The sequence below is a fragment of the Microchirus variegatus genome, assembly GCF_963457635.1.
Source record: "Microchirus variegatus genome assembly, chromosome: 12".
Taxonomy (NCBI): domain Eukaryota; kingdom Metazoa; phylum Chordata; class Actinopteri; order Pleuronectiformes; family Soleidae; genus Microchirus; species Microchirus variegatus.
Window position 1 is genome coordinate 5,403,175 of NC_139813.1, and position 60,948 is coordinate 5,464,122.

Sequence of the window (60,948 nt, forward strand, 5' to 3'; positions counted from 1 at the left end):
GTCATGAGTATGTGTCAGTACATACTGTGTACCTAGTCAGGATTCAAACTGGAAACCCTCGGATTACAAGTACAAGTTCCCTTCCCACTAGACCATTGGCTGCCCTTGCAAAAAGAGCTTTTCAAATATTTGATGTATCATGGAATATTAGAATATTCTAAACTCCAGCACATGTGAGCTAGTGAAAATTATGCAGGGTTAATTGTGTGTTGAGTTGACAGGTGTTGTTAACAAGATGCATTCAAAGACCCTGGTATATTCCGTTATTTCTGCGGGACCTACAGTGTGTTGAGCTCAGAGGAGCAGCTTCAAGGTGCATTCAAGAAATCTCGTAAATGCCAATACGTCATAGCAGAGCATCTTGTATTGTTTTATTAGCAAAATGTAAGTCTGTTCACCAATAAACTATAAACCTTTTTCTTGTTACCCAAATGTCTCTGTATTTCACTGAATTGTTAAATTTTATAGATTTTTGTGAAAGTGAACAGCAGACACAAGTAGTTTGATTGCAACACTGTGTTTAACAGGCTGAATGACACGACTGGCCCACCCATGTCAAAATAAATCACTGTGTGATGGATCCAAATGCAGTAATTACATAGGAAGGACTTTATGAGAGCTCTGCTTCATTTTTTATTGCCAGGTTTTGACAGGAGAAGAAAAAACAGTTGAGTTGTTGGAAAAAGCTGAGTCACGGGTTGTGCAACTATTAAAAAACAGAAAACAGTCTCTCACTGCAATTTTATGACCAAGTACGTAGCGATGAAAGCCGATCAAACTTTTCTGGTGCTGCTCATGGGTGATGATGCAGTTCCTCCTCCCTGCAGATATTTCCACTGTGACTTTTGATGCTGGGGCGTATGAAGGAGTCCAATCAATAAACACAACTTTCTCTTCTCAGTTTGAGTCATCCTCAGGCTGCTGCCCAAAAGCCACCAAACCACAATATGTGTCACATCTGCGCGCACTTGAAACTGTAACCTTTCAGTCTGTGCCCTCGCACTCGATTTGAGGCAGTCATCTTTTGTGTTGACGTACGTTGACGGCTTAGAGTGACCTATGGTACATTTTCTGCTCTGACGCGATATAGTTGATATTCACTGTATGTATTTGCAAGGACAAACTGTGACAGGGACAGAGTGTTGATGCTGCCATAGCAGACAGAGACCCGGCTGTGGTTAGGTTTCACTAAACACCAGGTTTGGTTGAAGGAAAAGTCCGTTTTCATTTTTATCCATACACATGTTGCACCAAATACCACGCAGAGGTTGTTATCGACTGCTATTGCTAACGGCTAACCCAGTGTCCATGTGTTTTTCCAACTTCTCTCTGGAAAGCCTTGAACTCAAAGGGGATGTCACTCTCTGTTTCTAGTTGTGATGTAAATGGACCACAGCATTTCATTCAAAGGAGATTTACACATTAACACATTAGACACATCTGTACAATCAGACTTGTTTAAAGCGGACCTAGACCGGAAGTTCCAATTAACGCTGTTTTTTAGTATGTATCTGCGTCATTCCCTTGTTTAAGAAGCCCTGAAGGTTCAAAACAAACAGTTCAGCCACTGCTGAGAACGCTGTGTTTTATTGTAATCTCGGGCTCAGCGAGATCTCTGAAAAAAACCGGTCCAGTTACGTAAACAGCGGTTTTTCGGAACAGCAGATCCTCCTGCTCCGAAGAAGCTATTTTTAAACACTGTTAAAACAATGTTTTGATAATGAGTAGCAGTGCATCCATAGTTCCAGAGGGGGGAGCTGTGCTTCTGAGAGCGGGTGTACTGAATATGTCACTTCCGGGTACTGGCCAATCACAAGACTCTGTCTTCTGGGTGAAAGAGTTGAGTCTCAAATCTCGCGGCTGGGAAAAGAAAAGAGGATTTCTATTGGCTCGTTTACAGCAACTAGGAGGTGTTTGACCATAAAAACAAGTTCATGTATGTAAGTAGACCTCCATAACTGTGCAACAGGACCACTCTATGTGAGCTTTAAAACGTAATTTTGTTCTCACAAACAGTGGGTGTTTTAAATGTTAACTACTGGTTGGTGTTGGTGGGTCAAAGGTCAAGGTCAGGGTGACCTCACAGCTTGTAAATGCAATATAACATTGAGACATTTTTTCAGCATGAATAATCAAGAACACCTGTGGGGATTTTTATTATGTCTGGCAAAAACATTCACTTGGACTCAAGGCTGACCTGCTCAGCTTTGGGGTCAAATGTCAAGGTCACAGTATCTAGCTTCATGGATGTTAAATCTCTTTTAAGTCAAGGGTTAACCCAAATTACCTCTGACAGCTAAAACATGACCATAAAGTCGTTTAATAGCTGTTTGAGGAAATGATCCTACACTGGTTTTTGGCAGAAATCTGTGGAAGTTTTACTGACGCAGTCAGATGTTGTTATTTACCAGAAAAGCCTATTTAAACTGACAACATACCCTCATGATGCCGTAACACAAAAACTGAATCCAGCCAATTTCATGTGCTACAAATGTAAGTCACTGACATCAATTCCACTTTGTGTGAACCTTTTTAATGAAATTCAGATGTGTGAAGAAAGAAACTGTCAGACTAGACTTACAGAGAACTTAAACAGAGCTGCAGTCAATGAAACATTGACAGTGGAAGTTGTAATGGAAAATAGGGCTGCAACAATAACCAATGAATTGATTCTTATCCAATTAACTGATTTGATGACTGGTTTATTGTTTTTTTTATATAAAATAAAGACCGGTTCTCTCATTTCAACTTCTTAAAAGTGCTTTTTCCTGTGCGCTATGATAGTAAACTGAATATCTTTGGTTTGTGAACTAAACTAAATCTTTAAGGGTGTCACCATTTTGAGGTTTGAGGAACATCAACTGACATTTTCTGACACTCTCCTGACCAAAACAATGTATCGCTTAATCAGTAGAATAAAATAAAATAACATCTTTCTCAAACATTTCCAAACCAAATAACACCTCACATGATCCTCACACATTATTGCATCAACTTTTAGATTTTGTGATGTGATTTGTTTATCTCTGAGCAACATATTTCCTGCAGAGAATGTGTGTGTGTGCATGCGTGCGTGTTCTTTTCTTTCTTAAGGACCTTTTCTGGCATAAACACTGACCTTGTCAGGACCAGCAGTCCTTATGGAGTCCAAAACCTGGTCCTAATGAGGCAGAACTTTCAGAATTTCAGAGGCACTGGTTAAGTTTAGAGACAAGATTTCAATTGTGCTGAGGTCAAGGTTTGAGTTAGGAACTATAGTTGGTTATGGTTGAGGTTAGGGATAACACTTTGTTTCAGCTGTCTAAATGAATAGAAGTCAATACACTGTATGCATGTGTGTGTCCCTATATTTTCACTCTCACATCACTTCCCTAATTAGCTCCTTCACTCTGCATGGCTCCTGCTTCCAGTGCAAGTCAGTCATCTAAACTGGTATGGCTGTTCTCAGGCTGGGTAATGTGAGCAAGCCTCAAGCTTGGGCTGGACTTTTGGAACATGTGAATGTGTTGCTGCCCTCCTCCTCCTCCTCCTCCTCCTCCTCCTCCTCCTCCTCCTCCTCCTCCCTCGTGCCCCTCAAACTGGCATCGCCGCAGATGCCGTAAACTGACAGCAGCGGCTGTTCAGCAGATCCCCAGACATGCACCGCCTGAATGACGTAGATGTGTTTTTATGTGACCAGTCTGATTATCTGGAGGCCCGGAGAGATACGGGAGTCACGCTCACCACACTCAGAGTCAGAGTCACATGTTGTTGCAAAATAGAAATCTCAAGATCTGATTTATTTGTGTAAATGTTGCAAATCTGTTTTTTAATGCTGCCTGTTTGCTCACGTAGCTGAAGATAAAGAGAGTCTGATCTCAGGCTCGTTACCTGCTGCACTTCCAAGAAGTAGTAGAAGAAGAAGAGTGTCGTGCGAGTGTCGACTGGTGCCGCTACTTTAGTCAGTCGTGGAAATGCTGCTATTGTTGTCAGACATCTGAGTGTGAATGGCAGCTGTGTGCTGTTTGTAATGTCCCACCGTGACCTTGTTCAGGAGGAAAACTAGAACTGAGTGAGTACAGTGTTGTGTCAGACGTGATGGTTTGTGAATGCCTGAAATACAGTTTGGAAGGGAACAGCTCAGCTCAAGTGGCCTATTTGAGTGACGAAGTTGCACTAGCAGGTAAACAAACATGTAGAGAAGAATATGACGTGAGTGAAGTGTCAGCGTGGTGTCGCACTCCGACCCTGACTTTTCAAACATGCAGGCTTTTCTCTTTGTGCTTGTCAGCGTGTGTGTGTGTGTGTGTGTGTGTGTGTGTGTACAATCAGTTTTACAATCAGTCTCATCAGTAATGTTGTCGTTCACCTTCATCCCTGCCTGGCTTCATGGCGTTTTTATTCTAAGCTGGATATTTACACTGGTTTTGCACATTCATGCATGTTACCACAACAGCGTCAATTCTTAAACTTTCTTTTTCATCTTCTTCTGCTGTTTTACTTTGCCTTATCAACAGCTTTGTACCCTCCAGCCCACTCAGCCATGTACACACACATGATCACACACACACATGCGTTCTTTGGCTCTGCACACACACCCACCCACACACACACACACACATGCATGCACGCACACAGACGTGGCTTCTGGAGGTTTTAACGTGGGCGATACCTCTGTGTCAACTCTTTCCTGTGGAGAGACTTTCCACTTGTTTTTTTTTGTTTTTTTTCCATGAGCGCTGAGCATGCCTTCCTTTTTTTTCAAAATGACAGTTACATTTCTTTTTTTTCACATGTGCACCAAATCTATTGTTTCCCTCGCTCTTTACTCCAGCCATTTTCAGCAAGCCCCCATTAATAATTCAACACATATTCCTGGCTCTTTCGCATCCACACTAACAGTCCTTTGGCCTGCCCATCAACTGGCCTAATTAGTGCAAGATCTGCTCCTTCTCTGGCTGCAGCTGGGGAACACTCCACTTATACTAATCCAATCTCTCAAAGACCGAAGTCCCTCTTGGCAGTGATAGTTTGGGGTGTTTTGTTTCCATTGTCAGTTGTTTTTTCTTGACTTGCACGCCGAGGCTGTCTGCAAACACCAAAACTTGTTTCCTTGTTGATTCAGCCAATCGCACAGGAAGAGGTTTAGACAAACAGATTGTTGTTTGTGCAGGTGTGCGACTTGTTGATGTGTGCGTTCAGCATGAGGTGAGAATTACAATATGTATTTGCCCCGCTTTCTAGCGGGGCAATCTGACACTTATTATCTACTCGTCCTTTGCGGCGGGCCCGGGTGCATACCGTGCAAGTAATGCGGTGTTTATATTTAAGGCTGAAGCTGTGTCAAGTGGAAACCAAATGGAATCTGATTCATGTTGAGTCATACCAGAATATTGGGCAGAAATACTGAGCTTCAGATTCACAAATATCAAAGACGCCTGTTCTCAGACAGATGCGATTAAACAAAGTCGAGTGAGTTTTGTCGGATCATGATGTGAGGACCGAGACGGAGCTGAGACGGAGTAACTCTGCAGCAGACATTTGAAACATGGAGCCAGGTCTATAGATAACCCCAGTGTTTCTATCACATGTGCAGTGTGTTACCATATAAGACAGCAATATGACTCACCCTGCTCGCTGACCTACTATGTGGGAAGTCATGATTCATGCAAGCTGCATTTAAGCAGGCAGGGGCCAAAAATACTCTGGTATGCCAACGCACATGCAAAACTTACACACACACACACACACACACACACACAGACACACACGCAAACATACCTCACTTGCTCAGTCATACTCACCACCCACAGACACTGATAGGCTAGATCCTGTCAGTAAACTACAGTGAGAGACATTAGAAAGTTGTCAGAGCAAAGACTGGAATAACAAGATGACTGGACTGATGCATTTCTGAGGTAATAGCATATATGTGTGTGCGTGTGTGTGTGCTTACATCACTTACTTTTTAATTGTTTCTGTGATGTGCACTATAGGCAAAGATGTTTGTTTAAGAAATACAAAAGTGTACATGCAGCTCCAGTAACCTGCATTGCCTGCATTTCAGTGAACTAACTCATTTCAGCGACAGGATGTCTGTATTTGCTTGTGCTGCCTTTGTCTCGATTCTGTTCGTCAAGGTATGCGCTGAAGAGGGATTAGTCAGCAACATGCGTCTATACACGGTGTCACTGAGTGTTAGTTACAAGTGCAAGGCAGTGCAGTGACACCCGCTTTTTGAGGACATGTTGTAGAAGCGTATCCTGAAACACCTGGTCACAAGTGCTCCAACGTCTGTTTACACGCTGGGTTGTATTTTCGTCGCGTCATGGTGACTGTAGCCTTTTTGTCTCTCTCGTTTCTCTCTTTCTCGATGTCTCCGTGATGTCAAAGACACAATTATCCTGCATGCATTTTTAATGCACAATGCCGGCCGCTCTGATAATGAGTTTCTAAGCATGTAATCCAGCTGTCTTTGATGGTTTATGTGCAGCGTGTGCACCACACCAATTGTTTCTTTTAAAAGGTAGATCTCCGCGGTGGTTTGAGTATTGATTCACGTGGCTGAGGTCACTGCGAGGACCTTTTCATCACTGCGAGATGAAGTAGCGCTGGTGTTAATTAGGCTCGACTGCAGAGAGATGCAGGTTCTGCACAAGCGCTCCAGGATCATTCTGGCCTGGTGCAGATGAGAACTCGCTCCTTCTGCCCGTGCCATTCATCAGTGTCAGCAGCAGCAGCAGCAGCAGTAGTTCCCTCTACTGCTCTGCAGCTTTGTTTGCACCCAGTGGACCCAACCTAACCTGGATGACTTGTCACCTGACCATACCAGTGTTTGCTAAGGACATCATATTAGCATGTCTCGTGTCAGTAGAGTCGTGTTATTATGTTAGGCAAAATTAGATCTTTTTCGGGCAGACGGTGCACACTGTTAACTGCAAGTGATCAAATTGGATTTGTGTGTCCAGAAATAAGTAATATATCTGCAAAGCTCTCTCGGGTAGTTATGTCTATGATGACTTTAAAACACAGATGCATGAGGGGAAAATCACACTGTCAAGTCATGGTACATAACGTACATGGAAGACTGGAATATAAAACAGCGTTTTGTCTGACTGGTTGTGATTGTGATTTCAGTTGCAATATAATGTATTTGAACTCAAGCTTCAGTTCCGTATTTACCATCTTATAGATTATCACATGAGAAACAATCAAGTTCACTTTAAGGATGTTAATGCAAGGATGAGATTGTGCACATTTTTTTTAATGACATAAAACACATAACAATCAAACACTGAACAATAAAATCACAGTCTTTGTGTCTTTTGTCACCAGAGCACAAGATAAAGTGGTCAGACTGGATATGCATCTGTTAAAATGTGACGTGAATTATATTTAGAACATGTCTAAACATGGCTTGAATCAGACCCCCCCCCCACACACACACACACAAATAAAACAGGTTTGATGAAATTTGGATATGCAAAAACAAATTCTGATTTTCTTTTTTTTTTGGCCCGGCTACCTCATCAGGACATGGAGCAGACCCAAAAGTATCACGTGCATGAAACCGTCCTCTGTGTCGATAGATTGATGCCGTGTTGTCCTTTACTCAATCTTGAGATCGAAGCGCTGGGAGACACTTATTGATTTCTATCTGAAAAGCACTTGAGCCATTTTGAGATGAACTTCATCATAATGACTCCGGCTGGAGCCTGATATGACAACGTTGCCATTGCAGGTTTAATGTTGAACATTTTCTGAGTCAGATTTTTCTCTTTCTCATAGTTTGTGTGTCTTTTAGAAATGAATATAGTTATTTGTGCAGAGCTGTGCTTTGGAAATAACATCACAGTAGTTAGTGATTCAAATGTTTTTTTTGTTTTTTTTTTAATTTCCAGCTCTTTAAAACAAAGCAGCACTCTCATCATGCTTCCACATTCTTCAGTGTGTAATCAGAGTCGGGCAGCAGAGCATCAGCTCGTGTCTCAGAGGTGGCTGTCTTGCACATATTACCTCAGGATCAATATTATCAACCCGGTGACCTTCTGAAAAGCTGTTTAGCTTATCTGCGGTGTGGAGAATGGATGTCAGTGAAGCCTCTGTGGTCGGGGTGGAAAGCCCCACCAAAAGTGCACGTCCTGTGCACAACTGTGTAAGCAGAGGAATTTTACTTGAGGAGGTTTGGTCACTGTTTTTGATGATCAGTGTGTTCTTTATCAACATGAACAGTCACCAGTGTGTGTGACTGAACTATGCCACTACTTTTTTTGTGTGTTTTATGTGAATGCACTACTCACTTACCTCCTCAGTTACAGATGTATTGTTACAATGCAGAAACACACCAGAATGAACAGCCTCAGCTTTATTTGCGATTGGAAAAATAAGCCTTTTTTGTCCCCTAGTCTATAGGTGAATGCTGTAGCCTGAGCAGGATGTTCTATCTGTGACGGAGACTGTGGCAGATGAAAACCACACTGCAGGGTGATAAGAAAAAATGTCTTTTTTTTTTCAGGAACAGGAAAAACAGCCTTGTTTTTTTTTTTAAGTCGTCTTGATGACAGCGCACATTTAACAGGTCTTGCGACACCGTCAAAAAGCCACAGAGGTCAGAGTGTTGTGTCAACCCACAGGCACTCCATTCTACTGAAGTTAAAACATAACAGAAACAACCAGTGTTTGTCAAGAGAAAAGCTCCAAAACTGAAGTCATGCAGTTTGTGCGTGTCTGATACATTTATTATTCAGGGGAGTTTAATTGATTTAAATGACACCAATCTGCCACAAGACAAGGCAAATTGATTTACAGAGGCTTATAATATAATATAATTACATCTGTGCTACTGTCTCTGTAGAATTTAAGCGTTACATTAAAAACATTAAAATTAAAAGAGAATAGAAACAGTCAAAGTGTGATTTAAAAGCGATAAACGCAAACAGGCAAAGTATCTAAGTAGGGCTGCAAATAACAATTATTTTCATCATTGATTAATCTGTTGATTATTCTTTCTATTAATCAAGTATTTGTTCGTAAAATGTCATAAAATGAAATTTGTTTACCACAAAGCAAAATCATACATGGAGCAAAGAATCAAGACGAAGCAGAACAGCGGGGTGTAGTTGTATAACAGCCAGGGAGACATTTGAAAGAAGTGAAGTCAGGAGTTGTGTGTCCATATTCATCCTCATTTGCATTTTCTATTACAGCTCTGATAAAGTAATCCCTGTTTAATCAATGCCCGAGCCCAACATCCCCATTCAGGGCGCGTAATGAGCCATTAACACGTTTCTGATGATCTCTGCAGTTTGTCCGTCCAGGGCATGATCAGAAGGACGTTGTGATACAAATGAGAGGAGACCGCCCATGATTCAGATAAATGTATGCCCAGAGGTGCACATTTCAAGATTACGTAATTTGTGCAAAACATTCTATTTGGCAATGTAAATGAATGATTATTTTTAAAGTGCAATTTTATATGTTGTCCCTCGTAACACTTGTTACAGCTCAGTCACAATATCCAGTCCAGACCAAAAGTACATTTAAAACAACACATTCGACCAAAGTGCAAGCAGAAAATTTTAAAAACATAACACAAGCAGAGCACAACACACATTCAAGGTCTGAGATTATTTTAGAGTTGCAACTATCAATGAAAAAAAATGAGACATTCCAAAATTATTCAGTTTAAATTATTTCTTTGTTATATGGAGCAAAGAAACCAGATAATATTTACATTTAAGAAGCTAGATAATCAGATAATGTTTATTTTGCATTATTATTTTTAATGGTATGGTAGTATGGGAATATTATTGTAATTGGGGAGAAATATTATGGTAATGCCAATTTATTTCCACTATAATGTCCCTCTTGGTTATAATGTCAATAATATGGCAATAAGGATATATTATTACAGTAATAGTATGCTTTTTCAAAGTAATATCCAGGTACTAACTTGGTAATGTGAATTGTTACTGTACTAGGACTTGTAATTTGCCTAATTTTACTATGAATAAAACCGTTAGCATGCACATTTGCGAAAAGTATGGAGAAGCATGTTTTCCATGGTATAAAATGTGGCTTGTGCGTTACAAGTAACTCCAAACTTGTATCCAGGTCTAACACAGTTAAATAAAACCATAATCTACAGGGAATGATGCATCACCTCAAACACTGAGCCATGTGGGCCCCATTAGGTTATATTCAGGCTGACAATTTGGGTCCTAGTCGGGTTTGTCCATGGTTTCCATGGTGGCCCCACCCATGTTTGCCCACTGGGCTTGAAGTGCAAGTCCAATGGGTAAGGTCCATATTCTCAGCCCGAATATCACCCTTATTGGGTGGGGAAAGAACTCATTAGAGTAATCAATACTCAATAGAGTATTAGAGATGTTCTGCTGGGAGTATCAAGTTGTCAATCTTTACGTCAAACCAAATCATGTATTGTGCTGCCACCAATGAATAGTTAAAGGTGCCATATGTAAGAATGTGGCCAAAAACGGTTACTACATTCAAATTCAAAATACCAGGTCCTTTAGGTTTTCGTTTTCTGACGTAACTGGCAACCCGTGGTTGCTCGGCAGCTGAGACTCTACTCACTGCAATGATTGGTAGACGGCGGTAGGTGGCGCCACATGCCAAAACATGATTTCAAAACATAAACATGATTTGCAGTCTGCAAAAGATTTTTTTTTAATGCAAATATTTTGTCTGTACTGTTGTTGTTGGTGAGTTTAGTTTGTTATATGAACATTATTCCTGAGTCTCTGTGACATATTAGGAGGATTTTATGGCCAGTTGATTTAGGTTTATTACATAATGCACCTTTAAAGCTGATATTCAAACCTTAGCCCACAAGTTTTAACACAAAACCTCCAGCCCAAAATCTGTATTTGTCTTTGATCCACTGAGTTTGTTTGGTGTAGCAGAGCTCAACTCTGTCCTGACTGTAGAAGAAACAACAACAAAAAAGCAGAGCCAGGATATCACTGACTCTGCTCTTTTGAGTGTGATTCATTCTCTTCTTCAGCCTGGCTCTTGTCAGCTCTCCAACAATAGTAAATTGCTACCTTTGAAATCAAAGGACTCCATTCACTTGGACTGGTGAATGTGCTCAGTACATATCATGACAACCTAAGTGTATGAGGAAGCAGTTAGTCTCACTTGAGGAATTGAAACCTGTCAACAAAAAATAAAATCTCCACTCTTAAATACAGAATGTATTTATAGGCTTGAAAAAAAGACTTATTCTTGCATTTATAAAGTATAATCTCTTACATCCTCATTCACTTAATCTCCACATTTAGCCAGCAATTATTACCATCATCAAACTCATCCAGGTTGACATTTGCCACCTTGTGCAGCTCCAAGGGCATTGGTTACTGAGGCCTAATTTGATAATATCAATTAAAAGCCTGTTCCTACTCAGTGTAATTACAGTCATCTGGCACACGTCCTCCCCCCTAATTTTGCACAGTGGCACAGTGTTCATGTAATTCTGTGTGTGACTGTAGTGGCTCTCAGTGGATAATGTCATTAGGCTGCAGCAGCAGCAGTTGTTGAGGTTAACCTCGTTTGTTACAAGGAGCCACATTGCATTTGCATTTCTTCGCAGTCATGCCACGTATATACAGTAGATGTTCTGTGTTGTCAAACTCATCACGCAGGTCAAGAGCCGTTCAAATTGTTGTGTGACAGTGACCTGTGCTTGGAACTGTCTCCCTGTGTCAAAGCTTGTTATTTGCAACAACTCATCGTCTGCAGAAGGTTCTCATGGTTGTCGAAGGCCTCGCCCTGCTTTGTCCATGCTGAGTCATTCTTTGGCACTAATCTGTCAAGAAAAGATGTAAAACATTAAATGTTTTACGTCTTTTAATCTTTAATCCTAGATCAACCACTAGGATTAAAAAAAATTTAATCCTAGTGGTTGATCAAGCCAATGTTTTCAAAGTTTTTAATAATCGATATTGGCTGATTATTATTTATTTATCTGCCAAATGTTATAAATGACACATTTTTGTTCCCTGGGACTTGATAAATAGTGTTAAACAAATATTTCAGGAATAGTTTATTCATTATTACATTTTTTAATTCGTTAAATAGTTTCATGTACTTAAAGGTGCATTATGTAATAAATCTAAAGCAACTGGTCATAAAATCCTCCTAATATGTCACAAAGACTCGTCACACAGTACTCTCAACATACTGAACTCACCAACAACAACAGTACAGCCAAAATATTTGCATTAAAAAAATCTTTTGCAGACTGCAAATCATGTTTATGTTTTGAAATCATGTTTTGGCATGTGGCGCCATCACCCGCCGTCTACCAATCATTGCGGTCAGTAGAGTCTCAGCTGCCGAGCAACCACGGGTTGCCAGATACGTCAGAAAATGAAACCTAAAAGACCTCTGTATTTTGAAATTGAATGTAGTAACCGTTTTTGGCCACATTCTTACATATGGCACCTTTAATATTAAATATTAAAGGTGTCATAACAAAATTTTTGTTTCACATCATTTTTTATTGCAAATACTGTATATAACCACACTGTAGTGCAGACTTGAATTGTAGATTGAGAGCCCATTAGTGTTAAATTAAGCCATTTTTCTATTATTGTTATCATAACACTCTGCGAAATACAGTATATGTGCCATATAGTCATCAGTATAGGCCATATAAAATCGAATAAGGTCGACCTCTAGTCTTAATGGATGAAATCTCTAATCTAATCTAATCATTTTTATTTAAAATACAGTATATAATGATAACAAATAAAAAAAAGTGCTGATAAATGAGACAAATGATAAATTAGCCATTCATATCATCCAAAGAAAATCGACATCAAATATCCAATAAATATTCATTTATAATAATATAAATATTGGCTCGAAAAAAAGGGAAAATATTGATTTTTCTATCTCTACTAAGAAACTAAACACAATCCATGTGAAGCGAGATGTTTCAGAATAAACTGCAATATGAAATGCATGAAAAATGACCAGTCAGATGACAGTAAAATGATAAGACACAGTAAACAACCAACCTTTTTCAAGTGTGACTGGATTCTCTTTAATGTCGCTGCATTCCTCTATGTCATCTCAACAATTGTGGCTGAAATGAAAAATGAATACATAAGAACCATGCATCCTCTCACTGTGGACTTTTTGACTGTATCACAGTCTCCATCAGCGGGTGATGATAGTGCTGTGATGATAATCAGTGAGATTAAAGCTCCAATTAAGACCTTAGATAAGTGCATTGCAGATTTAATGCCTTCATGTGTTTTCATTGGTGTCGATCTATATCTCTCTCTATAAGTATATATATATTTGCAGGATTATCCAAATCTACTGAGCACTTTTGAATGTATACAGAGTTGAATGAATGTGAATTGTACCATTTCACATTGAACATAGATAGACAGATGTTAGTGGGCATTGGTGGGGGGTTTTGTCCAGTAAAAATGGGTTCTTTATTATCATAGATTTTGTTTTATTTTTGATAGGGATGGCTCAATATCACTTTTTCCCAATCACTTCTTACCAATATCACCTTGACTATCTACTGATACTGATATCACTCCAAAAAAAAAATTAAAAAGACGTTTGTGCTGATGCATTTTCCACTCCAAGATATGTAGTGTGACTTTCAGTGTGGGTTGGCTGGTGCTGGTGTTGACATTGTGCAACTGCAATCAGATATGTAGCTGGTAGCAGATCAAACATGCTCCCGTTTTGGCATTCCTTGTTTCCTTGTAAAGCTGAAACAAGCTAATATTTGGCTTTTTTTTTATTTTGCTTCATAGTTACACACAATTACCAATAGTCTATTATTTAAATCATTAATTAATACTTAATTAATATGTGGTTAATTGTTTCGGCACCACAAGCATCCACTTCATGCTGCGTGGAGAATGTGTGCCTGCTGGAAGAAGTCGTGCAGTAATGAGGTTGATTTCCTGACGTAATTCAGAAGCAGAAATCAGGCTCACTGTCTCTCTTTCTCTCTCACACACACACATGCGTACACACCACAAACATGTTTTCCAGTTTTTTCTCAGTGTAACTGATTATCGCCATGGAAACACAGCTGAGATTCTGTAGAGGGTATGTCAAATCAATGTTTTTGGCCTGCCTTACAGCAAATACGGCTCTTCTTTATTTCCATCCATTAATTCATTACAAGAGGAAAACTAAAGCTGGACTAAGTATTCTGTAGACTCAGACAACAGCAGCGTTCACACAATCAAATCAGTGAGTTTAGGGGGACACGCAGCAGGATGTCTGAGTCAGCATTGGCCTGACTCTCTCATATTAATGTGGTCTTCGTGTGGGGAATTGAATGTGTGGCAGAGTATCATAACGTTGCCTCCCTTTGCTGGGCCTCAGCAGAATGACGTGCGGGGTGTGTGGAAGGAAGAGGCGGCGCTGAGCCATGACACGTTTTAAATTTATAAAGGAGAGAGGGCGGACAGAGTTAGTAGGCTGAGCCCTCGGCAGCAGAGTCATAACAACAACTCCCATCATAAAAAAAAGAAACATCATCACTTATTCACGGTGCGCTTTGACACATTCCTGGAGAGACGCCCTGGTGGAGATTTTCTATCTTGCATAGATGATCGTCCGACGTAAAGTTTGATTTGTTGCCATTTGTCCTCAAAGCAAAGCCAACGCTGTAATTTAACAAAATGGAGGCTTCCTGTTTTCTTTTCTTTGTACACAGAGCACCTCTGCACGTACTAAGTACTTTCATGTGGCACTTCAACAGCTGCAGGAAAGCAGAGCCACGCTCAGAATCTGTCTGCATTTGAGCAGAATGTGGGAAAGATTTCTTCTTTTTAAACTCTCCATTTCTATATAATATAAGTTAAGTTAAAGGGATTTCAGTTTGGTTTAAAGATGATTGAAGCAATCAAATCACATTTTATCACACTAATGTAGTGAATTCAAATTAATTGTTAAGGATAATCGCAAGAATTGTTTGCCGAGTCATAGACCTTCCTTTTTAAAATACGGAATTAACCCTTTAACACCAAATGGACGATTGCATGTTTTTGCGCAAAGCTCAGTATACATTACCGTAGTTATGTGACGGTTTGTGCTATTGGGAAAATTCCATCGGTTTCTGAAAGCTGAGAAGTTGCACATCATAGCCAATATATGGGTATTACGGTAATCTCATTCCCGCTGTTGCAGGGAGCCAGAAAATCTGCATCTTTGTCACCGGAGAGGAGAGTTGGAAAAACGGCCATACATAGTTTCCATTTTTTGGACTCTTGCTGTTAAATGTTAATGTAAATATGTTTTATGCTGTTCAAAATTTTATACTGTTCAAATTTCATATTTTATACTGTTCAAATTTCAAATTTAATGCACAAATCTGATGTCCATTTACAACTACGGTGTTTCTTCAAATAAAACGTTGAGTTTTTCTTCGTTTTAAACTGTTAATACACTATTTTAGCATGCAGTAAATTGTAAATAACTGTCAGATATTGAAAGTTATTCTCGAAAAAAATGCCATTTGATATTTTCTGTCCCTTTTTCTGGTTAAAATAAGTAAAATAGGTCCAGACAGACATCTTGATGGTTAGGTGTTAAAGCGTTAACAAGGGGTCCATCTTCCTGTTTTTGTTAAACACTTCCAGTATTCGTTTCCTTCACTTATTCGTGAAAGGATCAGGTTCGCTTTCTTGACATTTTCGTGGTAAAATAGAAACAAACTATCGATAACAAATCAAACTGGCATGTCATGAAGCTTATTAAGTGTAGTAAAGGTTATCTGCAGCTCCATCACATGCTCCTTCTACACTGTATGGCAGAGCCGTACCATGCTGCTTTAGGGGCCGCACCACAGCTCCACCGGCGCACTTGCTGTAATGGCGAGTGCGGCGCTAATGGGTCTCCAGCCACATTAGTCTTCATCAGCTGCTCTCAGATCAGCAGGCTCGCTTCAGGAGAAAAAAAGCCAGCCATAAAGCCCATAGAGTCAGCTGCGCTCGCCAAATTGTTGTGAGCTCATATCACACGCAGCACGTTTCATCCACACATGCTCTTAAATGTTGCACACCCACCAGAAGGTTGGCAGCATCAGTGTTCAGATGGCAGAAAGACATGCTCGAAACTCAGGCTGCAACACTTAATCCATTAGTGGATTATACATACTTATCATTTCTTATTTAATCAGGAACTCCATTGAGAAAGAGATCTGATTTATGAGCTAAGACCTGGAAATGAAAGGCTCACCAATTACAGTTCAGCTGAAATAAAACACAATGTACATTTATATAAAGCACAGAGAACAAAATGTATTCATTTAAAGGCGCAGGGTGAAAGAAATATAATGCTAATACATTTTGTGGACATTAGTTTGACATAGTCGCCCATTGTCGTTGTTTCTGCTGCTTAGCTTGGTAAAATGCACGGTACATTAATCAGTAATGAGAATAAATAAAGGCCCAGTTGCAGCCTTACTGTAAACAACTACGCTGGAAGGAAAAGGAAACTTTAAAAAAAAAAGAGAAGAGATGTTTTGCATTAATCAGCACTTTTAATCAGCATTCTGCCACAGCCTGCTGTTGTGTGATGTGACTGTCTGGGTATGTGGCTGTCTCTGTGAGCATGTGTTTGCACAGGAAAATGCCTGCAAAGTATTTGTGTGTGTGTGTGTGTGTGTGTGTGTGTGTGTGTGTGTGTGTGTGTGTGTACACGCGCCATGTGTTTGTGTCATCCTTGCATTTTCCTTCCACTGCAACAAACCACCTAAAGTCCAAAGTGAAGGGTAGAAATAGCATGTTTGGATTGCTCCGAACCTCGCAACCGCATCTGGAAACATTATTCTTGGAAGACAGGTCATTATCCGAGGAAGCCAACTGAGAAATGTTTTTGGTGGAAATAAGCAAACTCTACAACAGTTGGACGAGCCAGAACCACAGACGGAGTCTGGACAGACTGACACAGTTGTTCCACAGCAGCCCCCACACCAGACTGCTGCTGCGTCAGCAGCACACAATCTGTACAGTCACTCTGTCATAAGTAAACAAGTGAATCTACAAATGCCCTGATATTAAGGGACTTAAAAGCCGTTTGTGGTTGAGTGCAGCCTAACAAAGGCAGAATGCTCACTTCCCTCACTGTGGTCTGGGCTCAGCATCCATCTGCTTGTGTCAGATGTCATTTCTGTTGTAGGAGATTGGCAAGTGCTGAAAACTGGTGCCGCTATATGCCTTTTCTTCAGATTTTCAAACACGCCCAGTTGCCCTGGAAACAGTCTCAACCGTCACTCAGTATTAGATCACGGTAATCACTTTCTCGGGGTCATAAAAAGGCCACGCACTTGCTCAGTCTGTTGCATATTTTATCAGGCTTAGAGATGATCACGGTGACGAGAGTTGCATCACGGAATAAAACTAAAACACGGGCTTCTATTTTTCCCCCAACACGAAGCATTTTAGTCTGGATTTCAGCTCAGCGCTTACTGTCAGTGGATATTTTCCAGATGTTTTCTTAATAGCGAAAGAACTCGTGCTTCTGATTTCAAGCTCTTTTATTGAGGCTTGTCTCAGCTGATTCATACCCAGACCTCCTGCTCAGCTCCACTAGAAGGAATCCACCAAATCTGTGGCGGAATCTCCAATTACATAAGAAAACAACTCCAGGTTAAATTACGTTTTGCAATATACAGAATAGTTCTAAGTTGTACCGAACAGCAACAATGTTCATCTCAGTATTTAGTAGAAGCTGTTCTCATGTCTGTTAACAAAATAACGACTTCATTCTTCAATGTATTCTTAAAGGTGCCATATGTAAGAATTTGGCCAAAAACGGTTACTAGATTCAAATTCAAAATACTGAGGTCTTTTAGGTTTCGTTTTCTGACGTAACTGGCAACCCGTGGTTGCTCAGCAGCTGAGACTCTACTGACTGCAGTGATTAAGGAAAAAAAACAAAAAAAGGAAAAAAACAACAATAAACATGATTTGCAGTCTACAAAATATTTTTTTTAATGACAATTTTTGTCTGTACTGTTGTTGTTGGTGAGTTCAGTTTGTTATATGAACATTATTCCTGAGTCTGTGACATATTAGGAGGATTTTATGGCCAGTTGCTTTAGATTTATTACATAATGCACCTTTAACTGCATTACTAAATTCATTCAACAGTTCCTTTAGTAACCATGGTAGTTCATGAAAGGATAAAAAATATGTTGTCTACAGAAAACTGTAGACAATGTGATCATTTTTCAGATATGTAAAATGTGTTTAAGTGAGTTTTGTATCTGCAAGCCCTTTCCTCCACATTTACACTTAGGAATAATAATTTATGATTTGTTATATTCCCAGTGCTACCCTTCCCTTGTAAGGGAGTCATCCTAAATCTAGTGATATTTAATGATGTTCCCATCTTTAAAACTCTTATTTTTGATGACTGGTGGAGCAGGATGTTCAGTTTGCAAACACATGGAGGAAATCTAGCACACCTTACTCACTGATTTGATCCAGCGCTCCTACAAAAACATCTTCCCACTTCAGAGAGATTCCTGTGCTGCATTTTTCACCCCGCTCCTTTTCCATTTACACAATGAGGAGCTCCTATTTTCACAACATGAAAGCTGCTTTCACATGCAAGCTGAGCACGCCTCCCGGTCTCTGTTTTAACACTTGACTCAGTAAAGATGGAGACACTTACACCAGCTTCCACACACACACACACACCACCTTTTTTAAGGGTGCGTGCGTGTGTGTGTGCGTGTGCAAGATTCCTGGATGGTGGGAATATCATCTTAGAGAAAGCACAATTCCATGACATTTTTAGAGCTTTTAGAGCTTGGTGACTTACTTGTTATATAAATTTGACAATATCCTGATTAGTTCCCTATATAAGGACCTTAAATTAAATTTACTGTATATCAAACATAAATAAATATGATTTTCCCTTCAGTCTGAGGCAAAGTTCATGACAGTAATTCTGTTGGAACCTTCAGACAAATACCAACAGTGGTGAGCGGTTTATAAGTGACAAATAGTGACATCTTGGCACTTTCCCTGCACCAGGGACTCCACATTGTTTCCACAGAGGTTCAGTGTGGAAAAGAAATGTGAAATATTACATTAGTTGTCATAAAGACGTCACATAAAGGAGCCTGGTTTAAGCAGCTGTTTAAAGATACAGAAGTTAAGGGAAGGTGCTGTTTTTTCCACCTTTTACAGAGACAGAAATTAATGTTAAATACATATTAAAATGTCATGATAATGCTCAATTGTTAATTTGTATATACTGTATGTAATTCCATAATTGTACATGTCATTTTGGAGGGCAACCTTAAAAAAAGAGCAGGCATGCATGGAAAGGCATGTGTGTGTATACAGACCAATAAGTGTAAACCGTAGAGCTGCAATCTGGTTAAAATGATTACAAATGGGATTTCTTTCTGGTTTTTTTTCCTTTTTTTTTCCTTTGGCGGCCCTCAGTCCAATGTTGGGTTCCTAAATTGGCCCTCAGGTATCAAAACTTTGAGAACCCCTGGTGTAAGGGGTTAGGGAACACATTATATCTATGAGAGTCCTCACTAAGAATTCTACACAATAATGTGTGAGGACCAAAAAAACAAAATAATCCACAGGAAGTGAGAACATTCTGCTGCACCTTAAAGGGCCTGTTTATGGGTAAACACTTAGAGTTAAAATTTAGTTTAGGTTAAGGTTTTTTTTTATTAATTACATTTTATTTAAATATGCTGTTTAATAAAAGTAAACAGACACCAGTGTCCATAAAGTCTGTACTGTCACATCAACATAGTTTGGACTGTGCGTGCAAAGATGTTATTAAAGGAAATTATTATTACTAACTAAAAAGCAAACAGGATAATATCCCAGTGTTAAAATACAGGTTAGTTTCAGACTCATGTCCACAAAAACCTTCCTTTTTTAATTCTCTCCTCCCCATCATACAGTATTTGCTTATCCGTTTCTATTTCCATGCCTAATTATCAACCTTAGTGCTGTCACTTGGTTCTGTGATGGTGTGAAGGAGGAGCTGTGACTGCACTTATATTGTTCACCCTCTTCCAGCTCATAGTCTTGAGATCTGCTGCATGCGTCCATGTGATTAAAAACACATGTGGACCCAGAGAGCAAAAAGTGAACTCTTTCCTTATAAATGAATTTACATAAAGTGTAATTGGCATTTAAATTAAAGAAGGTTTATGTGCGTTTTCATTGCCTACGCCAAGGAGTTTATGGTGACGATGCTGGCTGACATTTAGGAGGATCATTCCAAAAAGAAAAAAAAAAACTCTATGTCTGGGTGGGCTTTGACCCAAAGGGAGAACTCATATAAGATTTTGGAGCAGAGCCATTTAAGGGGGGGGGGGGGGATACAGGAGTTTGAGGTATATTTGCTCTCAGAGAACTTTCTGTTTTTTTGATGGAATCTTCCTGGAAGTTGGACAATCTTTAAATGTCTGTGCTTCTTTTGTTGTTGTCTTCACCGGCAGTTTTATTGAGTACTGAGAACACCTAATAATGTAGCACCTAATGTGATTTTCTGCAGCTCTAAGGTTTGATCCCTTGTGTGTGCAGACATAGTCTTGTGCATGCCAAAAAACTCAATTAAATCTATAATTATAGAGATACGATGTCAGATAATGAAAGATGAAGTTGTGCTTCTAAGTTGAATGAACCTGTTTAACAGTGGTTATAAAAGTGATTCATGAACAAAAAGCACTTGTTAAACAGAGACACATTTTAAGAATCTGTCATCACCATTTTAAAACATTTTCACATTGCATATTGGTTCCTAATGATCCTAATAGGTTACCAGTCTCATTAACTAGTAATAATCAGTTTGACCCCTACTTATAGATGTTGAAGAAATATATATTAGTATTGAATTACTGCCCAGTGCTTGTTGAGTTAAATTGCAAGTTATTGGTTTGAAATCTACGGAAGCGCATTGCATTCACTTGAAAAAAAAAAAAAAAAACTCCTGTTTTTCTCGGTAATTAATTTTCAGTTTGATTTTTAGATTTTTTTTTTCTGTTTTTCTGTCTAATTTTTTTTCAATTTTTCTGTGTAATTTTTTTCTGTTTTTCGTGCAAATTCTTTTTCCCTGTTTTTCAGAGTATTTTTTATTTTATTTTTTTTTTTTTTTAATTATCAAGAACTCTCGCAAGAACTTCCAGCCTGCAAGTGACTCCCATACACCTATGCTGACTCCTTCCCGCAGATCTGAATGGGCTTTCCTTCTGAACAACCGCAAAGTCCTCAGGTGCCTGCGTAAATTCAACAAACTAATGATAATACCATCTATCTGACTTGAAGACAGGACTATCTCCCAGTGTCTTAAACCCAGATCAAAGTGAAACTTGATTAAACTAAACAAGACATCCATGTTGTTATAAATCGAACTCTCAATAAAGGAGTGAATGTGTTTATTATTTCAAATGCTCTCTAAACTCAGAAAAAAATTACTCCGAAAAACAGAAAAAAAATTACTCCGAAAAACAGGGGAAAAAAATTTGCACAGAAAAATAATTAGTCTGAAAAACAGAAAAAAAAATTACTCCAAAAAACAGAGGAAAAAAAATTACTCTGAAAAACAGGAAAATAATTACTCAGAAAATCAGGAAAAACATTTGTCAGAAAAACAGAAAAAAAAAAAATCAAAAAATCAAACCGAAAATTAATTACTGAGAAAAAACAGGAGGTTTTTTTTGTTTGTTTTTTCAAGTGAATGCAATAAGTGGTATCAACAAGGCATTTTCTCCCAGAGAACGGGATTTTTTCACATTTTTGGACCATTCTCTGCTACCATTCTCTGTCAAAATAATGATGTGTGTAAATCCCAGTAGATCAAGAGTGTCTGACATACCCCTTCTTTCAAAGTCACTTCAATCCCCTTTCTTCCCCTGGATCTCATGCTCGTTTTAAACTTCAGTGGGTTGTCAAATCTATGAAATTGCTGCTGCGTGATTTGCATTAACTCACATTTAAACAGGTGTTCCTAATGAAGTGACCAATGAGTGTGTATGTAAAGCAGCAGTGTGTGTGTGTGTGTGTGAGTATGTGCATGACACCACCAGGACAGAAATCAGCGCTGCGGTATGCAAACACTGAACTAACCAGACATCCCCCCCCCCCCCCCTCTGTTGTGCTTCTATTTCCAGGGCGTGAGCGGAATGTCCGTGGATGTGAAGCCTGAAGCCCCCATGTATGTGTATGAGTCGACGGTTCATTGTGCTAATATCCTCCTCTGCCTCAACGACCAGCGGAAGCAGGATATCCTGTGCGATGTGACTGTCCTGGTGGAGGGCAAGGAGTTCCGCGGGCACCGGGCCGTGCTGGCCGCCTGCAGTCAGTATTTCCTGCAGGGGCTGGTGGGCCAGGCGGAGAATGACTTGGTCATTAGCCTTCCTGATGAGGTACGTTCATCAAGCACTTTGTTGCCTTGAAATGCTGTATTGACTTTTGCACTAAAATTTACACTGTGAAACATGGAAACAGAAGCAATGCTAAGTGGGCAATCAGCATCCTGCAGACAAACACACACACACACACACACACACACACACACACACACACACACACACAAAGGCTCTACCTCAAACAAAAAAACACAATGGATGATCATAATAGGGAATTACATCACATCTAAAAGCGTTGGTATTCCCATACAATCGGACTTATAAGCAGCACTGGATCCAGTTTTCTGACAGTTTCATCATGGTTGAATTCTAATGTTATTGTAGTGACATTGTCAGAACAGACACTGACAATGTCATGACTTTTAACGCTAAGACATAACCACGTTTTTTATTATTATATTTGCCACTGTTATTTGCCTTTTCATTCAAGTCAAATCGTTTTGGTATAGGTTAAAAACACAGATGTTCCGTGTGTTCCAAGAATATAAGTTCCAACAATAAAAGAAAATAAAGGAAAATGTACATAGATAGAGAGATAATACATAGAAAATATGAAAATGCGACATAAATGTTCGCAAATAAAATATGCAGTGATGGGCAGTATTCCTGATAATCGATGGCTGCTTGGCGCCCACTTTAATTTACCCCTGACTAAAATCACACATATGAACTCTCTGACTAAGCCGCAGGCTTTCATAGCCACACTATTCTAGTTTTATTATTATTATTATTATTATTATTGGCCTCCCTTTTAGTTTTTGGAGTTATAGTAATTGATCTTTTCTAGACTTTGAACTCATGTATGTTCCCCTGTACTGTAGAAGTGCATGTTTTAAATTATATAAGTATAGCTTAATGATTAAGAACCTTGGATGGTACTAGGATGTTACATTTACATATTTATTTGTTTTTGGTTGTGCACAAACTAATGACAGTTTCAGCTGTGGACTAGACTAAGCACCTGTGATGAAACACACTGATAGTGTAGTGAGTGACTTAGCTAATTAGCTTATATTGGGATGTTTCTAACATGTTTAATCTGTTGACTGATTATGGTATGCGTCTGCTGCTGTCAGACATAGTCCTCTCATCAGCCAGTGTACACATGAGGGGGTGTTTTAGTATTTTGAAAAATACAAAAATGTAGTATTGTATTTTAATACATGGTGTGGCTGCTTTATTTTGTAGTTTATTTTTCATACATTTATTAGCTCGCATTTTATTTCAAAGATCATTTTTTTCGTTTTTGCCCATGTGTGAAAATATGGCACAATAGCAACTGAAATCAAGGTTTCACACTTAAATGAAAAGCTAGTGCAAAAACATGCACTTGGCTTGAGAGCCAAGCAAATATTTCCTTTTTTACTTAGTTAATTTCTTTCTATCTCCACCTTTCTTTCTATGTTTATTTATTTTCTTTATGTCTTAATAATAATAATGTTATTGTGTTTTCGCTCCAGGTTGGATAGCCCTTAAATTTAAGTGTTGCAACATGCGTGCACCATTAAATGAATGTAGCGTTTACACAATCTTTTGTAGATTGAAGCCGGGAAATCTAATAGTGGTGAGTGACAGCCACGTCTTCTGCACCTGATGTGAATATTTATGCTCCGTGGCATCACAGGGAGCCCATAAAAAATCACTAACTGATTCTATCTGCAATTAATTCTGACTGCTATGGACCTTTGTGTATCAAACAAAAAACACTTTTTTGAGCTATTATGTTACAGTAGGGAGCACAACCCATTTATTATCTGGTTTATAAGGGAAAAAATAGCAAATCCATCAAACACATTGACTTAAGATATGTTTAGAATGAACATGAGACAGTAAAGTATTGCATCATGATGTGATTGAATTCACTTTAACAGTGCTGATTCTGAGTTTTAACATGGGGAGTAGCTTTGTTTTGTTGTTTCAGGTCATTTAATTCAATTATACGGCAGTTAAATGTGTCCAATAGTCCAAAATATGTTACATTTCATTTCAATTAATTTAATTTAATTGTTTTAACTACACAGAATCTTACTTGGTAGGAATCCATAGGCTGCATCCACATTACTCCATTTTGCTTTAAAAATGGATCAGCTCTGCCCTGGATAAATCTGCTGTCCACACTTTCAGAGCCAAGAAAACAGACGTTTGGACTGTGTTCAAAACTGGTATGAACACACATCCTCGGTGATCTGATTACGGCCAGAGAGCTAAATAGAGCTCGGAACGATTCCAGTGCAGTTCTGAATGTGTTCTCAGATCTGGAGATCACATTCAGAGCTGGTCTGATGACAGATGTGGCCAAATTCCTTTGATACATCAATGCAAGCCGTCCTCCAGATTGATTCTAGACCGCCTCCTCAGTTGATGTCACCTGATTTTCTGGTAGATTTACAGCATTTTGACACTAATCAGCTCTCATATAGTGTTGTAATGTATGTAATGCTGTTGGCCATATGCTTTCCTTTTTCTACTGGGTAAAAAAAATTTCAGTGGGAGGAGAGCTTTGATTTTACCTCTCTCTCCCTGTCACTCAAACGCACACACACACACACACAGAGACACAGACAGGCTGTCAGCAGACACATCTGTACAGTCGCACATGTTAAAACCATCATTATGTTCTTGACATGATGTCAGTTTGCAGATCACTGGGGCGGATGTAAATACTACATCTACATCTACAACAGACTTTATTTTGTTTTGAAAAACTCACTGCATTTTAGCCTGGATGGGCAGAGTGCTGTCTACACTTAGGGCCTGATTTACTAAGATTCCAAATAGAGAGCGCTAAATTGCTTGCACGAGCAGAAAGACTGCGCCTGTTACTGGATTACGTTTTGCGGGTGAACTACTAAGATTGCGGCCGCAATTGACTACAGGCGCAGAAGTGGTTAAGACCGCCCTATTTAAATGAGGATTTTGCGCTAGTGAAGAGTTGTCCACGTGGAGAAAGAGCAGACTCAACGGAAGCGCAGAATGAAATTTCCACTGAACAGAAAGTGACGTTCTGCAATAAGCCGATAACTGGGATCGAGGCATATATGACATATTGTTCCCCGGGTCCATATAGGACCTTTTTATATTATTATTATTATTATTAATCCTGCGTTGGTATTTTGGACAGCTCCATCATTACCTGACGTATCAAACAAAGAAAACTATGGACTATGGATGTTGCAGTAAAAAAAAAAAGAAGGTGCTGCGCTCTCCTGCTGACTGCAGCTCACTGACAGCTGCCAGGGAGCGAGTTCTGCTGTTTCTATCAAGATTACACATAGGTCTAATTTCAATGGATGTGGGACTTTTTTGTCAATAAGTAAATAAAGTAAATAATAATAAAGTGGATCATCACAACGGCTTTTTAGTCCCAGTCCGTCCCTGGTTTCATCTGTGTTCATTCAGTCAGGCTGAGTTTCCATTACGCGTGCAAACAGCCTTTGATCTGACGTCAGAGGCGACGGGACAATCGATATAGATGATATATCTATAGCTGATTCAGATAGTTACATTAAATAGTGATTGTTGTGATTATTTATTGCATTTAAATGTGCCTGGAACTGGAAGGGTTAGGGTTAGGGTAACCTGCCTGTGAGGTTTTGGTGACGTGTGCGCACCGAGAGTAGACCAGGTTAGAGCTTGACCCGTTAAGGTAAAGCGGGGTTCCCCGTTCCTCCGGTCTTAACAGGGTAACATAGGTACGACCCCTCCTTGAACCACAAACTGCAGACCAAGGAAAGCCCATACCAGTACAAACATACATTTCTCCTATGGATATCTATATTTAATTTATGATAATAATTTATTTAAGAAATGAATGTGCGTCATCTGTGAACGCGTATTTGAACTTGCTCTGAAAAAGCGTTAACTGTTCCAGTTAAGACCTGCATTTCAAACGTGCTAAATATAGACGCAAAAATAAACACCGCAATCAGTTTCAGGTTTGATAAATCACTTTGTGCGTGCACCTAATTACATGTTCTCCTCCCATCACACGCAAAATAGCGTGTAAACGCCCCACATTGCATATGCATCAAGGCAAGAACGCTAAATGGGTTGCGAGTGCTATTTTGCCCGTCTGAGGGACGCACTCCTCATTGCGCCCTGTTAATAGATCAGCATCAACGCAAATCTGCGTGTGCAATCCAGGTTGCACACGTTTTTGCACGCGCAGCGCTTTAGTAAATCAGGCCCTTAGACTTTCAGTATTACCGTTGTTGTCGATCTCACAAAAGAAATCCTTTTGTTGTTTCCTGACATTTACCAAACAACTAAGGAGAGTTTACTTCAGATATGGAGCTGAAATCAAACAGAATTGTAGTAGTATGGATGTAGATGTAGATTTCATGCAGAGCATTTCATAAATTACTTTGGGAGGGAACCTCTTTTCATACAACCTCACTTCTCCACTGGTTATTATTGTGCTCATGGAAGAATCCATCCAGTTTGCCATCATTGCATCTAGTAAATCAACAGTTTCATCAGCAGGGCCATTTGGAAAATAATGTGATAACATTTTGTTCATTTGTTAAATTTGAGGGTTTGTGGCGCAGCTCATACAGGGTGTATAAATTAGAGTTAGAGTTAGACATGATGCAGTCCATTGATTGGTCAACAGAGAATCATCATTTTTGGTCCACGATTGGGGAGAAAAAAACATTTCTGTGCTGCTTGCAACCGCCTCTCAAAGCTAGCTTTGATAAAAAACAAAAAAAGAACGTACACAGAATGCTGGAAAACCTACGTTGTTGTAGTTTGCACTACTAGCTACACCCTGTCGCACTGGTATGACATAGTGCTACTTATAGCTGTGGCATATTACGTAAGTAGCTACATAATTTACGAGGGTGGGCTGAAAAGTTCATTCTGTATGGTGACTAGGAGTAATGCCAGAGCAAAGAAATTAAATTAAATGAAACATGGAGTGCATAAAACCCACCTTTTCATGATACGTCAGATAAACCCATATTTGATAGCTGATCAAATATGGACGTTGAATTACCAGAGACATTATGGGATGATGCTCCAGCTTTATCGAATGTGGAATTGTGGGCAATTGAATTCAAGGACACTATGCCACAGCCACCACCCAAGAACACTTTAATCGTTTTCACCCCATGTTGATTTTTTATTACTCTTAATCATAAAGCCAATGCCAGCATCTCCCGTGAAGGAGTAGAGAACATTCTGCTCTATGAACTTGACATGTGGAAGGTTTCCGCCCAGGGTGCCACAGCTTGACCCGGCTCAAAAGCACACCAGGGCTGGTCGTGGCAGGAGAACTTGATACATTTAGAAGCACATGCAGCTGATTTTCTTGGACGTCTCCTTAACCAGGGTGACTCATCAGTGTCCACCACTTTGAGCCGGGGACAAAAAGGCAGCTCATGCAGAGGAAATATCCTTTATTTTACTATCAAATTTAGGTCCTCTCTACCTAGGGCATCCAAGCACTGCAACACCAATGGAAGATATATGTAGACCGCAGGAGAGACTACACTTGTTTGGTCAAATTCCACCATTACATCATGGACTGCACTGCACCTCTCAGTGGAAACAAGTCTCTTGACCCCATCTGCCCTGTTGCACCTCAGTGTCTCCTCACTATTGACTTTTTCGATTACTTTTAAAGTTATTTTTGTTGTCATTTCCTCTGTAGCATTTTTTTTTTTTTTGCCAAACAGTGTATTCTTATTTGATGTGTTGTTCACTGGAGGATAAAGTCTCTGTGAAAGGTGCGACAAAGTGTAATACAGATCCTATAGGGCTGCGATTGCCAATTAGCACCTGTCAGCTTCCGTTGATGCCGTTGTCGGCGGCAGGTAACACTTTGCGAGATGAACGGCACCCCGGGCTCGTCAGGGTTCAGTAACACTGCCTCACTCTTGCTCACCTCAGCTCTCACGCTGTCACTTTAAACGCAGCCCTTTCATTGCTCCCCCGCTGCACACATGATGAAAGTATCCCAATGACGCACTGATGTGGCACACACCCACACATACATATGTGCACATACATACTACATACATGTGCAGCTGTGAAAAGTGGAGCACATCCCACATGTGTTGTAGGAGCTGTGGCTCCTCACTAGGGCCAGCATGCATTAATAAAGGGGTGCCTGTCAAATGACTTTGTTGCCACACTGACGGAAAAAGAAGTCACTGTCAGACTGCTGTCTTATGTGAAAATGAGCATCACTGTTTTCTTTTTCTTTCCCTTCACTCCTTAACTCAAAGAATGACAGCAAGGAAAAGCTCCCATGCGCACAAAGCAGCCGCCCTTTCATTCATTCGCCACATGCATGATTAATGCATGAGGCTCTGTGTGTGTGTGTGTGTGTGCGTGTGTGTGTTTCAGGTGTGAGATGGAGTGTGGAAAGTAACATCTTTCAATGACTGTCTCTTTTATGTGCCAGCGAGACAGAGAGTTAGCGCCATTGAGGATTTAACCAAGCCTCCTTTTTTCCTTTGTCTGTCCCCGTTCAATTTGACAACATTTCACATCTATTTTTTATTGTTTCATCTCAAAATACACAAAGCATGAATATGTTATTGTGTGTTGCAACGGCCAGTTGGATAAGTTGTGTTATATTCAACAATATCCTGCCAGTGAAATCATAAATAAGGTGCAGAAATGCAACGTTGCACATGAGCGTCGCAGGGAGTTGGAGCCAATCCCACGTGACACAGGGCGAAAGGTGGGGTCTCACCCTGGACACGGTGAACATATATAGACAAAAGAACAAATATTCATTCTAACATTTACAACTATAGTCAAATTAGAGTGTCTAATTAACTGCTGCATGTTTTTGAACTGGAGGAGGAAACAGGAGAACTCGGAGAAAACCCACGCACACATAGGGAGAACATAAAGAAAGCCCCTTGTTTGGACTGGGTCGGTGTGAATTAGTGATTCAGTTCATCAGAAAACGCCATCAGTTGTGCCTGTGGACACTGACAATGATCAACCCAATTTGTTAGATAACAGAAACAAAAGATATTGAGTTTACTATGACATAAAATGATGGTTTTACTTGATATATGTTAACAGCATTAGGAAACGGAACTCTTGTTTGTATCATCTAAGCAACTCTTTGTGAAAAACATGATAGCAAATGCAAGCGCAAATGTGAGACATCACATAATGTGCCATTAACAACCAACGCGCTAGTGAAGAAAGAGCCCTGGACACTGACACACAATACATTTATATGCCATTAGAAAAAGATGAATTATTTTGTTCATCTGACTAAAGGCAGACTGTTAAAATACAACATTTCATTCTGATAAAATGTTTACTGGATACTTACTACTATACTAATAAATAGTGCATGTATGCTGGAGTTCAAACTGGCTCAGACACACTGCACAAGTCCCAGAGTTCCTGCCCCTGGGTTTTGACCCAGAAATAAGAGAAGCTGGTTCACAGAAAAAAAAAATGACAGCAGTGAGAGAAACTTGGCAAAATTTAGACGAGGTGACTGAATTTGTGATCTATCAGATAAGAAATCTATATATTTTGAAGGTAAATGTATGGTACAAAGAAACAGAATGGCACTTGACACAGTACCAGTTAGTCATCTACTATTTGTCCACCTCAAAACATCTAACACAAACAAGCTGAAGAAAATATCATCTTGTATAGCAGAGGTGGACACATTCTATTTGCTTGCACTCTGGGTTGGGGACAGTATCCAATTAAATGCTGTGGTTGAGCTACAACTGTGTCTAAACTTAACTGAGCATAGAAAGGTACAGATTTTCAAGGTGGTCACACTTTTTAAATCTTGCACTTCAGCCTTATTTTCAAACTCAGCAGCAACCAAATGATTTAACATCACTGCTTGAGTAATATCAGATTGAAAAAAAGGTGCCAACACTGCAAAAATAGAGTAAGAGGAGGCTAAATGACCACAATCACCCTGGTGTCATGTTCACATCACTGCAGATCGAAGCCAGAGCTGAAGCTTGTGAGGGTTTTTTTTTGGCCCAGGAGTAAATACTGACTGTATCTACTCAATCTCCTGCAGACAAAAAACAGACTGAGCCATTTTTCTACTGCCATTACACCGTGCCATTATAGTTTTAATGTCATTATGACACCTTTAGACAAACTGTCTTTATAAGGTTGTGGCTATAATCTCATATACTTTTGTGTGAATTGGTGAATGTCAAAACTGTAGTGTAAAGCAGCTTTGAGGGGTCATCAAGACTCTAATAAACATTTATCATTTGCTCCTTGTGCTGGTCCCAAACCCGGATAAATGGGAAGTTCTGTCAGGACGGACATCTGGTGTGTCTATGCTGATCACTGAATATCACTACTTCACCAGTGGTGAATCTAGTGTGGAATCTTTAAGAAAAAATAAAAATAATAATAAGTAAATAAATAAATAAATAAAAAATATCCTGTCCTGTCCAGCAGGTAGTACTGTACATCCCTCTGTGACTGTCTAGACAAGTCACAGACAGCGCGTTGAGGTGTGTGATTTCACTGATGTGGCTTTTTTAAGGTCCACTGCCGCTCTTGGCTGTTCCACCCAGTGACTGGAGCATGCTGACGCATCTCTGCCTCATGCCTGAATGTTGTTTTCTCCCTGATGGCGGGGGGAGGGCTGGGTCTGCTCAACCGCCATAAACCCACCCCCCACTGCTGCGTCCTCTCAGAGTGGCGCCCTTTAGCTTATAGATTATATAGCAGCTCTTCGCTGATACTTACATGTCTGTCTGCAGCCATTCCTCCACCAAGCATTGAAGGCTGCCACGTTATGTGAAACAAAAGGAAACAAATCTGCCATTAGAAAAAATAAGAAGGTGGGGGGGGCGGGGGGGGGGGGGGGGGCTTGTGCAGATGAAATGTGAAACGAAGATACCTCCTCCCCCATCACTGTCATCATTCCCCTCTAATGGCCTTGCTGCCCCCGTAATAGACCAGGCTGGTGAGGGTGAGTGACATCATCTTTATCTAATGTGGCCGTGTGCTTGCAGAGGAGCGGACAGTTTAATCAAGGGGCTTTGTTGACCATCACATCATGGGAACAAAACAATCGTGCTTTATCTCAGTGATGGTGTCCTCCAAGCCAGCCTGCAAGGGGGAAGGAACAGAAAAAGCAACAACGACCATCTGGATGATGGCAGCTTCACTCAAACACAAATGTGCTTTACTGCCCCCATGATGGATACTCCTTCTCTTTAAGCATCAAAACTAAAAACCTAATGCTGAGAAAGTAGCCTCTACCTGTGTTGACCTTCAGTTTTTGTCTCCACAATGACGTGTCCACATCGACCCACAGTGTATTCAGGTTGAGGTCCACATGTCTTCAAACGTTTCTCCTCGTCATCTTTCTTTTGAATGTAGAGGTCAATGAGGATTGTGCCACAAGTTCACAGGAGGAACAGAGAGAGAGCCCTCCACTGGAGAGGAGCAGTCATCACTGTGACAAACAGAAATGACCTCCATCTTTTGTGAGTGTCTGCAAAGATGCAATGTCAAGTTTATACAGAGAAATGTCATAATAATGATTTGATGACGAGTATTTCTAAAATAATAAAGACATAAGATATGAAGCTAATTACAATTCAATTAGTGAAAATAAGTAAGGCTTATTTGAGTGTTCCTTTCCTCTACTTCATTCCACCTTGGATTTATGATTATATAGTAACTGTGATTCAGTAGTGGCCATACTACGGCTGAGCATGTCGAGCCCCGCCCACTCTACCCCCTTCATAAGAAAAGATATACACACTCAAAGCAACATGGGTTGCCAGGCCACCAGTTCCAACTCTTAAGGCCACATTCTGCTTCTCCGACTGCGTAATGCGTTATCCGACTGCGTAACCACAGAGAAACCTCGAGCCTTCATACTTCTGCGTTGTGGACGGATACGCGCTGCAATTTCCGATCAGTAGGGGTTGCTGCGCAAGGTTGTTGTGCTTTTGGCTACAGTGAGCAATGGCGTCCGAGAGAGAAAGAGAGACTGTTGTTGTTGAAACAGTGGTCGTTTCTCACTTTTCTGTGTCACGAAACACAGTTTTAAGATAATTTGAGGCGAGAAATTGGCCATTTAGAGTCTAAACATGTGGTTTGTGTATTAAGATATGACGTATTTATAGTTTGGCAGCGACGTTGTCGGCGGTGATCAGCTCTGCCTCTGTGGACTCTCGGTGCGCACTGTGAGCCGGCACAGAGCAGCTTCGCTCGGCCTGTCCTGAGGACCAATCGCAGCTATTGCCGTCTCCGTTGTCCCTTGACGGAGTGACGGACACTTAAAAAATATTTTGTGCAGCCGGAGACGACGCAGAGCTCTCCGTCGACGCAGAGGGCTCTTCGTTACCTACGTAGAGCACTTTACGCAGGAGTATAAATTGGGCTTTAAGTTATGTCAAAGAATAGTATTCACACGTATCAATGTGCATTTCTTAAGTGGTTGTATGGAAATGATGGCCCTTTTGTCATGGGTTTACAACATATACCTGTATAGTAGATAGACTACACCACTGTGTCCAATAGATTTCTGCTTGCATGTGACGCTCTGAAAGTTACAGTTGTAAACATCAACATGAGATTCTGGAGGCTTCAAAATGGGAGTTCAGATTCTTACGGGTGATGTCACAGAGTTTCAGAGGAAACCAAATTTACTGCAGTCATCAGAAAACCGAATCATTTTGCCGTGCTTAAACAAATCATATCATTATTCAGAGAGTGATTCCAATTATTGACTCCTGCACTCTTCACTTGTCCTGTGTGGGAATGTTGTGGCCGGCTGAGATGATTGATTCCAAACCACTGCATGGACAGCAGAGTCTTATAATAGGTGGTAGATCACTGGCCTCTGATTTATATTCTGGAAAAAGGCAAGGGCAGCACTGTGATTCAGCAGCCCGCTGGTCCACAGACCTCAAACCACCTCCTGTTTGTCAGATCTATCCTCAGTCATCATGAGCCTGGGAATACTGCATATTTTTCATCTCCAAAGGAAAACACACAAAATACAGACTTTGTTTTGAAAGGGGAGTGTGTCGCCCTATGATGTTGCAAAAGGAATTGGCTATAATTTTCTAAAGACAACTTTGGTTCTAACACCACACACTGTTGCATTGAAATCCAGAAGGTCATTATTTATAGCATTTTTAACAAGCCTGGCAGCAAAAACAGCAACATTAAAAGGGCTAGTTCCACAGTTTGGGTTGGGGTTCGTCAGGATCGTTTGGAAGTGTGAAATATTTTGTAAATCTGATGTCAAATGGAAACTTGGCTTAACAAAAATCTCAAATCTGTGGAATGATGCATTATCTACCAAAAATAACTGTCCATAACTGTTTAAGTAATATAAAGGGGATGTTTAGGACAAACAAATGCTGTCCTCGCGTACATTCATGACAAACACAAAGCACATTTTCATGTCATATTACTTTAGTGAGTTTGGCAACATATTTATTTATGTTTACTTGCATACTCAAATAACTAATGCATTTTCAACTGTTTCTATTCTGGAAAAGAAACCACTGAGTGGCTGTCTGTATTGTGTTTATTTGTGCACATAAAAAATGTTACAAGTGTTAAGGACACTGCAAGAAGATGGCTTCCTGTTCCTCTGTTCCTATCCATTGACCTCTTGTGACCACCTGCGTAATAGTAGTAGTAAGTAAGAGACTGTCATCTCTTCAAAGTGGTTACAGCACAGAAAAGCCTCTTAGGAAGATGATCAGTGTCTTTGCTTGGTGCAGCAAACATTGGACTCCACCACTCAGAAAGTTCCTTGTAACCAAAACTATAACCTATTTCTGCCCTTACTAGAAGATATTTAAAATTCAAGTTTGTGACATTTGGGAGGATTTGTAGAATGTACTAACCATGAGTAATATAATCATTAGGTTTGTTAGTCTAACCCCAACCCTTTTTAGGCAAAGGTTGTGCTTCAACAAAGTCAGCCATCTTCTGTCATGTTTTCACAGCAGTCTAAATGGCCATATGAGCCACACTGTGCATTTTGTATTGTGAAGCAGAAGCTTTTTACCCAAAGAAACAAGAATGGTGTTCTTTCTGGTGTACAAAAGCCACTGTAGATCTAATTTGCACTTGGGAAAGAGAGAGGTGAGAGGACAAACCCTCCATTTGCTGCAATCTGAAGTCACACGGGACCGTTAACACAACCTTTCTCTAACCCCAATCAAGTAGCTTTAGTTGTCTTAAACTAAAGCTGATACAGGTGGTTGGACTTCCATTTTCCACAAAGGAAAAGAGTTTAAAGTAGTCCAGAGACATATGAATGTAATTGACTTGTGTTGGTTCAAGAGAGTTGATAATTGACATCTATCCACCACCTGAGGTCAAACGTCGATCAGGGATGGATTCGTACAATGAGTCTGAGGGGGGCCTCGCACCTACTGGTCCCATGCCAAGTGCCTGGCCTATTAGACAGATGGTAGTAGGCAGCATCCAGGGACAGAGCCTCGCTTTCCTTAGAGATGGGGGTTGGGTGGTAGAACATGAAGAGTAAGTGGTGGAGAGAGGAGCGAGGAGTGATATGGTGGGGTGGACGTGCTGGCACTCACACCCAACCACCCCCACCCTCTCTGCCAGCAGGGGGTCTCTCATTTGCTGCCAACACAAGGACACATCCCATCCTGTAAGCTGACAGAGAAGATGCCGAGTCTTTGTCTTGAGTGTTGGACTTCTTTTTTGCAGGAGCACCTTGAGCAGCCAACATGCTGGGCGACAGCCTGCGGAGTGATCTCCATGTTTTCACTCGTTATGTTTAACCTTCACACCCGGCAGAGTAGAGTTGTGAACATCTCCTGTGATGAAAGGAGTAGTTAGTAGTTAGAGTTGCATCAGCCTGGGCTGTAAAATCTGTAATTAAGTATACTGTATATGGGAAATGGAGAAATGCTCGACACACAGCCCAAAGTCTGGGAATAAGCTGTTTGGTTTGAAACAAACAACCCAAACACAATCTTGTTGTGTCTTAAACAGCACAGATGTAGGGTCATGTCCTCCCGGGTGTCTGGTCAGTCCTGTAAGCTGCACTGGCAGAGGATTAGCATCTACACTATCTGATTTAATCCACAGTCTGGGGGAGGTTTACTTACTCATAGCTCAGCACCAGGAATATCTGGTTGTCAAATATCATTGGAGATGATGCTTACATTCACATCTCTAATTATCTCAGCATTACTTACCCTTTTCCCTTCTTCTTCACTGAAGGAAGTTGAACATTGCGGAAAATAATTTGCAAACCAGTGACTTGTGCGGTATCTCCAGAGAAAAATGATGAGACCCAGCAACCCTGAGAGTTGAGAGAGATTATAAAATATTCAATTTGGGCATGTACAGATGCATACACACTTCATAGTGTATATGCATCTGGTTCATGTGTTCATTTTCCTGATTTTGCATTAATTTTCAGTGTTGGTAGTTCTTGCCCATGCTGGAATCATGACCTTCCCTCTTAGTGCTTTCTCTTTTTGACTGTTTTTGGTCAGTCCCCTGTCAATGGGCCAGATTCCCCAAGGCTGTAAACAAAGCATAGAGGTGGTGCAGAAATCTAGTTCTCTCTCTCCATGTCTTTGGAGGTTCTCATTTGTCCAGGTCACAGTCATCTTCAGTAGTTAGCTCAGTTTCTCAACCCTGGTCCCTGCATGTTTTAGATGCTTCCCTGCTCCAACACACCTGATTCAAATGGTCAATCAAGTGTTGGAGCAGGGAAACATCTAAATCATGCTCGGCAGTTGGTCTCCATGATTGAGAAACCCTGAGTTAGCTGAAGGCAAATGGACTTGCTTGAGTCAGGTTTGAAGAAACTCTCATCCAAGAGGTTTCTTCAGTTGTGACTAAATGGTGGCAAAATCCAGGTATTTAGCCTTTGTAGGTTGAATACCTGTCTGGAAAGTCAGTCAGTTAAACAATACAGGTCGTTTGGCCCCAACCCAGATTCAGGTTGTGTCAATTCCAATTCCTATCTTAACCCTCAAACTCAACCCTTAATCTTAACTGGCCTCCAAACCAAGTGTTGAGGGTTATTTTGTCACTTAGAAATGGGACACCCCTTAAATGCAGATACGTCTTCAGACTGTGGGGGGCAGAATAACGCGAAAGCTGCGTCCAGTCTGTCAACTCCAAAAAAGAAGAAGAAGAAGAACACATTTACGTCACGATTATTTATTACGATCCGTTTGTCAGTCAAGTTATTAGGTTGTCAGTTAGTTATAAGATGATACTCATACAAATACCACAACCACGGACATATTCAGCTGACAGTTACCACACACATGTTAAGCAACAATGACGTAAGTAATCCATAATATGGGCCTTTTTTTTATCTCTATTAACAAAGAAAATACTTAATTTGTAGCGTACTCATTTCGCTGCTTTCGGCGCCATCTTTGTCATGTCAAAACATGCAAAGCATTCTGGGTAGCCCTTACTCCCAAGGGTGGTCTCAGAAAATCTCAATATTGAGGGCGATACAGCCCTTAAACTTGCCCCTCAACTTAATTTTTCTGAGAATCGGGACAGCACTTGCACTAGAGGGAGCACGCATTTTTGAGATTGAGGGTTAAGATTGAGGGTTAAGCAAGGAATTGGAATTCACCCTTAGTCATGGTGGGAAAGCAGGTCATTAGGGTCACCTAGTTCTCTCCCAGATCACGTAATTTAGATTACAATGACAGATCATTGTGGAATTATTTATCAGAAAATGCCATGTGTTGGATTATTAACCACATGATGTTACAGTGTGCTATGAATTTATCAGTAAAACATGTTGTTATTGTAAGCTGTAGTAGTTAGACAGACAAACTCCATTTGTCTGCTTAGTTACTACACGTCTGCTGGAGCCGCCTTTACAAAAGACTTTGCATTTGCACGGGAGCTTTCCAGTTTTGCGGCAGGCCCTTTGTCCCTGAACATTTCCTGTCATCTCCTCTGGGATAACAGCTTAACCCTCACAATGGCGTCATGACAGCGTACAGTGTGGTGCCTCTTGCATTTACATTTACATTAGTGCCGTGTGTGACTCAGGCCCTTTATTGTTTGTCTGCGAACACAGAGGTTAATGTCAGGTTACTCAGCACATCTGATGTGTAAGTATAGCCTCCTCCCTCCAACGGCGATGGAGTGTTTTCTCTTTTTGCGCGGGGAAGCACTCCATTGTCATGCCAGGCCATGTCCTCATTAGCATGCATGACATGCAGGAATTCACTGAGGCTCATTTGCATAAATTAGTCCTCTCGCCTATGGAGGGAAAAGGCTGATGTAAGAGAGGTGCTGGGTTAGGGAATACGAAGAGTTTTTGAGTGAGGGGAGTGCACGGTGTAGAATTGCTCAGCCTGTTTTAAAAGGATTTGTGGTGGACTTGATTGAAGTGTCATGTGACTTGTCAGTATGTGTGTGTGTGTGTGATTGGCGTCTGCCTATAATTTCCTGTCCTGTAATGGTATTGCCTGTCCATTCCAGCTGCATGGCAGGACTGTTTGTCTAAAATGGCTCCTATCTGTCATGTTGATGAATCTGCCTCTTTGTCTTAACTCACTAAATGCTGCCAACAGCTTACATGTTTCAAACATCATGTTGGCCGGCTAACAACCATAAAACACCGCGTATCCTTCCTGTCCTCCTCTCCCTTTTGCAGTTAGTTTCCTTCGCTGTGACCGTGTCTTCCTTCCCCTCGCTCATGTCCCCCCATGTCCAGAACTTACACCCTCCCTGTGTCCATTCTGTGTCGCTCTCCGTGCAATTTTCTTCATTAGGCTGCTGTGCTGGTTGTAACAGTGGAGTAATCACATATGGTGCAGGGCATACACATAAAGATGTGCCCCCGCAGGCTGCAGCTGCTGATACTAGCTGAAAATAGATCCCTGTTATGCTCAGCACTTTTTTCCTCCAGCAGCGTGGCTGTTTATCAGTAGCCTTGGATGAAGCCGGCCGTATTTAAGCTACCACTGATTCATCACTGCAGTTGGCAGGGTTCAAAGTGTGCATGTGCATGTGTGTTTATGGTACATAGTAGATATGGGACGGTATAAAAATTATGTCGTGACTGAGTAATTAAAATGTTATCACAATGAGCGATAATATCATTTATATCATATATATTTTTACTAGTACATAGTATGCGAAAGGAATAAATCCTGTTTGATGACTTGTCACACACAAGTCATATAGGGCTCTTGGTTGTTTACAAACAGTGCAGATGTGTGCGCAGCTCAGTTGCAGAAGGGCGCTACTCAGCATTTAAGTAAGCAGTGTTGTCGGGAAGTTAGCCAGTTCTCATGTACGAATTCAGACGGCTAAAAAAAAAGTGATGTTTTCCTCGTACCATGCCAGCTTGTCCCCTAGTGATAAAGCAAGTTGAATGGGATACAGCTTGATGACACATTTGCTTAAGTTACCGGTGAGTGTATTAATGACAAGACGAAGTGGCTCCGTCTGCAGTGGCCCGATATCCACTCGTACCTGATCTATAAATGACAAATTTTTTTGTTGAGTAGTGTATTTAAAATAGAGTTAGAAAGGACATTTTTGGTACTACTAGTTAGCCAGTGTGTTATTTGGTGTTTCATTTTATTGTGTGTGTTTGTCACTAATGGATCTACTAGTTGCAATTATCCATCACCAAAGTTCAAATGTACAGGGGAATCAAACGAGTCAACAATTCCCATGATGCTGCTTCCAACCATGTCAAACTAGGTCTTTTGATATTGGTTTTAATTAAGAGAAAATAGATGTTATGTGTTAAATGAAATGTATTAAATTGACAGTGAATATGTTATCAGGTGATGGAACATATATTTTTTTTTACCCTAAATGCAAAATGAATCATTAAAATATAAATTAACTCAAAACTAATTTACAAATGACACGACCGACTCATCAATTATCAGCCCAGCATAAGTGGAAGCTGTTTGTGGTCACCATACACAGTATAGGTCCAGATAAATAAATGCAAATGTCTCCTTCATTATCATTATTAAATTAACTAACCGTTAAGTGAGTACTGCCCGTTTACTGCTGCAGGCTGATAATCCAACAGTGTGTGTGTAAGTGTGTGTGTCAGCCCAGATTCAGAATGTTTTTTAGGAGCTCAACATCATTATTGTATTATTATCTCTGGTTGTTTCTGCACAAAGCCCCAGGATAAGCTATAGTTTCCTTCTAATCTCAAATAACATACTATATTTTGCATCAGAGTTGTGTCCATTTACAGCATCTTAGATCTTTCCACTGGCTCTGCATTAGAGCTGCAACTAACGATTATTTTCGTAATCGATTAATCTGTCGATTATTTTCTCAATTAATCGATGAATCGTTTGGTCATAAAATGTTAAAAAACGTTGATCAGTGTTTGTCAAAGCTGATAATGACGATGTTCTCGAAAGTCTTGTTTTGTCCACAAACCAAAATTATTCAGTTTTAATGATTTCTTTGTTATATGAAGCGAAGAAACCAAGAAAATATTCACATTTAAGAAGCAAAAACAATCAGAAATCTCGTTTTTAATCATGAAAAAAGCTTCAAACCGATTATCGATTATCAAAATAGTTGGCGATTAATTTAGTAATCGATTAATAATCGATTCATCGATTAATCGTTTCAGCTCTACTCTGCATGCAGTTGTTTGATTATCAGACACACGGTTTAAGGAAAGATGCTATAGGTTGCATTATGGGAAATGTTTTTTGGACACTGACCTTTACAAGGACAAAAAAATCTGAATAGTGCTGCCTCTTCTGCACAGATGTGGGCCACTCTTTGTTAATCTCTATCAGAAATCCCCCCCTAACTTTTATGGATGTGTAATAATAGTAAATCACCAGAGGGGCCCCTTTGGTGGAGAAATAAAAAGAAAAGATGAATTTATAGATATCATCAAGATCATAAAGCAACATGATAGAGGAGATAAAATGGCCACATAGACCATGCCATTGTGCAGTTTGCAGCGTAAACGCCCGTGATTCAGATTCAATGGATTCATTATTGCAGCATGTACAGAAATGTGGGCACTGCAGCAGCACAGTGTAGTAATGGATGTGCTGTGCTCATCAGCAGAGCAGCCAGTCAAAGCCTCTACCCTCCCCCAATACATCACACATACACACATACACACATACACACATACACACACTCCCACTTACTCAAGCGTAGGCAGGTGCACACATGCCCACAATCCCCCATCACAGATACGGAGTCAGCAGCTTCTTCCTCGCAGTGACTGATACATTCGATGCTGTTCTAATAGCCAGAGTTCTTGCTGTGCTTTAGACCGGAGCCAGGTTGTGAGATTAGTGGGAATAGTAGAGTTAATACAAAGATGGAGGTTTGATTATCAGAAGAAAAAAAAATGAAATATCATGAAAAAACAGTGTTTATAGTTTCTCCATTCCATATTATACACCATCGGCAAACAGATGTGTGCTTAGCATACGTCACATCTGTTCAGTCTGCTGCTGGCCATGAAACATGTGGCTGTCTGTAATCATATCACATCAACAACAACAACAAAAAGCAAAAAAAAAAAAATAGCAGATGTCGAAATGAAATCAACATGAGAATTACGATTCAAGCCCAGATAAGATACGACGGCGACAAAGGTTTGTATGGATGCAAGGGACAGTTCCTGTACATTTACAGCAATTAAGGCTGATCATAAGCGGTCACTGCTGCATGTATAGGGAACACGAGTAGAGAACTGACTTACTGACAAAGTGGGAAACATATCAAGCTGTCATGAGTCAGAAGAAAGAAGAACTGACAGATTTGGCAGCTGTCACTGCAGAGCAGGTGCTAAGAATTTCAACAGGCTGCAATTGTGAAATAATAGGAAACGTGTATTTGTACCATAGAGAGAAAAATATGAAATATGGAAGATCCCAACGAATCACATAGTATTTGAGAGAGAGGGCGCTCCTAATGGCAGCTCCACCAATAGGTAATGTCAATTTAGTAGAAATTTTGCTTTTCCAGTATTGGTAACTACTTCCTACGCTGCATAGCAACCTAAGTAAAGAAAAAACAGCCAAAGGATCTTCCCTACACAATAATTTTCTTACCTTTTGCTACCACAAGAGAAGAAGACGTCAAGTATGCGCATGAATGTTGTGTGCTGTGTACAAATCTTGTTTAACAGAGACAAAATTAACCAAAATATGGCGACTAAGGAAAGAAAATGAACGTAAAGAAAAAAAGATTGCAATGATGAAAATATGAATGCAGGAGCAAGCGTGAACTGGGCCTTTTTTCCCAAAGACAAATGTATACACGAAAATACAAGGGGAAATAACATTTTCAGGGCTGAAAAGAGCCGGCTGTGTGGATAAAGAGCCAAAATGATACAAAACTGTTGGACTGACTGGTGGAAGAGGCTCAGGACAGAGAGATGCCATCCCAAAAAGTTATTTTTTAATGTCTTGATGATGAAACGCAACCTTCAGCTATTTCTCAAACCTGCCTGCTGCAGCTTTAACATCATGCTCTGTCGAATACTCTACATAGACTGTGAAAAGAAGATGATGCTTCTCTAAACTGTGTCATGGTAAAGGTGCATTATGCAATGAGTCTACCAATCATTGCAGTCAGTAGAGTATCAGCTGCAGAGCAACCACGGTTTACCAGTTACGTCAGAAAACGAAACCTAAAAGACCTCGGTATTTTGAATTTGAATGTAGTAACCGTTTTTGGCCACATTCTTACATATGGCACCTTTAAACGGTGCTATGTGTCTAAACATGCATTAAAGTCAAACAGTAAAACACAGGTCAGCACCTGGCAGTTACTTCTTAAAGGAGTAATACTTTTGGATAATTTGGATTCAACGTTTTACTGAAGCCAAACTCACATGCCGACCACTGCAGTAAAGTCTCATAAACTAATGTTAACAACATAGTAAAAGTAAAAGCACTTTTAAGGTGAGGGTTAAAATGGCAAACAGGAAGTCAATTATACCAACACAGTCTCTCCAGCCTGCATTCATTTATCACAAAAAACATTCAAAAACATAAAGATTAAAGTTCTTAGTGCATAAAAAGCATTATATGCAAATATAAAAATCACTAATATGTAAATATATCACTAGAAGCACAGTATTTATTTAAAGAAGGGTAACTTTGAAAAAATAAAACTTGGTTAAAAAAGTCAAAGTTGCTGAAACTTGCTTTGTCAGTTTTACAGTTTAAAACACCCCAAAACTGACTGCTTTGATTATGTAAAGACAGCATCTCCCATGATCCCCCACTGTTCCACAACATCTCCAAACTCCTTTTGCCTTTTGTTATTGTTCCTTATACTGGAGTGTTTTAAACCACATAGTCCCAGTTTGTATTTTTAAGGTCACGTTCCATTGTGCACTGTGTTGCTAAAGCGTGTATTATCTCTAATTCCACATAGAATATTAACAAGGAAGAAGTCAATAAAGTGTTGGCTCTGTGTTGGGTTTTTGACCTCTGAAAACTACTGCTACTGCAACAAGCTAATGTTCGTATTTATTCATCTTCCAGGGGAAAAAAAACTCACTTTGCCTGAGGATTTAATACAATTTCAGACTCCACTCAAATGACCTCCAGCTATTTTTACCGACATGCTTGTGTTTCCTACTTCGTTTTTTTTCCTCAAACAAAATCCATCGAGCAAGTTGGTGGTTTGTTTTAAGCTCGATTGGTTTGGAGAGAAAGTCCTGTTTCTTTTTTTGTTTTTTGTTTTTTTTTACTAGCAGTGTGTCTGGCAGAGATCGCAAAAACCTCTGGAAGCTGCTGCTGCTGTGCTTGCACAACGAGTGCCATTCCACCTTGGGTAATTTATCTTTTCGGTTTCCCCCAACAAAGGCAGCAAAACAAGGAATAAACAGTGGTGGTCATTAAAACCACACTGAAATGCTCGTCCCTTACATGTGCAGGACTCTGTTTGTTAAAAAAGCCTTTACGTCACCCTGCTTCCTTCTATGCGTGTGGTTTGATCACATTCCCTGAATATAGTAAAGTGAGTAAAGTGGTGATTGCTACCTAGTGTGAACCTTGAGTTAATCTGTAAATCGTAAGACAAGCCCATGTCTTACAGCCGGCTCCCGTGGCTCCTTTCTCTGGTCTGTGTGCTCAGTGACAACAGCAGCAGTGGGTTGCCTGGACTTCTGCAGGCTCAGGAGTTTACCTAATTATCTGGCATTAAGTCTAAATGGAAGGCTTCCCTCCATCATCCTGTGCCACATGGCCACAACAGGGATAAGCCGCAGTCTTACAACCCATTAGGGCTTTACAGGCACTTGACCTAAGGACACAGGCCACAGACACAGGAAGGGAGGCAGAAGGCCCACGTCTTGGTTAGAGCACTACAGTAGAGAGCACTGGCAGACATGTTGATGTCAGTGTTGTTCGGACAAAACTGGATATTGTAAATAAAGTTTTGAGCTGAAGCTACAAAGTATAACAGACCATAACTTTATACTGTCATATACTGGTCCTCCAAAGTGCTATCATTCTATTCAAATATGAGATATGAGCAGTTCAGGAGTTATTTTTGAAGCAAATTAGCATGTCCTTCTTATTCAACTTGTCAAGACATCATCCCGTTTCACACATAAACTTTACACTGTTTGAAATAATAATAAAAAAGTACACACACACATTTCACACCTTTATTTTCATCTTCCTTTTTTGTTAATAGGAAGTCAGTCAATAGACTTTCATGCCTCCACCTCCACTGTATTTAATTTAATCTTTGACATTTTTTGTAAATGTTATTGTGTAACAAATGAAATCAAAACCTCATTGTATTCTGCACATCTGCTGTGTGTGTAGTGCCTAAAGTTGTCATTGGATCGTTGGTTTGAATCATAGACTTTGTGTTTTTCTGTGATCAAAATAGTTCTTTTTGCTGGTTTCAATCATATTTGATTGAGATTGACTGTGTTTAAAGAATATGTAACTAACTTGAAGCACTTTGGCGTCCTTTGTTTCTCAACTAAGACATAAAAATGAGGTAGTTTTCTATTAGTAGCATCCTTTGGAACAATAAAAAAAAAAAACTCAGTAATAAGGTTAAATGTCAAAACTTTGGAAGAAAATTCATGGCAATAAAGAATGTTTTTTGTCCCTGCAACATTTCGGGTCCATCTTCTCTGCTGAGAGTAATTACATATAACTAAACAAGACAAAGCACTCAAACCTCTGCTAAAGCTGCCCTGTACCCATATCAGTATCATCACTGAAATCTGAGAGCTTCTTGGGCAATAACTTATTTTCCCACACAGTTTCATCAAAATACATTCATCACTTTTTGAGTTGCTTCTCAAAAACACAAATACATGCAAACATAAAACCTCCTTGAAGGTCGAAGTTAATATTAAGCAGCCTTTTTTGAAGACATCTTTCCTTAAGTAAGTAAATGTTCTTCAAATACACAGAATTACCACATGTTTGTGTAGGCGAAACAAATGATGTGACCACAGAACAGACAGTGGTTGGTTGCTGGAATGTCCCACAGGTTATTATCATGAACATGAGGATGGACATTTCCACAACACCAGTTCTTAGGGACTGCTGTATACAGTAGAATGTTCAGTGCTGACCTGATGAAAAGATTAACGGGTACTTCACCATGTTTGTTTATGGCTGTAGGAGCTGTCGGGTTATCTCACCACACTCCAAATGTTCTGAACAATGGCTGTGCTGATGCTAATGCTAGCAATTTCCCTGTTTTTTTGCAGGTCACTGCCAGGGGATTTGCCCCATTGTTGCAGTTTGCCTACACTGCTAAGCTGTTACTCAGCAGAGAAAACATCCAGGAGGTCATCCGCTGTGCCGAATTCCTGCGCATACAGAACCTCGAGGACTCGTGCTTTCGCTTCCTGGAGGCTCAGCTGCGCAGTGAGGATGATGGCTTGCTTCCCTACAACAAGGTGGCTGCAGAAGCAAACAACTCAGAGGATGAGAGCATGCAGTCAGAGGCGGAAAAGCCCACCTCCCCCAGGGCGCGGCGGTGTGCTGACGCCCTTACCTCTTTTCGACGCCCTGACAATGACCGGCTAGCAATGTCTGTGCCCAGTAACTTCACAGATGGCAGGCTGGAGTTTGATGGCCACGGAGTGTCAGACCTGCCACGATGCCCCAAGTACAGGAAATACCAGTGGGCTTGCAACAAGCACAATAATGACACCTCGTCACACACCAGTACCTCAGGTTTTCCAAGCACATTAAAGGAGAGCAGCGTTAGTGGGGCAGTGCCAGGTCAGGGCAGGCTGCCTTTGGCACAGATTAAAGTTGAACCACAGGCAGAGGAAGAAGCCATCTCATTGTGCCTGTCAGGGGATGAGCAGGATGTCAGGGATAAGGACAGTGTCACAGCTATGGAGATGGATAACCCAATATCTCTTGAAAGAACCAAGAGAACCAAGTCTCCATCCTGCCTCCGAGCCCTCTTCAAGAAAGGGGTGGAAGTCCCCAGCCTGCCCAACACATCACAGCAGCTATTCGCCAACAGACTTGTTTGCCCCCAGGACAAAGGAAACTCTCAGGGAGATCATAAAAAAGACTTCAGTCCTTTCACTGCGGAGCTGGGTCCGTCTCTTGCATCCCCAAAGGACATGGACGGTTTCCCTGCAGGGTTGTCCCTCAAGTCCACCTCCTGTGATGGGGTCTGCAAACAGGAGGCTGAGCTTGACCGTCGTAGTGTCATATTTTCCTCAGGGGCCTGCAACCGTCTGGGAACACCAGCGCATTCCTACCCTGGTGGGAACTCTTTGGAGATGGAGCTCTCCGAGCACATGCCAAAGGGCCTGTGGGCTGGATCTAGCCAGTCTCTCCCCACCTCCCAGAACTATTCTCCCAGCACCACCACCTCCACTGAGCCTCCACTTCTATGCCGCCCAAGGCCCAACACCAGCTGCCCAGTGCCAATCAAAGTGTGCCCACGCTCGCCGCCTTGTGATACACGTACCAGGACTTCCAGCTCCTGTTCCTCATACTCCTATGCGGAGGACGGCAGTGGAGGCTCTCCCTGCAGCCTGCCCCAATTTGAATTCTCCTCCTCACCGTGCTCCAACGTGGCACGCTGCCTCAATGTGGACCAGCAGGAGCAAAGCGTGGGAGGGGATACCCTTTTTAACCAAGTGCAGCCCAATATCAAATGTGAGCAGTCCTATGGCATCAACTCCAGCGACGAGTCCGGGTCTTTCTCAGAGGGAGACAGCGAATCCTGTCACGCACAGGAGCGGGGAACAGAGGTGAGCGTGAAACTCCCACATGTAGCACACACAGTGATACATCACACTCGATTCCACCATGGCTAATTATTTTGCGCTGGTCTGCTCTCCAGGTCTGTATTAGCACTCATTAAATCATCATGTAATTGAAGTACGAGTGTTCGGTACAAGATTTACAGCACCACCAAAGGGCACAGATGTGCTTTGATATTATTAATCTGCTTTATGCTCTGCTGGAGATCTGTGTAATGAGTGCGAATTATGTGCACCCAAATACTCAACATCCTAAATATTGGAGGCTGTGGTGCTAGCTGAGAGAAGTGTTTTTGAAAAGCCCTGCAGGCGAAAGAAAGGTCAGGATTCTCCTAGGGTAGACCTGTCCTCTGAAGTGATTCCTCTTGGCAATGTTTGCCTCTCTGCCAGTGCCAGCTAGCGTAACAAACTAATTTTATGCCAGCAAAAGCACTGATATCTAGGCTATAATCCGCCTCCGTAAATATGCATGTGTTAATTCCCCATGTAGCTTAGCCAACTGCTGACATTTCTGATCTATCAACAATTAGTTGTGATACCCAGCTGCATTGAGGCTGTGCAATTGCTTTTTCCAAAAAGGATTACAACCACTTCATCACAGCAGTAGCAGCAGCAGCAGTGTGCTGTGGAATGTGAGTGGGTGAGAGGTTCAGCGCAGTCTCAGGACAGGATTGTGGTGCAGTTTGACGGTGCTGACAGTGACGGATGAATAGCCAATCCTCTAATCGTCCTTCACCTAATCCACCTGGGCAGACGTTCCTCCAAGCTGCAGACGAGACGATTGTTGTTGTTTACCACGTAAAGATCAGTGAGGGACTGTAATTCTCAGATGGAGTGAGCAGCACAGGTGTAATAACATAAAATGAGCACATTTCCCACCCGAGGGAAAGGCAATAAAATAGATTCATGGAGAAACGCTTTGCTTTCTTGAAGAGCTTCTGCTTACTCATTTAATAGGGTGGAATTTCTATTTGTATCATGCTGTTGCTGTCGGATGGAAAAACTTTCTATCATATATATCTTAGATATATATATATCATATATCTTTGATCTCCAATTACTCTGTAGTCAGAACAGTACGCTGACAACATGGTAATAGTATGGTCCTTCATTTCTAATAGAATAGGCAACAGTGTGCTAATCAGGAGATAATATAGTAATGTGACATTTCGAATGTAATATTCATGTAATTAGAATTACTACAGGCTTCCATCAGTGTAATACCTTCACATGAACGTTTTTATACAAGAAAATGAACAATAACCATATTATAAAGTTGAAATTCAGCCTCTCTTATGTCACACACACTATTTCATGTGTTATTACCAAGCTATTTAAGATGTTGACCATAATTTTCATTATTTTATTTCTGTGGTTTTAATCATTGATGCCTCTTTGTAGCTTTGTTGTATAAATAAAGGTAGTATTAATATTATTAGCATTATTATTACTTCCTACATATTAGTATGTCACCATATTATTGTCTCACTGTCACTGTACTGTGATGTAAAGTGTTACCAGCTTTACAGTTTTGATCATAAAACAACGTGTAACCAATAACAAACATATATATTAGTTTGTTTAAGAAAACCAATAAAAGTCACGTTATGTTTCCTCATCTAAATTGTTTTATGGGTACAAACCTTGGAACAGATTTCCACCCCCCAATATAGCATCACATTGAATGTTCGTGTTACAACCAGGCCATCGTGACTCTTGTGATATTGCACTAAGTGGTGTTCACTTGCATCGACAGAATTATATTTTTTTCCTTGGTGGAAAGACGGATGCTTTAAGTGCACACAGGAGAAATGAGTGAGCGATAGAGGAAATCGTGTGTTGCCATGGCGATGGGATCCTGGTGCGTTGCAAGGGTATTGGAAGCTGACAGGATTGAGCCCTTGCGTGGAAATAATTCAGTTCCTGCTGCACAGAGTTTGCGAGATAAAGAGGCTCAGCAGTAATGTGCAATTATTACCTTCCTAGCATGACCCATCACCGTCAGATTTATGGTCGTCTGAAGGGCCCGCGGAATTTGCCTCTGTAAATTATGTGGGATTGATTTAGAGCAGCTGAGCTGTCAGGCCAGCTCAAAAATGACTACAGGACACATCGTTCCCTTTGTGTGGGTTTATATACTGTATGTGTGTGTGTCAGTCACTGATGGTTGTCCTTTACACCACACAATATTGACTCATACAGGGTTATGTGCCAGCTTTTGACTAACAATCACAGTCTGGTGATAGCTTTCTTCATGAATGAATGTCTCCCCAACCTGCCTGCTCTGCAGTTTATTACAGTGGAGTTCATGGAAACATCCTTTTTTTGCCTTTATGTGGTGAGGAAATGCTACATCATGCTTCCCTAGGCCATTCTTTTTTTTTTTTTTTTTTTTTTGTACGGTCCTCCCTGTAATTCAGGTGCACAAACAAACATATGGAGAGGGCTGTCCTCGCTGTGTTTGCTGAACAAATAACAGAGGGGGGAAAGCTGCCCACTTTGGTAAAAATAGCTGCAGCACAGGACCGCGGCCCTGGACACAATGAATACAGATGAGGAAGGAAGTTATTAAAGTGCAGCCCAGTCTGACCAAAGTGTTGTCATTCAAGGTAGCCAGAGTCACATAAGGTTCTCTGGGCAACTCTTGCTATGTGGTTATGGGCTGTTGCAGTCATGTGAGTCACATCTGTGCAGAGATGAGGATCAGGAGCTGCAGTCAGCACTAAGGATTGTCACCTCAAAGAGAAAAGCAGCTTTTCTAAAGGCCATACGTACACTTAATACAATATGACATATGTGTCACTATTCTTATATTGCGTAATCGTATATTGCAGTGATTACCAAAGAGGAGCGGTCTTTTTTGGGTCCACAAACACATTTTTAGTCAAGATTTATGTGTATATGTTTTAAATCAGGGGTTCTCAAAGTTTTGATACCTGAGGGCCAATTTAGGAAGCCAACATTGGACTGAGGGCCGCCAAAGGAAAATAAACAGAAAGAAATCCCATTTGTAATAATTTTAATGACCAGATTGCAGTTCTACAGTTTAGCGTTAAGTAATATAAGTGTTAATATAATGTAATTTAAGCGTTAATATAATAACGCTTTAGAATTTACTGGGTAATTACCCAGTATTTTGGCCATTGTTCTTACCTTCTAATTACAGGTTAATACCAAGTAACACATTTCTGCTACCATATATTTACTGGGTAAATTGCTAGTAATTGGGGGCTGTAGCTACTTGCTTATTACCAGCTTATAACACAATAATACACTAAAATTCACCATATAGAAACCTGGTAAATACCTAGTATTTTTGTTTACACTTATTGGTCTGTATCCAGTAATGTCCAATAAACATTTAACAAGCTTAGTAGCTCCTGGATTAAAACTATCAACTGTAATTCATTGCGGGCCGCCAGAAAAGTTTCTGCGGGCCGCCATTGGCCAATGTTTTAAATAATAATATGCATAAAATAAAGTTTCTTCCACTTCTTGGAAATGATTAATTTGCCAGTTCAATGATATTAGGTCACAGATTAGGTCACTAATATATATGGATGTTGTCATGGATACTTGCATTAACCAAAATGTGTCCATTAAATCCATAGAAGTCTGTGTTTCTATTCAATGTTTAATTTAAGTCACCTATTAATGACAATTACGGGGTCAGACCCTTTATGAAACATCAGAGTAAGTAAAGTAATATTAGGTGCTCCTAGTAAGCCACTGTGTTGTCTTTTGTTTTTGCATTTTATTGCCACATAATTGTCACAAATGTTTCACCTCTCGACATCATCAAACTAGAAACTAGAAAGCACAAGCAGCAGAAATGTGTGTTTAAAATGGAAATTTGAAATGTGTGTATGAAGTCTACAAGGCTTTACATTACACAACATTTGCAAACTTAATAGTAAATGGTCAAGTTCACCAACTTTGTGGCTTTTCCTTCTTTGTGCTACTATAATGCATTTCTTCTTCAGTCAGTTTCCTTCTCTTTCTGAGTTCCAGCTCATTGTAGCAGTGCAGGCATTGAGCTCAGTCCAGTTTCTCGTCTGGTTACTGAGGTGTAAATATTGATCTTGGAGTGAGTGGGAGGAATTATGAAGAAGTACTGAGGCATCAGCATACTGCGTTGTTGTTGTTTAATTCTGTTTTCTTTATCTCACAAAACATGAAATAGACTGAACATGTGACAGAAGTGCACACGTCAATATAATTTTTATTACACCTGCACAATGACAACCTAGCTTTTGATATGAAGAGGCTGTGGTCTGATTTGTCATTCGTAATATTAGCTGCTTGCTGCTGTTGATATAACTGATACACACACTACATACATTAGTCAATGTGTCAAGGGACTTTTGGGGTCCCAGGCAAAAGGGGATTTGGAGAGGCCCTGCACTGCTGTTTCATTTTATTTTATTGTTTCTTGTGGTTTATGTTTTTTAAAGCGGAACTAGACCGGAAGTTCCTATTATCGCTGTTTTTTTTGGTGTGTATCTGCGTCATTACCTTGATGAACACTGATGGTTCGAAACAAACAGTTCAGCCATTGCTGAGAACGTTGTGTTTTATTGTAATCTCGGGGCTCAACGAGATCACTGAAAATCCCGTAATAGTTACGTAAGCAGCGGTTCTCCTGAACAACCGATTGTCCTGCTCCGGGCGGTAGTCCGGGCACATCCGGTTACGTACATTGAACCGCAGAAGAAGAATAACGTCCGTTGTGGAGGTGTTTCACGAGCAACAGTGTCTTCTGACTCTGGGTCTGACTCCGGTTTAAAGTCATAAAAGGGACTGCGGCGGGGAGTCGTGACGAAGCTATTTTTAAACACTGTTAAAACAATGTTTTGATAATGAGGAGCAGTGCATCCGCCGTTCCAGAGGGGGGCGCTGCGCTTCTGAGAACGGATGTGCTGGATAGTACTGGCCAATCACAAGACTCTGTCTTCTGGGGGTGAAAGTTCACTCTGAAATCTCGCAGCAGAAAAACACTGTCAGAAAAGAGGATTTCTATCTGCTAATTTACAGCAACTAGGAGGTTTTTGACCATAAAAACAAGTTAATATATGTAAGTAGACCTCCATAACTAACATTTATGTGCAACAGGACCACTCTATGTGACCTTTAACATAAATGTGCTTTATGTGATTTATCCTTTTTTTCTGAAATGATTGAGTTAATTTAAGTGACAGAGATCAAAAACTACACTTCCTCTCGAACTCTTCCAGACAAGTTTAGTTTCTTGTCTTTTATGTATATTTGTAATAAATATGCCAGAATAAAAATTCATTCAAAACTAAAGTGGCATGAGGGGCTTAGGAGTTCCCCTATAAGTAGACCATTACAGAATATAAAGAAGCCTGGAGTATTTTTAGTGAATGTATTATTTTTTAATGTTATATAATGTTGGGCAAATCTGAAAACTGGAGCTCAATGCAATAGTCGCAAAGATATTGGAAACCAGCTACAGTATAGAAAGATTTGGAATGGAAAGTCAAAATAAGATTATTTATAGACCCAGCTAACAGTATTTGTGTCTAAAAAGAACACAGAAATAAAAAAGTGCTGGAGATGGTTGGGGACCATTTTGGAATTGCCCAAAAATACATATATATGTATATATGTATGTATGTATGTACATACATACATACATACATATATGTATGTACATATTATATGATGAAACACATTTCCAGCCTAGCTACAGCTCCCTGTTTGTAAAAGAAGATGGGGCTGTATAGTCAAAAACGTATGTATGAATTTAATATGCTTATCCATGTACTTCTACGTGGGTCATTATTGATGTGCTGTGTGAAGTGAAAATTCCTGTTATTTTCTTGAAAATGGCAATCCAGTTGAAAAAAAGAGGGAATAGATTTCACTTACAGTATATATAGGTTTTAAGTATTAATCATTTTTAAAAGATCACTCCCTCTAACATATGGAGCCTTGTTGTGTAGCCTTCAAAGTAAACACGGGTGGAGACTTGAGCAACCAAAGTACATTACTCAGAAATCTATTTTCATCTCGGTTGATGAGAAGAATGTAGTTAGATGAGTGAGAGGAAATGGTACACATCCAAAATCACTCCTGTTGTGTGTGTTGCATCGTCTAAGACCTTAAGAGTGGCCTGCGGTGAAAATAGAGACCAAAAAAAGACAAGATTATGTGTGCTTTTAATTGTGGAGTCTGCAGGGAAGAGGGTAGTGTGTGACCAGGATGGACTGGACTGGACATCCCTGTGGTGTTTGAGCAAACTCAGTGGGCCCTCAGGTCCAGCTGAGACACAGAAACTTTGCTGTTCACCCTGTGGTCGTCCTGGAAGCACTGAGGCTTCCCTGAGCATCCAGCTACCTTACAGTGGTAATCTGTGAGATTCTTCTTGTGTTGATCTTGGCGAGTGCTGTGCCGTTTCTGCACTCAGATTCCGAGAAATAGCTTGGCAATCAAATAATGTGTAAATGTTCTTCTTTTTTTGTATGGGCGAGAGTTCTGTTAATGAAGTTTGACACTTTTTTTTTTTTTACAGTTAACTGCCCATTTTTTCCACGTGTTTCTTCCAAACATTGCAGCTGCTGCTGCCAGCAAAGAAAAACAGTTCTATTTATGACATCTAACATTCATAAAGCTTTTTATGAAGCTGCTTCAAGACGAAATAATGACTTTAGAGAGCGAGAGGGAGCAACAACAGTAATTAATTTATATTAAAATGCTGCCGATTATTACTCTAACCCCCTGAAGAGTTACTGTTGAACGGCTCACCATTACCTTCATTAAGATCTGACTCAGAAAGTGCACATGTAATGCTGCTTCATAATCCCATTTATTAGCATGTGAGGTTAATTACAGAGATGCTAACTCTCAGTCACATATTATGAGATACAATTTCATTTTGGTTTGGATTAGATAAGGGACAAGTGTTACACAGACCTGGAGCAGAGGTGTTGGGCAGCAATCACTTTAGGAAATTGCTCGAGCCTCGATTGTAAACTGCCAGGGAAAACATCAGTGTGCTGACTGACGGCCCCGGGGCCCTTTGTATGAGACGGCAGTGGATCGAGTTAGTGCTTCTGTGGGAATGAAGTGAGTGTTAATGTCTTCAGAGCAGGTGATGAGACTGCAGTGGAGCACAGACTGACTCCCGCCTGTGTGGGTCATCATCGAGCAGTCCCACCCTGTGATTACAGATCTTCTGACACAGGGCCAGCTGCTCCGTGGCCTTTAAAGGCACAGTGTGTAAGATTTAGAAACATTTACATAATAACATGTCTTTCAAGTCCACTGGAGAACCTTCATTTGGCATCAAAACTTGTTTTGATTGTTTGTCCATTGTGGGCTCCTGTCAAAATGTGATGGTCCAAAATGGCAGAGGATATCTTTTTTGTCTTCAATATTAACCGAATGAAAATAATGTATCTTAAATTTTACACACTGGCCCTTTAACACAACGAAAAAATGTCCTGCGTACACTGAGAAAAAAGAAAAACTTCTTCACAAACTTATTAAAAAAAATAAAAATAACAAATATTTTTCTACTCTTCTATTCTTCCTACTTTGTGGTGCATATATTATTAAAGTGGCAGCAGAAGCAATTAATCAGTGAGTGAACGTCATGTCTTGTTAGCACAAGTCATAAAATGTACGAGATTTGTGAGTGTATCTCAAAGCTGCTCGCAGAAGTGATGATATTTACCATGGTCTTTGAATGCTTCACGTTAGCTGCTCCCATTAGCTCTACATGCCGTTGACCCAGCTTTACTTGCACTAGCTCTCATGCACTTGAGTTTCGAAAAAATTGCATCAATAATCCAGGTCCAGGCACTCTGTGTTTGTGTTTTTAATGTTTGTAGCCCTTTAATTTAAAGGTCTTCTATATTTTCCAGACCATCTTGAGTGCCTGGACCTGGATTATTTATTTATTTTCCCCTTCCACCAGCACCAGTGGTTTGAGGGACACCAGTAGGACAGCATTAGGTTCATTCAAAGAATTCAAGAACATGCTTACTCCCCTCAGAAAAGTAATCTTTCAGAGTGATGCTTCTCCAGCATGGGCAACAATGTCATATGCTGCAACGAAAACCTAAAAAATAGACAAGCCTAAAAGAATATAATGAAATAAAACTCATTAATATGAGCAGTGACTTTAATTGAATCAATTAATAAATGAACAGTCAATTAATCGTTGCGGTTCTAGGCGAGCACCAAATGGGGGCAGGGAGTGTTAGGGTCCCTGTTAGGCCCCATGCCTAAGGACAGCCTGGTGAACTTTCCAGTGCCCTATTTTGCAGAAAATACCGAAAAATTATTCTGAATTTAATTGATTCAAGGTTGTAAATGCTTCCTAAAGCCACTTTATATTAAAAGGAAAGAACCCATCAGCAGCAGGTAAAAGGGTCATGTTACTTCCTTTGTCCCACATACACGTTCTCTTGTATTTTGTGGCATACTTTTAAACTTGAAACATCCATAATGTTTTGAGCAGTGCACCATGTCAGGGCCCAGCACGGCTCGGCTCCTGATAATAGATGAGCCCTACTTTTTCACTCTATACCCCACTTACAGCACAATGACCCAGACAAAGAAAAAGAGAGTGAGTGAGATGAGAATTAAGGGGAAAAAAATGTAAAAATCCAGGACAGTTGGGTGTGAATTTATGACCGCGGTGGAAGTGTACTCTGTCATCCCAGCTCTGCCACTGAACTGGTTCTCATGCTGGGCGTCTAAATTTAGCCGTCCCCTGTGTACCAGTGACTGGTGGTGGATGCCGGGGGGGGAGAAAGAAACCGGCACAAGGTTACAGCGTCTTCTTCCCCCCTTTTGACTGCTTTGGACAAAAAGATTTAATCTCATGCTGCAGTGGTGGCAGAGCCGACATTCTGGTTCACAAGCTTGTTTGATCGCAGTGATACTCATCATCACCTCTGCTTTACGTAAAAAGCTGGCAGCTCGTGCTGGTGTTTTATAGCCCTCCCGTCACCTCTCTTTGAGGCTGGTGCTGTCATGGCCTGGTAAAGCGGTGAGAAGCCCGCCGCGGCCTTGAAAGCTCAGGTCATCATTTATTCATGCGTCTGCATGCAGATGCTGAGCAGAGATGAGAAACGGGGGCTCAGAGGGCTGCATTTCTAACGAGGGAACTGGCGTCTTTTTTTCTTTTTTTCTTCCTTCAGAGACGGATTGACAACTAGATTTGCCTCACAGTGAAGAGTCATTTAAATTGTGTCATGAGTAGGCACCTCGCTTTATCCCCCTGAGTGCAGCGCTTACAACCAGGTGACACCTCAGCCACTTTGGTGCACCAAAGTGGAGAAAACAGAGCTGAGCTGCAGCCTCTGCTTTGCAGTCAGCGGCGCATTTAAGCATCTCTCAGGGAGCGTGTGGCTCCTGCTCCAGCAGCCAGGTACACTGGGAGTGGAAGTCGCATCCCTTGCTCCTTTTTTTTGCCCCCCCCCCTCCATTTCTTCCTCCTTTGTTTGCCTTTGTTCTCCCTGTGCTCTTTTGGAGGCAGCCACAGGGAGAGAGAGAGAGCTGCAGCTTGTCTCATCTCTGCCAAGCTTTCCGGCTGTCTTCCTCTGGCTCTTTGTTATGCCTCCACTGCTTCCCCTCGCTGCCTTCAGCTACACCTCCCTGGTGCACACAGATACCACTGGGGTGGATCAGCCTATGATGTGCTTATCATAAGGTTTGCCATCACCTCAGGGAGAGACGCTTGCTTGCTTGTTGTTGCTCTCTAAACTGAGAAAAAGAGAGAATGTTAGTGGAGGTGTATGATTTTGCGTTGTGCTGCCTAATCCTCTGCTGTAGTTTACAATTATACAACTGATTCTTTTGTTCTGCAGCCAGTGAGGAGTCCTGCTGCAGATATTCATGACACTGATTTGGTTCAGGTTGACAAGTCACTGGCCCTCCAATCATGGCGTCTCTCTGGTGTCAGATGGAGAGAGGGACTCAATTTACTTGGCTCACCTTTCCCCTCTGCCTGAGGATGTGCTACATGTTAAATATGAAGACGAGAGAGGCTCTGAGGCATGAGGAGTGGCGCTCTTCTGCCATCTTGTGGTCAGGTTAAGTTATGTCAATTGTCCCAAAACAAGCAATGACACGGCACTGTAAATGTAGTTGTAATCCTTCAGTATGTCTATCAGAATATCACACATTTGAGATTTGTTCTGTTTTTTTTTTTTGGTTTTTTTTATTGAGATGTTGATCAATTATTGTGCATTTTTCTCATTTCCATGTTGGTGTATACTTGGAATAGTTTGGGGTTTTTGTGTTGACTATTATTTAATTGATACATTTTTATCTAATCATTTGGTGTTGACTCTTCAATTAGTAACTTTATTTTGCCCATTCAAATGTAGCCTGTTGTGGCATTGTTGCAAATATTTGTATGGATTAATAAGTTAAAGGGAAAGTTCAGGGTATTTTCAGCATTACAAACAATAGACAGTGTTCAACAGATTGCCTCTTTAAAGAGAGAGATGGGAAAAGTGGACAATTATAGGATTTACAGTCCACCTGGGATTATATTTAATTTAAGGGTATTCATTGAAGTGGCTAACAATTGCCATGCCATCAGACAGTCCTTTCCCTTTGTCTAGGCACAGTCTTTTTTTCTATCTCCGTTTGACTGCAAGGTAAACCACTGAATGAAAGAAAGAAATAGTAAATGCTGAATCATGATATCAAATGGCATGATGTCTGATGTCCTTTTCTTCCTATTCTAGGTGAAGCTCCCTTTCCCCGTCGATCAAATCACAAATCTTCCACGGAACGACTTCCAAATGTTGGTGAAAATGCACAAACTGACCTCGGAGCAGCTCGAGTTCATCCACGACATCCGGCGGCGGAGCAAGAACCGCATCGCGGCACAGCGCTGCCGCAAGAGGAAGCTCGACTGCATCCTGAACCTGGAGTGTGAGATCAGGAAGCTGGTACGTTTGTTTTATTTTTATATTCTTATCTTAGAACCTGAACTAAAGGTGCAACTAACAATTTACTTTCATTATCAATTAGTCTGAGGATTACTTTCTCGATTAATACATTTTGGTCCATAAAATGTATGATATGAATGTCAATCAGTGTTGATGTGTTGATGTCCTGATGTGTTTCATGTCCTGTGAGCTTCCAGGACATGAAATGGACACAGGCTCCAGTCAATGTCATCATAGTAATTTGTCATAATCACGACAAACATTGATTGTATTTTTGGGCCAAGAACGCAACTCTTTCATCTTTTTTTGTTTGTGCGCAGGTGTGTGAGAAGGAGAAGTTGCTGACGGAGAGGAACCAGCTGAAAGCGTGTATGGGCGAGCTGTGGGAGAACTTCTCCTGCCTCTCCCAGGAAGTGTGCCGGGACGTCCAGCTGAGCCCTGAGCAGGTCCAGAGCCTACACCACTACTGCCCCGTGCTGCGACCCGGCAACAACGCCGACCCTCCCTGTAGCCCCGCCACCATCACCACCAACAACACCACCAGCATCGACCTCACCACCCACTCGGGCTCGGCCACGCCAGAGCCGAGCTTCAACGGTTCGCCCGGCCCCTCGGAGAGCGAGCACGACGTGGCCGTCAGCAACGGGGCGGACAGAGACATGGACGGCCAAGACGTTGGCTTGTACTCAAAGTCAGTGCTGCCCACGGAGAAATCCAACCAGACGGTAACCGTCGATTTTTGCCAGGAAATGACTGACAAATGTACAACTGATGAGCAGCCGAGGAAGGACTGCACTCAGTAGTGGTGGTTCTCTGTGTTGTTGTCGTTGTTTTTTTTTTTATTATTATTATTATTTAAATTTATTCTCCTGACAAACCCTCTGTCGGGGTTGTTGAGATGTCAGCCTCTCCCAGTGTTCACTGAAAAACAAGCTTTGTATGTATTTATGTCTGGTTTTTTTGTTAGTTTTGAACGGTTGACACTAAAGTTGTCTTAACAGCAGCAATACTGTTCTCCAGGTATTTTCCTCGTATCATGACAGAGTGGGAAATTCTCACCAAACCTTTTACAATGGTGCTACATTCGGCCCAGCAGCAGCAGCAGCAGCAGCCGCCTCTGCAGTGGAAACTCCGTTTATCAACACAGCTCATACAGTTAAACCTCATCGGACCTAAACAGCCACTCTCTCTTTCTCTCTGTGTGTGTGTTTACCAACAGCATCTTTACTTCTGCCTTCCTCTCTCACATCTCTTTCTTTTTTTATCCCACTCTGTCTTTTTATCAATCCTCTCTACCTCTCTCTGTCTTTCTCTCTCTCACTCTATCTTAGTGGCCCCTCTCGTCACAGCAACTCAAACTCAGGAATAAGAAAGGAAAAATTAAAAAATCCTCTGAATGTTCATCCTAATTCATGGAAATACAGTTTCTGTACGTGAGGAAGTTATGATGCAGTTTTAGACTGTAAAATGTTCATATGCAAAAGAGAAAAAAAAAAAAAAAAAAAAAAAACACACAACAACAAAAACAACAATGTCGTCAAACGTCTCACATTTGTATTTCTGTACAGGAGAACTGTGTACAGGCTGCAACTGAAAACATTCCTTCTTTGCCTTCCTCAGCACTGAATTGAAAGGAGAGAAAAAAGAAAAGAAAAAGGTTTTTGCAGGTGGTTAAATGACTATTTTTATTTCCCACTCATCAGCAATACCATTGTATTTGGGTGTTGTAACAGTGTCTGACTTTCAAGTGCTTGTTTGGCAGAAAATGTATATAGTCTGGAGCATGATGACTGTAACAGTGATTTTTTTTTTTTTTAATGTACAGGTAGAGGCTTAGATATTTCTTTTTTTTTCCACCGGGGTTATATCAAGCACCTTTTTGCTAAGGGAAAAACATTTGTTTTCTTTGCTGTTTCCTGTCCTGCCTAATGAATATTTCCCCCCATCATGGTGGGTGTTCTTATACTCAGGAAATCAGCTTGACACACACACACACACACAAAGACACTCACATACACAAACACATGCCTCGACACACGTGTAAAATAGACCGCCCCCATGCATGTATCAAGCCAGCTCCTCCTCCTCCACCTTTGACCCCTCTTTAAATGTGAAAAGTGTGTTTTTTGGAGTAAATCTTATTTCTTATCAGTATTTAAAGATGCTACTCTCGGTCACTCTCTCTCGCAGACATGCTTCGGGTTTCTTCAGTGTTCATTGTGACAGATACTTTTCATATTGATCCTGCATAATGTCTAACAACGCCTCTTGACAAACTGTTGTTTCTAAAAAAGTAAAGAGAAGAGAAAAAATTAGAATTTATTCAGGCACTTTGTTTCCGGCCTCAGAGCCTTTCAGCACTTCATTTTTCCTTTGTTTCAGAAAATCAGAAACGGGAGCACTTAAATTGGCACTTCAAGAGGAAACACCAACTTGATATGATTATATGAACATACAGGAGCAAGAAAAAGACGTATCTGGAGCCTAAATGCAAGAGAAATCTAATTTCTTAGTGTAAGAGTGTTCACACACCTTCTATTCGTATTTCTTTAGGACTTGAATAAGCTAATTCTGAATTGATTTATTTGAAGCGGTGTCCGTGCCCTGCAGTTCATTTAAATAAGACGTAATTGTGCGTTTGTTTGAACATCTGCTTGGTGATGTACATGCATGTTGCCTTTAGCTATCAGCTTATTTAGTTCGTCCAGCCTCCGTTTGCCGCGCAAAGTTCCCTCTCTGGAGCAGTCTGCTTTTTATTTTATTTTTCCAATATAAATATATATAATAAAATATAAAATTTTATGTATAAAAAAAAAATGAATTTCCTCAACTCTCACTGGAGGCTGGCTTTAAAGTCCCAACAGAGCCGCGCTCTGGTGCATAGGTGGAGTTCAATTGAACTGTGAAGCTTTGTTTGTTGCTCTTTAAAGCCCCCAAAAATCCAGAATGGCACTCCTGTTTTTAGCTTCATAGAGAGATTTACCACTGTTCTATGAGCCTCAGTCACTCAGTGTCATCTCTCTGTGAGCATTTCCTCTCAGAAATAATATGTACAGTTGTGTTCTCACAGTTTACTACATCTGTGGGTATCTACTACAGTGCTTTTAAGGGTTTAACAATGTTAAACATGCACACAGACTATTAGACAGTTACAAAATACCTGCATCAAAGATTTGTATATATATATATATATATATATATATATATATATATATATATATTATATGAATGGAATTGAGGCCCAATTATTTTAGAAATAAATGATAATCTCTTTTTTGAGGTAGACCTGGCTGGTAGCAAAATTAAAATAAAAGACTAAATGAATCAAAACAGTATATTAAAAACAGACAAAATGTCGACAAATACACAATACCATGTCCAGCTTAGACGTATCT

General features: G+C 40.6%; 1 protein-coding gene across 1 annotated transcript; it reads left to right on the forward strand.

Moving 5' to 3' along the window:
* Positions 1–22,144: 22,144 nt before the first annotated feature.
* bach2b (BTB and CNC homology 1, basic leucine zipper transcription factor 2b) lies at positions 22,145–58,356 on the forward strand (the record flags this gene model as incomplete). Its single annotated transcript, XM_083899043.1, has 4 exons — positions 22,145–22,399; positions 45,090–46,604; positions 57,347–57,553; positions 57,874–58,356. Exons 1-4 carry the CDS (start codon positions 22,157–22,159, stop codon positions 58,354–58,356), a joined length of 2,448 nt encoding a protein of 815 aa, XP_083755169.1. The 5' UTR covers positions 22,145–22,156.
* Positions 58,357–60,948: the final 2,592 nt, after the last annotated feature.